Consider the following 72,089-nt stretch of genomic DNA (forward strand, 5'->3'; position numbering starts at 1 on the left):
AGCTTTGCCACAAATACGTAAGGTTTTTTCTAAAAAAAAATTTATATCAAGTTCAAAAAGTGAAACTTTTTCGCTCATGAGCAAAGAATGAATTAGGAAACACGTGAAAGGCAGCGCTCGCGCGTGCCTTCGCTACCGTCCTAATCATCGAGCAATATGTATTTTTTATACGATATATATTAAAAAATATATATTTTTTCGAGTTTAGCCAATGTGAAATAAAGAAAGAAAGAAAGAGAGGGAGAAAAAATGACAATCTGTATTGACAGTTGAAAAACGACGCGCGATATTGTCTAGAAAAGGACTCGGTGAGTCGTTCGAAGAAAAAAAAAGATAACATGTGTATAGAAATATATTTGATTGTACCACTGGTGGTATTTCATTGCTGTTTTAAGCGAGTCCACAATTTTCTGTATGTTTTTGTATAATACATTTTATATATTCATCATTTATTATATAAACTTTGTAATTATAGATACAAAAAAGAAACATGATACTGCTGCTGACTCCTTTGTGATTTTTATGATAGTATTTTCGATACGATATTGAAAGAATTTCGTCAATTTCAGAGAGAATAAGAGCAGCCAAGATCGCGAAGACTGATACGAGAACGACTCTCGATTTTGCGCGATTAAAATCTATCCTTTTAAATGTATAATTTATATGATAAAATGTAAAACTAATGCTATTGAAATTGTACTGTAATCAACAGTAACATCAAACTCTGGCCTTACGAAAAAAAACGTATGCTTCTGGCATATATTTGTTGAGTATTTTTTGTATTATTTTTCTTGCGTATGATTATATTTATTATTACTTACTCATCCATCTGTTAAAAAATTAATAGCAATTACGAGAAGCTAGCAATAGTAACCTCATCATGTAATTAGCGACATTCAAATTCAATAATAATACCTGTAATCATCATCATTATATAAATTGTGAAACATTCCTGTATTTATAATTTAATTTATTCGTTTGAAAAGTTTTTTTATTTCGAACACGAGAAATCATATGCGATATGCTCAAAAATAAGCTCAGTGAAAGAAGATCCATACGTTTTCATGCAATACTTCGGCATTATACATGATATCTCGTTACGAACTGTGCAGAAGAGTTGGAGAGCTTTATAATTTCACGAGCATACATGTATTTAGATTATTTATTATACAAACTCCGTTTCATTTCGTAGTCAGTAAGAGCTCATTATTATACGTACTTTTTAGTTCATGAAAAATAATTAAACGATTTCGATGAAAACACGAAAAAAAAAAAAAATCTCTTGGCTCACCTTACTTTGTTGCTCCGCAGCACGCCCACGCCTCCTGCTTCGCGCTAAAAAATTTCACTTGGCTGATTTGACAACACAATCAGATTTCGCTCTCAAAGAGGACCGATCCCATTGAGAGAAAAAAAAATAAAAGAAAACCCATTGTTTCGAGAAAAGACACACAGTGCCGAGGAAAAAGAGACACACTGTGCACATCACAGCCGCCCTCCCCACCTTTTGCCGAGCTGCTGCTGCTGCTGCTGCAAGGAGAAAAAAGGCGTAATTTTCAAAGTACCCCGTAGGCGGATTTTCACCAGCAAGCAAAAAGCCAGCTGGCGGCACGCGCTCGTGTTTTTTTCATTCGCAACATTTTCCCTCGTCGCCCGTCTTTCTCTCTCTCTCTCTCTACCTTATATATGTATTTTTTTTTATTTTGCCTAGGCTGTAGCTGTGTATCTGTGTAGCTGTATATAGCTGCTGCTGCTGCTGGGCGACGACGTCTATCTACCTCTTGGCAAGCTAAGCGCTCAATTATCCTTTCGTAGCATTCGGAAAAAGGAGAGAGAGAGAGAGAGAGAGAGACATGTCCCCTTATTCCGCCTTCAGGAAAAGCGAGGTAAAAAAAACGGCAATGGAATTCGCTAAACACATAAAAAAGTCTGTCTCTTCTCTTCGCAATCCTTCGTTTCTCATTGAAAATGAAATGCCCTTTTTTCCATGCCAATACGTGTTTACGTGTGTATTCGTATACTGGCTAATTATAGATGTACATTACCGGCCTTAATACAAGATAAACATGTAGGTCTTGAAAGTTCGAAACGAAATAGATCGAGATCCGCGTAATAGTATTTCCAAAATATATTTATGTCAACGTCGCCTTCTTGTACATTACAGAGCTTGAACAAATAATTCGAACGTCAAAATTTTTCTTTTTTTCGTATGTACGTGTGTACGTGTCACAATCGTTGACAAAAAGATGAGGTTGCGCCGCCGCCGCGCGCAAGCTCGAAGCGCGTACACGACGTTTAAAAATAATTTCACCCCCTTTGACATTTTTCCGTCGCGGTTATAACGATCGTGGCAGGCAATTGCTGCTGCCGCTGAAATCGGTGCCGTCACCCACTAAAGCCGTCATCGTCGGGAGAGTATGACTTTTATGAAGCTCGTCGTATATGACCGACGAAAAAAGCTAATTTACCTCAAAATCGTACCGGAGATCCATCGATCGAGTGGGGCTTGTGCCATGTACCGCAAAAACCGCGTGCAGCAGGCACATCTTTCGTATATCGTTATTATTATTATATATCGCGGGTATAAGAGAGAGAAAGCTCGCAGGAACGCCGGGAAACATCATTAAATTAAAATATATATAACGTACATTGCGCTTTTTCATACATCACCAAGCAAAAAAGCAGCAGCTCATCCAGTCGTTTTTTCCTCTCTCTCTTTTTTTTTAATAGAAAAAACATGCAAGCCAGAGATATATTCGTATATATATGTGCGGGCCTCCTCTCTGATATGTTGTTTTGGCAGCGCGTATAGAAAAGAGGGAGAGAGAGAAATGGAAAAAGGGAGATAGAGAGACGCGGAGGGAGAGTGAGTGAGATAGGTGTGTACTATATAGGCACATGCGGACTGCCGCTGCTGCTGCTGCCTTTCCTCTACAGCCAGCAGCAGCAGCAGTGGCAGCAGCGGCAGCAGCAGACGAAAAGCTTCGCGTCTTCTTCTCTTGCAGCGGTCTGCGCGCGGGCTTTCGAGAGAGCGAGATAGAGAGAGAGAGCGAGGCGAGCTTTCGGGTGCCTAGTAGCAGCAGCAGCAGCAGCAAGCAGGCAGCGCAGTAGGTCAGCCGCATTCATCAGTCTATCTAGGCGCGGACCCGTGTTCAGCAGTCGTCGTGGTCGTCTTGTATTCCTATACGCGACAGATACTTTTTTTCAACCCCTCGATTTTAAAAATTGAAAAAAAAATAATAATAAAAATTATAATTGTGTGTATATGTATTGAATTACTTCTCGAAATACGAGTGGTTCGTGCAAAAAGAAAGTTCGTGCGTGCCGATCGGGGGGCTGCAAGCTCGCCTCGTTTTTTTTTTTGTATTCAGTGCGTGCGCGGCGGTGCGGCAGCAGGCGTGTTTACTCGTGCTCGCCTCACGCACCCAACACAGTGTTGTCCAGCCGCAATCGGCAAGTAGTGCCACGACGGGGGACGATGATCGTCTTCGCAATGAACTGGTAGCAGTGGTCTGCCGTAGTCGTCGTCGTTGTTGGGTAAGCGATTTTTCGGTGCATGGTATATTTGCCGCAAGCTCGCACGCATGCACGCATGTTTTTGCGCGGGAATTGTTCCACCGCTGTGAGCTTTTTGATCGTCGGACGACTGACGAAATCATTCGCCGCCGCTGATGCTTTTGCTGGCCTGCTTCGAGCTTTATAACATTACACGCGCGAACGATCATTAATAATGCCGTCACAGAAAAGCTCCGTATGCCATTCTCTTCTTCTTCTTCTCTCTAAGCTTTTGGAATATATGCACTGCTGTACAAAAAAGCTCTCTTTACTCGCTGGAATTTATTTCAAATCACGTCCTGCCGACGCCGCTACATACACACACAGACGCAGACACATGTAATGCATACATTCGAACGATACGCAGTCGTGCACTTATCGACGAGCGAGAGGAAGGGAGAGTGCGCGAGAGAAACAAAAAGTATTATCGTTAAAAAGTCGACACACGTTGGAGTGCCTATATAAACGGTCGTTGCTGCTGCTATGCTCTGCGATCCGCCGCCGCCGCCACTTAGCTGCCAAAAGCTAATCGGCAGCAAAAAGCACGTGTAGTCCGTGCCAGCGAAGAGCGAGAGAGAGGGATAGGGAGCCAGAGCTTGCAGACAGTGAGAGCTTACTTGCACACACGACTGACTAAGTAGCAGTATATCTCTGTCTACGCGCGTTCGCACGTTTCGCGTGCCGTATATATAGGTATGTATATAAGATGGATGGATAGATAGATACCGGAGCGTGTGTGCAAGCTGCTGCTGCAAGCCACTGTACTACACGAGATCGGCGCGAGGCACACGTCATTCGTCATTATTCGACTGCAACACTGCTCGACTGCCAAATGGCTAGTAGAGAGAGAGAAACTTAACGACGAGCGTGCGCGTGTGCATACAAATGAATCATCGCCTCTTGGTCTTAGTCGTCGTCAACGTCGTTGTCGTCGTCGTCGTCACAACAATGAGAAGCCGCGTCATTACATGCGGAGGAGATGATAGCTTTTGGAGCACCGAAACGACTACCGGCGGCCCGTGTGTATAGACGAGCTTTTTCGTCTCTGTATGCATATATCATGCATCTCAACGATGATGCTTGCATGATCCGTAGCCACAACCGCAGCCGCAGCCTTGGGAAACAGAGCGTTTATTAACTCGAGACGAGCCATTATTTACCACGACTTATAGGCCTGCTGCAAATGAGAAGAAGAAGAAGAAGACGAGAAGGCAGCAAAGCGTCCGGAAAAACAAGGGCAAGGTGTGCGCTAGGCTAGGCTAGCCAGCAGCAGCGTTTGTGTGATTTCGAGATCCATATTCGAGAACGCAACGGCACCTGCAATTCTCATCTCTCTCGAGACTTGATCGATATAACACACACGACTTTTTGCGTGTTGCGGTGGCGTCAAACGTGTTATACGCGTTTTTGTGTAAATAAACTCTATGGGCTACGATGGACTAAAATTAGCCGCGCGCGCGATATTCTCGCGGTTTATTTTCATAATAATATTCGGCCAACTTGCGCGCGCAAGAGAGAGATGGACCCCCATACGAAGTAATTAACTCGCGCGGCTTGTTTACAAGGCGAGAGCGAGAGAGCTTTTGCACGCACCGACGCACGATGCAACTATACGCGCGGAGCTTGCGCGACGACGGTGCAACGCCGAGACAGCAGCAGCAGCAGCACGATCAAAAGACACCGAGGCGCAGTGCGCGTTATTCACACGGAAGAGAGAGAGAGAGAGGCAAAGTTTATGTGTAGGTGTGTGCGAGTATAAACGTGTGTGAGTGGTAGTAAATTTGGACTCATTAAGTTTGGCACGTGTTTCGCTACATCCCCCGGGGCTGCTCCTACTGCTACTGCTGCCGCTGCACTGCGCTTATATGCACTATGTAAGGCTAGCACAGCACAGCACACAGCTAGAGGCGGCTGCTGCTGGCTTATAACGCGGGCGAAATTTTCATTTTCATCAATCAGGCTCGTTAGAGAGAGAGAGAGACCGGAGGGGAAGGGACACAGAGAGAGATGGAAGAGAAAAACTGGCGAGGAAGCCGTGTGATAATGCAATTCTGCTACTGTGCTGCACACACACGGCAGAGTAGCAGTAGTAGTAGTAGTGCGCACTGTGTACCCACGCCGCGCGCGCCTAAGTGTTTTTGTGCGCATAATAACGCGCCTCGCGCCGCCACCACTTCTCTCTCTCTCTCTATGTATGTATGTGTCGCCCGCTCCGTGGTTAGACCCACTTTCCAAACTTAATGCGCGAAGAGTTCTCTCTATGTGTACGGCCAGTCGGTGGTGGTGGTGATGGCGGCGTAGCAAATCTAATCGTCCTGCGCCGCGCGGCGGCGGCGGCTAGCTGTCCTCTGCGATTAAGTCGCGCGCGCTAAGGGAGAGAGAGAGTTAAGCCGGGCAAGAGCAATTATGTACGACGTGACGATTTATATATTACGTATATATTATATATATTTCAGCGTCGAAAGCTGCTGCACAGCTGCCACATCGCTATTTAACTGCGTGGCGCGCGCGAGCTTTTTGTTGTTGTTGTTGTTATTAGGGAAAAAAGTGAGCGCGTAATATGCACGCGTTTGTCATAAATTTGCAGATATATAAGCAAAAGCCGCAAAAGCGTCAATGGTGCGTTAAGAAGGCCAAAATATTCTTCCTCTCTCTTTCTTTCGCACCACGTTGTTGCCGCGTTATAATATCGCGCGCGCATTTTCTCTGTATACGTCGTGTATTAAAAGCAGCTTATACGCGCCAGAGCTAACGCGCGAATGTGTAGTGGTAGCCTTGAGAGCGAGACAGAGCAAGAGAGCTTGCAGGCATGCATGCGGAGAGCCCCATCGGGTGAGCTTGCCAAACCCATTCTTTAACACTTTCAATTTTTTGCTTTTCATTTTGCACGGAAACAATAACTAAGTCTCTCGCTCGCTCGCTCGCTTTCTCTCTTGCTCGGACTCCAGAGCTAGCAGCAGCGCATCTCGGATATGCACCCGAAAAAACCGCATTCGTGCGCAAGAAAAAGAGACGAAAAAAAAAACAAAAAACAACACACATACACATTATAAGTTAAGAGTATTCCGCCGCGCGTACTCCACCGTCGTATTATCCACACCTTTAGCGCTCGTTGTGGTCACAACTTCATTATTATTTGCACAAGTGGCGCGGCGAGCTTTTTTTCGAGCTTATTTCTTCGCTGCGCTTTTTCGGCCATCTCTTCGCGTACGAGTACGTGGGGCTAAGCTTTTTTTGTTGTTGCTTTTTGCTTGCTTTTTTGTTAATTGCGCACGAGCAGATTCTCCCGTTGGAAAGAGAGAGAGAGAGAGAGAGAGAGAGAGAGAGAGAGAGAGAGAGAGAGAAAGAGAGGGAGAGAAGAAAATGAAATTCCTGAGCAATTTTCGTAAATCATTCGTCCCCCGTATGTAATGCTTTTCCATCCTCTCTCTCTTTCTCTCTTTCTCTCTCTTGCGCACTCCGTAACAAGAGCAATGCGCCTCCGAGCCAAGTTTTCTCTTTTAACACACAGTCGAGAGCTATGCCGCGCTCGTACGTAGTAGTAGACTAGTATTAGTATGTAGTGGTGTACACGTAGTAAGCGCGCGAGCGAGCTAAAAGTTGCAACGGAAAAAAACCTTCTTCAATTCTTATCTGCTTTATCTGTGATGTTGTGCTGCCACGCAGATGTATCTGAGCCAGTTTCAACTCTCGAGGATATATAGTACAACCACTGCTATCCTGCGCTGCGACTACTACAGCTACTATATGCAGCGGCAGCGGCAGCAGCGGCTCTGGCGCTGAAAGCCCAAGAGCAAGCCAGAAGCTTGCAGCTTGCGGAACATGATGTATCGCAGGTAATGGCAGCAGCAGCAGCAGCAGCAGCAGCAGCAAAAGTAGTAGTGGAAGGAAAAGAAGCTGACGACGAAGAAGTGGAGGAAGCAGCAAAGCAGCTGTTGGTAGTGGCGGCAGCGGTGGCGGCGGTGGTGTTGCGTACTCGTGTATACTACTCATTTGAAGGCCATCCATCCCTCCGCTCGTTTCTTTTTTTTACTTAGTCGTCGCGTTCGTGTGTGTGCGTGATGTCGAGCATCAGCGGCAGCAGCAGATGATCGGCCCGAAGCTGAAGCATGAAGTCCGTACTCGGCCCTAGCAGCAGTAGCAGCAGCGGCGCAGAGTTACGGGCTGCCTTGTTCCATCATCATCATCAATGGGCTGACGGCCGCAAGAGCGCGAGTGGCAACAATCGTGAACAGCAGCAGCAGCAAGCACAAGGCACGAGTGCTGGTGGTTACAAGCCCAGCGGAGGCAGGAAGGGCCGCACCGCCCGGGCCCGGGGACGCAGCAAGACAAATGTCTGGCTCAAGCTGCTGAAGATCAAGAGGAAAGCCAGCGGCAGTAGCAGGCACCACGACGCCTGGATCATGGATGCCATTCGAGGCATATACTGCCTTTTCAACGTGAGTTGCCTTTTTTATTTTTATTTTCATTTTTTTTTTTTCATTATCGCTCGGGGCTCTTTCGATCGCGGTCGCTTAAAAAGCTCGCGCCGCATTTAACCCGAATTATCATCATCCGCGATCGTCATCTGCGAAATCGCGTCGCGCGCGCGCGCGGGGTATTCAATTTTGCACAGCCGCATGAGCGCAGCGGAAAACCGCGGGAGTTGGAGAGGATAATAGATTCGGTCGTTTTGCGAGCGCTCATTATTATTATTTATCATTATTATTTTTTTTTCTTTTCGTATTCGTATTCGGTGCGGCCTTGGTCGCATTTGTATATACTCGTTATACCGCGCGTTCACAGAGCAGAGAGAGAGCTTTCGCCGTTCGTGTGTTATTTTTCCGGTGGTACAGGGACCTACTTGGGTTAATATGCGACTTGGTTGACAAAAAAAAAAGTAACAACGCGGACTTTATGCTATGCAAATAACTGCTACACTGTAGCGGAGAGAAGCAGCAGCAGCATCGGAGAAGCAACCGCGCAATCAAGATTGGCTCGCAATCGGCTACTGCTGCTGCTGCTCTCTCTGAAGCTGCACACGGCAAAAATAATTCGCAAAAACGATTTAACGTTTTAGTGAAGTAGATCGGAAAATTTGTCTCTTATTCTTCCCTCTTCTCTTCTTTTTTTTTTCATTATTATCCTCGCGTGCACTCGCGTACTACACCAGCTCTCTCGTGGACCTGCACTTACTCACACATACAGACAGACAGACACACACACAGAGCGAGTTCAACGTACTTATCTCCACTATATACTGCGCGCGCGGTGTGCTGCAAGTCCGAGAGAGAGACTCGATCGCTCGTTCTCTTGCCTGCCCCCTCGCTCTCTCTATTATAGCGTTCGACTCGGGGGGCGCGCGCGGTGTAGGCGGCTCTTTCTTGGCAGCAATAAATACGCAGACGCTGCCCTTTTTCTCCAGCGTCCGTCCCAATCGCGCGCTTTTCTCCTCCATCGGTCAATCGCCAGGGTTAATTTAGTAGAAAATTAGTACTTAATTTTGCGCGTATATAAATTTGGCATGTGCGCGCGCTCGCCGTACGCCACGCCACGCGCGTCTAAAACACACACGTGCATCGGTCGGTAGCGCGCCTGCAAGCTCTCGCAAGCTCCATTATAATTTTGCGGCTAGAGTCTCAGGCTTCTATCCATCCATCTCTTCCTCGTCCGTGTGCTGTGTTTATTTTCGTCGATTCGAGCGTATAATAATTCAATATCGCAAAATTGCGCATTCGGTCGCTGTTTTTGCCTTTGCCGTGATCGAGCGCATCTCTCTCTCTTCTCTTCTCTCTGTATGTTTGTCGAGAGAGAGATATATACTTACGTACGTACACAGAACGATGAATTTTTTATTTGATAAATTTCATTGGACGATGCTCTCCTCCGATAGGATACATAATCCGTATGATTCGAAATTGTGTCCTGGCCTCGTTCGAATTTCCTCTCTCTCTAGCCTGCCGCGCGCGCGGCTGCTGCAAGCACACACCGACCGAAGAGAGAAAGTCTCTCTCTCTCTCAAAGAGCCGATGAAATCGATGCCACTACGCAAATATACATCGATGGATGAGAGAGAGTAAAAAATGTTGTCGTGTATATATGTAAGCATTGCGATATATGCCGAGTATGTGTACTTGAAAAAAAAGCGGGCAGGAACGAAAAAAAAAAAACAACAAAAAAATGAGAGAGAGCGAGAGGGTCCCCCTGGAGGGATTGGAAAGGAATAATACGTCAATTGTCGTTGTTGCCAAGCTCGAATGGTTATACTGCAGTAGTAGCGAAAACGATGATCGGGACTATCGATAATATTGCGCGCCGCGCTGCGGAATCGCTGCGTATCCATCTTTGTATACGTATACGCGCGTTTACTCTCGCGGATGACGATCGTCGATGGGAAAAACGCGCGCGTGGTCGTAATGTACGCAACGGGAGGGGATGGAAAAGGATGACACGACGACACAATGGGATCGTTAAAAAAAAAAGTAGTAGTGGTTGTAGTAGCAACATAGCAAAATACACGAGGCTCTCTCGTCGAGATATGGCTATGGCGCGCGTGTAATGCTATTTTACATTATACCCTGGCTATTACACACATACGAGGAGGAGGAGGGTCGGGTAGTACCTTTATTGCTGCACTCGTACCCATTGAATATTTTTATTCCTTGGCGTATAAATATAAATCGTTGTTCGTGGAGTAACCGGTCCGAGAGAGAACACTGTACGTTGTGTCGAGCTTGCGCGCGTATGTATTATATAGGCGAGCAATGGTGGCACCGACTGTCGACTGCTATTATACGACTTTCGATTTTGTTCCCGCGCTTATACGTGTGTACGGCTGGCTCGGCTCTCCTCGGTGTATATATAATACATACGTACATAGACACAGATAGCCTACGAGCACGTGAGTGCTTGCAAGCTCGCGATCGCGATCGACGAAATAAATTATTTTTTTCTCTTCCTTTCCTATGCATCCTTCTTGAGAAAAATACGTCCTTTGGCCCGTGCATACACATACACATAATACGATTGAGCTATTCTTTTTTTTACTATACGTCTGTGCTGTTTTTCTTTTTCTGCCCGAATTTAGGTGAGCAAGGTACAAAACGACGGATTCGTATCGAGGCTCCACGTGCTCACGGCAGCTCTGCTGCTGACGTTTTCCGCGATGGTCTCGATGAAACAGGCCGTCGGCAATCCCATCGATTGCGTACATACCAGGTAATTTTCTTCCTTGTGGCTGCTTCATTCATTTCTCATTCTGATCCAGTGACTGCTGCTGCTGCTGTAGCTTACTTACTTACTTTTTCCCGCGGCCCATTACATGCGGCGATTTTTAAAAGTCGAAAATTCCGTAACCAATAATTATCTCTCGTTCACGTTTATAACTGTATACTTCGAGGGAGCTGGAAAAAGAAACTTTTCTCATCTGATTTGGAAAATAAACAGCAACGAATGGCAGCGGCAGCAGCAGCGCAGGAAGAAACTTAAAAAAAAAGTAAAAGAAAGAGAGAGAGAGAGAGAAGAAAAATGTTTTTATAGTAAATTTGGCAAGGGTTGGCTCGTGGAGGCAAGGCATATAGTCGCGCAGCGCAGCAGCAACACAGATAGAATAAAGGAGCGACATATAGATACAATCAAGCTCGAGCTTGCAAGAGCTTGCGAGAGAGCTCGAATGAGAGAAAGGAGCGAGCGAGGAGGATGGCAGCAGCGTTTTAAGAAACTTGTGCACGCTACAAAAGGTAAACAGCCTCGTTCGCTGCCTGGTGTGCTGTGCCTAGCTCCTGCCTCTCCGATGGATGCTGCTGCAGCTGCAGCATGACGCGGCTTCTCTCTCTCTCGAGACCCTGCCACTACTACCACTAACGCTATATCGCACGTGCCACCGGCCGCCCTATACCTATACACACATAACATACATACCTACAAACTGACTGATTTTTTTTCTCTTTTTCAACTTGCTTCTCTTCTCCATGAAAAAAAAAATGTGCAGAGACATACCGGCCGAGGCGTTCAACGCCTACTGCTGGATTCACAGCACGTACTTCGTGACGAGCGCGATGCTCGGCGTCGCCGGGGTCAACGTGGCGTTTCCCGGGGTCGGCCCTTCGATGCTCTACCAGTATCGGCAGCGGCTGGCCGCGCAGCAGCAGGCTGCGAGCTCGGACGGCCGACACGGCAGCGATCCTGTCACCCGACACATCAAGTACTACCAGTGGGTGCCCTTCTTCCTCGTTTTCCAGGTGAGTGCGACATATAGAGAAATAAGCTAGATTACAAACAGGAAAAAAGAACGATACATGCAAATACGATCAAGATCTATGCGCGTATGCAAAAATACGACATTTCTCTTTGTGTATACATAAGTCCGTGGGTAAACACGTGCGCGATCCGCTGAGCTGCAAGCTCTCGCATCAACAACGCGCAAAGTATACACACATACACACATAGATAGAGATAGACGATGACTTATGCGGCCAGGTATATCATCTTTTTTTTGGTACGCCTCTACCCTGTCAGAGAGCTATATTGCTGCGTTGTGTGTTTTCTTCATCATCATATATATGAAGGAAGAAGCGCGCGCGTCTCTACATGCGAGTGCAGTGCGCGCTTAAAACCCCAGCACGCGCGCGCTCGAGCTTGCGGATTCAGGGCTTCTCTCGATCTCTCTCACTGCTGCTGCTCAGACAAAAAGTATGCCAGTAGTGGTGGTAGTAGTAGTAGTAGCAGTAGTAGTCGATCCTCTCAAAAGCCGGAGTAAGCGAAAGCCCGAGACGCGCCCTCCCTCGTACCGCACACAATCCTCCCTTTTTCCCTTTTTTCAGCTTCTTCTTCTGCCTCTGCTTCTCTCTCTCTCTCTCTCTCTCTCAGGCTTGGGAGGCGAAAGTTTGCGCGCAGATAAGAGAGTAAGAGAGAAAGAGCCTAGAACGCAGATATTCCATTTAAGGGGAGGGAGAGTAAAAAAATGGCCTCGGCGCAGAGAGCGCATCGCTCGATTTTATAAATCTTATAAGAATGCAACTTTTCTTCCTCGATGCGCCCCGCCGACACGGCCGCCGACGCGAACAAGCATGTGACACCCCGGCACGTATCTTATTCTCTTCGCGCCGCTTTCGGCCTGACTCATGCCGATTTTTCGGGTGTACTTCGCCGCGCCTGCACACACGCAGCCACCCACCCAGACGCCTTTTACCCTTCCACCAGTCGCAGCAGCAGCTTGTGCGCGCGCTTGATAAGGTACATATCATATTTTTCCGTCGTACGTATATATGCACGTCTGCGGCAGCGGTTTTGCGCTTCGTCGGCGGCTGTGCATTGCACTGCGCCACACACGCAATAATGTAATATGCTGCCTGGACGAGCGCATCAAAGTCCATAATATAAAAGGCCATGAACACAAAAGCCGGCGACGGTCGTGTGGTCAATAAGACCCACGGTAGAGGTAGCCAACCGACCACGTCGGCGATATATAGCGTGTCCCGAGTGCACGATAGCAGCAGCAGCAGTAGTATAGAGTCCTCTGCGCGCCGCGATGCATTAGCCGCACGATAGATAATTCAAGTTATAATCTCCCTCCCCCGCCGCTTGGTCACGGCGGACGACGGCGCAAAGAGAGAGAAGATAGTGTGTCCAAGATATAGACACACACAGTGAACGACCGGTATAGGTAAAGTATAAAGGTAAAGCCCATACTGTCGATTCTCGACGGATCGCAGCGCGCACAAAGTGCATTACAGTTTGTGTGTGCGGCAGGGACAGCGGCCTATCGAGAGAGCGCATCACGATCATGATCGTCATGAGAGAATGAGAGAGAGAGAGAGCCGAGGGGCCAATATCTCTCTAGCAGTGCGGACCTAATAGCTTTTGCATTTATTAGCTTTTCCTCGCTTGCATCGAGGGGAGGGAGGGGAGGGACGAATCATGGTGGTACACACAGTAGCAGTGCAGGTGGAGAGGGGATAATATAGGGGGAAAACACACACATAGACAGACACAAACGACGAGCTTGCAAGCTCCATCCAAAAGGAGAGAAACGGTGCAGTTTGGCCGATTGCCTCGATAGATCTGGCATTCGTTTGTGTAAAACTGCATCAATGCCACGAGGTCATCGTTAACAATAACGAGAGACTCTGGCTGACTCTCTCTCTCCAACGAACGAACTACTAGCATGAACCAACCAACCAACACGGCCCATGCCTATATCCACCCCCTTCAAGATTTCCGGCAGCGCGACTGCGACCCTCTTTGTCTGCGATGTACCTATACATATGCGAGTGTGTGTCGTATATGCTGTAACAAATATTACAGACACAAATACACAAGAGCATGTGCATATGTGATAAAGTCGCGTTTGTGTAGTTGTTCGATCTCGCTCGTTGTGCATCAATCTATTGTCGATCTTTACGTGTGTATCGCTCCGCGTACTACAAGTGCACACAAGAAAAACTGTATACGACTGACCGGTGTGTTATATTATGCGCGCGTCCGAAAATCGTGTCTTACAACGCGGCTCGCACTATAGGCTAGTAGCTCTGTGCTCGATCGTAAAGCACACCCGATCCAAAGAGAGTCGGCTCGGTGAAATTCGACACGTTTTTTTTCTCTCTCTCTCACTTACACGACTGACCTGGAAAAAAAATGTCGAAGATTGTCTTATAGGAGTTACGATCAGCCGTAGTAGTAAGTCGTTAAAGCGGCGAGCGGAAAAAAAAGAGTCAGAATTGGCTTATAGCTGCTGCTGCTGCTGCTGCTGTTGAGTCGCTCACCGACTGACGATCCTTCGAAGCTTCGAAGCACAAGATCTATATATGAGCCCAAAGAGTCCAGAACGATTTGCGCTTCCGTCCGTTCCAGCAGCAGCAGGAGCAATCGGTTTGTATTTTGCGCGCGAACAATCGATACGATACGCTATATATTATACGCTCCGCTCCGCAGTCCGTCGCGGCCGTCTCGTGGCGCGCTCTATCGACTCTCCCTAAACTGCGTTGCTATTATATTTATAGGTAACGTCGGAGCGAGAGACCGAGAGCTCTCTTCGCTTATATATTCCTTTATACCGGCGTCTGGTATATTGTGTACTCCAACGATAAAGCAGAATCGTTGGCTGCCGCCGATATATCGATTTTATCTCCCCTACAGCTATTGTACGCGACTTTTTCTTGAAGCTTATGTTATATACATATGTAATCGGAACTCGAGACTCGAGTTTCAGTTATATACCACGGTGGTACAACTGACTATTGGGCGCGCGCACACACAACACTTGACTAAATTTAGCCTTTAATAATACCGGCTTGCTGATACACCGCATGACCAGCTTCGCCGCCGCCGCGTAACGAGTTAATTTGCATTGCGCGTATCTATAAATGCTCTCGCTAGATGCTTGTACAGCGGTACGCGCGATGAAATCCGAATCGCGTCGATACATAAGCAGGGCCACAGTATAAGCATGGCTGCATGTAACTTTTTTTTATCGGGAAAGGGCCGCATTGTATATATATTATAATAAAGCTTCGAATTTACGATCGCCTCGGTCTTTTTAAGGACTTGTACGCACTAGCTCGCACGTGGAAGGAATTGTATATTTACGATCGCGGGAGTCGTGTAAAACTATTAATCGCGTACTGTACAGTCCAGTCGAGAGATGATAATTCAGAGGATGCGCGGCAGCCGTCGAAGAGCCCTTATAACGAGAGCAGCGGCTATATTTTTGTGATTTAGTATCGCCTCGCTGATTATACAAGCCTTTCTATATACTCGCATCTTTATGCATATGCGCAACATTGTCGTCGTCCGAGTCCCCTCGAGCGCAGAACTCGTATATTTTTCTGTACCTTCTTCTTCTTCTTTACTTTTTTTGTGCCATGACTCAAAATGCAATATCAGCGACCGGGCGATTGACAATAAAAATACCAAGCGACTGACAATCAATTACAATAAAGTATATTTTTCCGGCTCAAAGCTCTGTCTCTCTCTGCACTGAGCTAGCCGAGAGACAGAGAGACGTTTGGCTTCCGGCACCGAATCGATCGTCGAGAGCTCGTATTCAAATATATAATGTATAATACACCACTCTAGGGAGAGACAGAGAGTTAAGCGAAAACATAACTAATACGTACCTATAGACACACACAAAGGGATCGTAAGTATTACACACACGGAGTTGTGGCCTGCGCCGAGGCGAACTAATGAGGGCATTTAGTTACGCGATGCGATGCTAATAGCCAACAATAATCGTAATATAGCTCGACGATGATTTACTCCCCCTTCGTCGTCGCTGTTGACGAGCACGATGAGTTGTGTATTTATTATGCATTTGTATAGTCAGAGCGATAGAGACTCCGGTTCCACCCCAGGAATTTCTCTCCTATGTATACGAACTTACTACTTTCTCGGTATGAGAAAACTTTTCTCTCTTTCCTCCGCAACGCCGTCGTGTGGTCGACGAATCGACGAATCGAAATTGGGTAACGTCTCTCTCTCTCTCTCTCTCTCTCTCTTTTAAGTCTAATTGAAAGAGGAACGAAACGACCAACTTTTTTTTACTTTTTATTCGCTGAAAAGGAGTCCGCAACTTCTTTTTGCAAAAGTTTTTTCATGGTTTCGCTAGTGTATGTCGTATGCACGACGATGTGTGTGCGCGCGGATCGATGATTAATACAAATAATTAAACGTCCCAAAAATAAAACGTTTAGATCATTGACGCGCCGTCGTCGTCGACGACGTCCAAGCATACCAGTAATAACCTGTCGACGTTAAGTACACGCAGCCGCGACGAAGTGTTGGATATTTATATTTTTTTTCTCTCGGATTTCGCACGCTGCTTGAGTTACAACTAGCCAGAAAACTTCTTGTATACATGACCAAAATTGTAATTCACCAAAAAAAAAAAAAAATTCTTCTAAATTGACATGGCGTCTATATATAAACGACGGCGATGGCGTGACAGGTGGATTACGCAACTCTCAATCTCGAAGATGACGATGATGATTTTATAATATTATGCCTTAACCGAAAAGCTCGACGCTTGATGAGCTTTTTTCGACCTTGTGAAATTAATTGCTCGCATAGATCAGCAATTTTCAATTTCCGGATTTTTTTTTGTTGCAATACGCAATTATTTAGGCGGCGCGATGGGCAACTTAATGGGTCGCATTTAAAATTGCTGCAACGGCCGATAAATCAAGCGGAATAGATATAAATCTCGATGCTCTCAAATCTGCACGATTAATTCGCTTTTAATCTCGCATACACGTCCACGACAAGGCGCACATTTGTCTTGAATCGTCGCGGCACGTGTATACGCGCGCTAGCGCGAATACATTAGTGGAAAAACGAGTAATTAATTGATTCGTCGCTGTGTGTGTGCGAGATTTCTTTTTTTGGTGCCACCCCGACACAACATCCTAAAAGAGCAATTATTTCGCTCCCGCCGCGGATCGAGCGAAATCTAAATTTTACTCGGCTAATTTGTCTGGCCTAATAATTACACTTATTTTCAAACTTTCTTTTTTCGCTATCATAGGTGAAAATATAGTTTTTTTTCTTAATCCTCTAGCCCTAAGCTATATTTAAATTTCGCCCGGTGAAACCGAAATATAACTTTTTAGATTTAGTAAAAAAGTTATCTGCCTTTGACTGGGATGGGCTTATTTTCACGACCTTTTGACCAGGACTCAAGGTTTTCTTCAGGGGTCTATGTTTAGCGAATAGTGGATAATACATACTTAATTTACCATACGGTAGGCTTTCGAATATTATTTTTTACTCTACTTTTGTAAATTAAAATCTTGTTTTTTAATTAAACTCATCACAATGAATAACAGATAAGTTTCTTACTGAAATATAAACAGAATTGGGTAACTGAAAATGATTTATTACTACTAATTTTACACTTTAGATTAGGTAGAAATATACTATTAACGAGCATAATGGCAATAGACACCCTGATTGAAATGCTCAAAATTGATAATTGCGTCTAATAAGCAAAAAATAACGATTAAAAATGTTTCATGCCATTACAGTAAATATGATTTTTCAGTAAAACAAGTGGCTTTACAGGCCAAGAGCTTAAAAGTTGCGGCAAAGTTGCGATTTTTAGGTTAGAGAGCTCTAAAAAACATTATTATTTAATTGACTTATTTTTGGCGATATTTCTATAACAATTATGTTACGGATATTATAAGCACATTTTAAATCACCGCTTTAAATACGATGATCTTGAGCTTCCACCGCAAGATGGCGACGTACCTACATTTACAAATCTGCAAGTGGTAAACTGATAATAATTGTATGAGTTTAAGTGCTAGCTGAAGCTATAATAACGAATGTATAGTTGTGTTTTCGTTTTGCGCATCAAATACTTTTTCGTTTACCAAATCCTAGCCAAAAAATGTCGAGCATATTTCCACCACGTCAATAATTTGTTGAAAAGCTCGCGTCCCCACGGCTTTTTCTTACGCGCTCGAAAGCTCGCGTGCGGCAGCTCAGCCGCATGGCGCGGGCGGAGGCCCTTGAACGTATAATGCATGTAATATACAGCTGGCAATAAGTAGCAATATTTGAGTATATATGCACCTATACAGTGGCTTGGCTGCTGCTGCTACTGCTGTATGCGCGTGCGAGAGAGAGAGAAAGAGAGAGAGAGAGAGAGTATATGCATATCCTAATATAAAACACAAGTCGCTGTTCTCGTTCGCCGTCACGTTTCGCCCGCAAGCTCGACGCATTGCGTTATACCTTTTCTCTCTCTCTCTTTCTCTCTCTCTCTCTCTCTCTCTTTCGTTCTCGCGCTTTCAGATTCGTTTCTATTCCTGGAGCATCAGCAGCAGCGGCAGCAGTAACAGCAGTAACGGCGACTTTCGGGGCTATAAGCTTATTCTCCCGCGAAAGCTCGATCGCGAGCTCAGTAGTCTATGGTCCAACGGCGTGTTGGCCTGGTGCGTGATCTTAACATCGTTTCGGTGCGTGCGCGTCTAAAAAGTCAAATCGGCATGTCTTAGTACGACTTAACAATTTTGTTTTACTCGATGGTAATTATTTCTTATTTCGTGTTCATTGCTGGGCCATCGTTGTTCGGTTTACGAAGCTGCTGCTCTTTAGATTGTTTTTGTTATTGGTGCTACTGTTGCTGCTGTAAAAAGTGCTGGTAAAGTACACAAGCTGCTGATGATGATGGTGCGGATCGGGGGGAAAAAAAATCACGTCTTCGCGATTACTCGCAGTGCCTTGACCGCTGCTCTCGCTACAACGCGATACACGCGACGACAAAAGCGGGGGAGAAAAAGCGCGCCAAGTTCGAACTTTGCTGCTCGCGACAGAGTCTAATGACTCGTGCGAATAACGACAAATTTTTTTACTCCAACGTTTAATCGACACTCGAGCGCAGTGCTTACCGGGTTGGACATTATATTTCTCCTCCGGACTGGAATTGAAATACTTGCGCTGCGAGAAGCTCGTGACTCGCACGCGGTGGTGCCCCTTTAAAGCCGAGAGCTTTTATTAAGCGTCCGAACTTAGTTATTATTATAGCGAATGACTCTAAAATTAAATCGTTTTTAGACAGCGACGCGCGCGCGAGTAAATATAAGACTCTATCGAGCAGGAAAAAGTGACGAAATAAACGATTAGTTAGTCGCGCTCTTAAATGTGTATATAAACGCGCGCACACCTGCGCCCCGACGACGACGATTTTGTGCGGCGCGCGGCATGATAAATAGCGAATCGTCGTCGTCGGCGAGTATGCATGCATGCGATGCGATGCATACATGCTTGACAAAAATCGCTATATACCAGCGTTGCAGTGTAGTTGAGAGCTACTGGTGCCTGCTGCTTTCTGCATGATTTATTAAGTACGAGCTTTCGGGCGCGCGTTAAGAAAAAAGTTTACTCGCACGAGTTGCCGAAAAGTCGCGATCGCGTCGTGGCTTGCATAATAACGAGTCGAGACGGGTCGAGAGCTTTTTTTCTTGTACTATGGGAGAGACGAGATCGTCGAGTTTTCATTTCGAAAAATTCGCTCAGGCACACTTATGTCCATATACGAATACTGTTTTAATAAAAAAAATTAGAAACTTGTAAAAGCTTATATGTCAACTGCAGTTATGAGCTTTTATCGCCTTGACGAATAATCCGCTCGAAAAAAGCGCGTATACACGTGTATATTACAGCCGCGTATGACGCGCGTGGTTTATTGGCGCGAGGCGATTCGCATTTAGCACCGCAGATTTTCAAGCATTATTCCTCTAAAAAAAATCCTCGGGATAGAGGGAGAAAAATTATTATTATTGCCTCGGTCGCAGAGATAAAAGTAGCCTAGATAAAAAGGAGAGTCGGTATCAGCGATAGACCGCAGTCAATCCGCAACGTCGAGCTTATTATTTTTACGCAGAGTCGACTCATAATACGTACTTAATCGACCTTAGCGATTGCACCGACGAATTATCCTTGACTGTATACACACGTCGAGCTTATATATAATACACGCGTGCGCACGGATTTTCGGTCGAAAAACGATTACGGCTTTTGAAATTTCGGGGTTTAACTACCGTGTAAACTCGCTACTACTACCACTACTACTACCTTTGAAAAGTATATAAGAGAAAGAAAAATATTGTTTTAAAGTTTTATCGTCTTAAGCTGGCGTATTGGCCCGATGGACGTTTTCTTGAAATAGTCCAGCAATTTCTCCTATACACATCGAAGAAAACGTTGTGCCCTTTTTTTCTTGCTCCAGACCGAGAACGAGAGAGGATTATAAGCTGCGAAACTATAAAATCAATTTTGGAATGACTTCCGGTTTATCTGCCCCCCGCGCGCGCTTGTGACGTACTATTACTACTACTGCTCTCTTTATATTATTTCACCGTGACACAGAAACAAAACACAAAAAGAAAAAAGTGAAAAAAAAAGAAACACAACACAACAGAGTTTTTTTTTTTTTAATATATTTAATCGTGAGCAATGGCGCTTCTCTCTCACTCCGCGGTATTTTTAATCGTTGCTGTCCAAGCTCTCTCTCTCTCTCCCAATTTTCTTCGTGCCCCCTGCAAACGTGATATACATACATGCACGACGTATACACAGATCAAGAGGGGGAGGAAGGGGCCAATACTACGGCACTGGCCTGGCGCCAATGTCATCCTCCTGACGTTTCCGGAAGAGAGAGAGAGAGAGCAAAAAAATGTGCAGCTCGATCGACACTCGGCTGCTACCCTCTCGAGACTCTTCCTCTTCTTCTACTTCTCCTTCTTCTTCCTCTTCTTCTTACCTTTGACCGAGAGAGAGCTCGTGCTCGAGAAAATGTGTGTCTTTTAAGGGTCGCCGCCGCAGCAGCAGCAGCAGCTGTAAGTAATCGGGTCGTTCAACTATCAAGACGCGCGCGCGATTTTTTCAATATAATATGCCCACGACGAGCTACTTTCATCTCGTCTCCGTCGCCTAGTGTTTACCCATCGGTCGTCGTCGAGCGCCGACAAGTTGATCGTTGATCGCTGTTAAGCTGCTGCTGCCCACGTGGAATATTAATAGATTATAGACGCGCAAAAAAAAAGGAAAAATCGCGAGGCACGTAAATTACTCTCGTAAGATGATCTCGATCGTTTAATTTTACAACACCTAGTCGAAAATACACTCTCGGACTAGAATCAATTTCGAGCTGAATATTAGTTCTCCGATCTCGGACTATACACGCTAAAAATAATGGATCAGCTGATGTTTTACACGTTTGCTGTACGTTTATGCAAAGTACACACACACGCGTACACATGTAAAAAGCGTATATACACGATCAAAGGACGTAAATCGAGTCATAACTTTCAAAACCAATTAACAAAGCTGACGCATTGCAAAGTACGAATATATGAAAATATATTATTCTCGTATTATACGTGTTGCGCTGCGTATGCGTACGTAATATTCATCTGTAACAACAAGAAACAGAAAACTTTTGTGTTCCCGTTCCGCTGCTGCCGATGTTGCCCTTTCTGCCACTCTCTCTCTCTCTCTCTCTCCCCGAGGATCGGTTTTGAAAACCCGACTCGTCGCACCGCGTGTATACATTTATGCGTACATTGAAAACAAGATATAAAAGCTTTTCAATTATAAAGCAATGTCACGTCGGGTTGAAGCGATGCTCCTATATATGTATAAAGCTCGATCATCCTTTTCATTATTATCTGGGCGAGAGCGAGCGCGTTTGTTTTATTTTTCGGTCTACATACGAGGCGGCGGCGGCAGGCAGTAGTAGCTCGGAGCCATTGGAAGCAAAGAGAGAAAGAGAAGGAGAACGAATGAACGAGTTTCAAAGGTGTTAAAATGATAATTTACTCGCGCATCTGTCCCCCGGACTACGTATACGCGACTTCAATTAAATGCAAGTTACGAGTTTGATTATAAAAGCTTGTAGGGCGATACGGCCGCGGGGCTTTTTTGCGACTTAATCGAGTTCTGTATTTTATTATTGCCTCGCGTCAAAGATTGAAAGACATCTGCTGCTGCTGCGATTCGAAGGGCAAACCCTGCTGCATGTGTGCAGGTATTTTTATCCGGATGGCCACTCGTACGAGTTCTCGAGTGCCTCGACGTCGAAGAAAGAAAAACGCGTGGGTGTGCCGCCGCTATATTACATACGCAACCGTAATAATAATTTATGGCGTAATATATATTAAGCTCGATATCTATCACGTATTTTCGGACGCGCCAATTTGTCACGGCTCATTAAAAAAAAAAAGAAAATAATAATAAAAAAACTCGACTCGAGCGATACACGACGTGTATATTTGCCTATTTATGAGCAGTGGAGATCGCTGCAGCGGCAGCAGCAGGTCGGCCACGAATAGATTTACTGCGCGCCCCCGCGCGCGCGCGCGTGTTGACACTGACTCGCAGGCGGCAGTGTCAAAAAGCTCGTAGCTTATAAACGCCGATCGAAACGGCGGCTGGAGCGGGGGCCAATTTCATCCTACATGTGCCGTGGTCTCTCGATCGTTATCGAGTAATTTTCGGTACGCCACCTTTTTTACGACCTGCGATGGTGTGTATAGCTGCTGCCGAGCTTTTAATGAATTAGCGCTCGTTTGTAATAAATATATATATAACGTTAAAACTCGCACGCGCGCCGCGAGTTATATTTTCGCCAGTGGTAGTCTCGAAATGAATTTTGCGCGTGCAAAAGTTACGACGCCATTTCGCGAGCAGCAGCAGCAGTAGCTCGAACTTCACGCAACGTCGAAAAAGCCGCGCGAGTTATTTTCTCAATATGTGCATGCATGCATGGGCGCACGCCTTTATATATCTATAGGTGTATGAAAAACCGTACGCGAGTTATACGCTGGAAATATGCTGCTGCTTTTTTTTCGCTGCTTTGTCCCGCGTGCGCGTATCCTTGATCCCGGCCAGACCGAGATAGAGATCGAAAGCAAAAAGAAAAAAACGATGCGACGCGAAGCTCGAAAAGCTCAAGCTTTGTATATGAAATATATACACCCGGCTTGTGTGTATATACACACATAAGCTCTTTGTCGAGTTTTCCACGGGAGGGAGGGAATATAAAGTGCACATCTCCCGTTATATAAAGTCGAAAATAGCTAGCAAATCACGATCAAACGGTTTTGCCTTTCGGAAAGCCCATCATATACGCTACCGACACGTTTATATACACACACGCGAGCGCCCTTTGAAGCCGGGCACGCGCCGGCTATACGGATACATAATACCGATCTTTCGCTCCTATGATGTAATTCCGACTAGTAGGTACTGTACACTAGGCCGGTGCGTATTTTACTTCGCCTTTTTTTTGCGAGAGAGAGAAAGTTCGTTGCACTCCACGCTGCAAGCTCGAGACGCTACCGTACAAATATCTAATATAATATATAAACTTACCGGGACGGCGTAGCGGTTAATGGGTAATTAGGCAATTTGGCACGCGCCAGAGAGTACAAAGACGCACACGTGTTATATATATAATAATAAGATTATATAAGCCGGCCCACATATATATAGGCCGGAAGAGAAATTTACGAATTTTCGCTCGCCGCCGCCGCCCCCCTTGTTTGGCTTTATTTACTTTAGCCGCGCGCACTATACTCGAAAAAGAAGAAGAAGCTTTTAAAGCTCCGCGCGCGAGAGAGAGAAAGCTTTCACGCGAATCTATATAGAATTTAAATGCCCGCGACTGCCGCACATCTGTGCACCCACGCGATAGAAGAAGAAACTTTGCTGGCTCGCTTGGTCGAGAGCGGCTAAAAGCAATCCATCATCGTCGCGTTTGCTACTATACACTAACACACACACACATACGCGCAACATCATCTCTCGATCGCGCGCGCGCGCGGCACGCGAAAACTATCATCTTCGAATTTAGGTCTTGAAGTAATTTTTCATACTCTCTCTCGCGCTTGGATATGTGTGTACATACGTATACGTGTATAACGAAGAAGAAAAAAGGCTGATCGCCTCCGACTCTCACCCCCTCGCATTCTTCTCTTGTCCATCTCGATTCTTCGGCTGTACATCGAGAGAGAAAGAATAAGAGAGAGAGAGAGAAGCATTTAGGAGAGCATAATCGAGCGATGGTCCGATGCCAACTGAGTGTTTCCTTCTTTTCGCGAACCTATATATACTATATATCGTAGCAGCATACATACACATAACGTACATACGTACGTACGTACGTAAAAGCGCAATTGCTGCCGCCGCTACTGCGATGGGCTGCTGTGCTGCACGAGGAGACGACGTTGTGTGCGGTGGCCACCGGACTATATTCCTGCGCGGACATGAAATTTTCTTCTTCTTTTTTTTCTCTCTCTCTCTCTCCTTTTATCTACCTCGAAATAGAGAGAGAGAGAAGTCGAGGCTTTTTTTGTGTATGTGTGTGTTATCGTTTTCTCTGTTCCACGATTACACACCGCTTAGCTACTACTGCTTGCGCATTTTCGTACGGCCTGCAGACGCGTCTAGACCTTTTTCGTACATCCGGTCTCGTAAAAGCTCGTCCGAAAAAACGTTTGTATATAGTAAATTTTTCGATAGCCGATTGGAGGAGGGGGGAGAGAACATGAAAGATAAACGATCGGGGAAGTCGGAGTGTATTTGAAATTTAGCGCGCCTTTCGATATACGTTACAACGCCATCATCATCGATACAGTGTCAGCAACAGATCGTGAGTGTGTGTGCAAAAGTTTGTGAAAAATATATATGACAGCAGCAGCATCGTAAGCTGAAGAACACGAGGCCCGGTTGGTGATGTCCAGCAAGCAAAAGCAACTTACACGAAGAAAAGTTTCTTTTCAGAAAGACTTGGAAAAAGTCGAGAAAGAGCAATCACTGCTACTACCCCTATGCAGCATCAAAGTCGTTTCGGAATTTGAAATTCAAACAAAAAATCGCCGCCGACTATCGACTGACGACGACGAATCCCGTCGACGCGATGCAGCACTCGTTACGGCGAGCAAGCGGAGGAAGCGAACAAGGATATCAAAGCTCCAGCTGCTGAATGAAGTCGGCGGACGATGACGTGGTGGAGGTTCGGCAGCGCATCATCATCTCAGAAGACGAGTCTGCCGATCCTAAGCAACAGTAGCGACCAGCAGCGAGCAGCGGCTCTAGTCAGCTCTACCAAGCCCGACCAAGCCTCGGCCCTCAAGCAGTTCTCGATTGTGCTGCTGCTGCTCAAGGCTCAATCGCGGGTGAATTTCAGCCACAGCAGATCGGTGCGCGGCGCCGCGAGCCTCTGCGTGATGTTGGACATATTTCGCGGCCTCAAGAGCCTCATCAAGGTGTCGCACATACACATCGACACGCCCGTCTTTCGGCTGCACTACAGTCTCACGGTGATAATTCTGATCGCGTTCTCGCTCATAGTGACCACGAGACAGTACGTGGGCAATCCGATCGACTGCATACACAGCAAGGACTTTCCCGAGGACGTGCTGAACACGTACTGCTGGATCCATAGTACGTACACGATCACGGGCGCGTACAAGAAGAGGGAGGGCTACGAGGTGCCGTTTTTGGGAATCGACAACTCGAGAAATTACGCCGATGGAGAGAAGAAGGAGTATAGGTACTATCAGTGGGTCTGCTTCATGTTGTTTTTCCAGGTAAAAGAATCTTACGAACAAAATTATAAATTGTCTTTGATGTGTGCGTGAGTGTACCCCCGATGTTATATATGGGTCGATTTTCGAGAAATTGGTGAATTTCGTTTCTTGAATTCGTTGATAAATTTTAATACTTGAATGCTTAATATCATCAAAATTTAATAATGTGATCCGTGCCATATTCTACAATTTTTCATAGTATTTTTAGCTGAACTTTTTAATAATATATTTCAAATGTGATCACAGAATGGACGATCAAATTTTAAATTAATGATTTCGCTCGAGAGACAATGTTTAAACTATCATTTCAGAATAAAAAAGATCTTGAAATCTAAGTACATCTTTACGTTTAAAATTACTCAATACTTATTTAGAACAACTACAAGGAGTTTATAATAACCAAAGCCATTTTTCGATTTTATGTGAATATCAATAGCAAAAAATGACTCTTCAAAATTGTTGACAAAAAATTACCAATAGTTGGTCTCGATTTTGGCGAATTTTCCGTTATTATGTTGAATAAATGATACGAAAATTGAAATTTGATTTTTTTCAAAAGTTTCGATCAGCTTTCAACCACTTTTGATAACTTCGAGCCTTCGCCGCTAGATGGCGAGCACCCGTGTCTGTAAATCTGCAAGTGGCAAAGAATACATAATCGTATAACTAAGAGCATGGGTTTGAAACATTTTTTAGGATGTTCTTTTATTTCTATCTCGATGGAAAGTTCAAAACAACTTTATAAAAAAGTGTATTAATGATAATTTGCACGAATTTCGTGCAGTCATAACCTTTCTACCGATGTATGTATATCTTATAATTCTGCTTTGTGCAACTATCTTACCCATCTTACAAATTTCAAAATACGAAAAATCGTTGTCGTACAGAATTGCCCCTCGAGTAATCCTTCGCAAACTCGGCAAGGATTACCCCAAGCGCGCGGGAAAAGAGACTCTCCGCTCTTGCGTCCATCTCCCCCGTATACGCACCTTATAACGTATATAACTATACACGACAAATCCTCGCGCGCGATGCGTGCACGATCATGCGAAGAGCCGGGGATCGCAACGCAATACACTCGGCTCACTCTCGAATATTTCAACCTGTCACTCTGGGCTTTTACTCAGGCGCAACGGCAACAACAACAACACCTTTTTCGTGTCTCACGCTCGAGAGACGGTTCGAGAGAGCCGCAACTTCTCAGCAGCTCTCCGATCTTTTACGATCATCTCGGATCTCTCTCTCTCTTTCTTTCACTACGTATATATAGAGTGCATATCGCAAGTCGGTGCACACCACCGCTGCTATATAGGTATGTATATACGGTGCAGTGCGAGTGATTTGTGATCTATGCCCCGAGAGAAGAAAAGAGGAAACTATACCTGCGTGCGTGCACTGCTGCTGCTGCACTCTTACCTCCTCCTCCTCCTTTCTTACATAGATCCTTTGTATCTCTGCGCATGACTCGATACAAGAGAGCAAAGGGTTTTTCCCCCTCGAGCTCTCTCGACTCACACATATATATTCGCCTCGAGAGTTTTGCTGCACTTTAATCGACGCGCGCGCGCGACTTTTTCGCTACGCAGCATCACAATTACACATCTAGCTGTAAAAAAAAGAAGAAGAAGAAACGAGCTGCATCGTCCTCGTCGTCGTCTCGTGAAGATGGAGTCGTTTAACGGTGCGCTGCTATGCCTCGAGACAGCAAAAAGTGTCTCGAGAGTCGTCGTTGAGCAAATCAAAGCTTATATTTACTGTAATAGCCGCTGATAGCGTATACTATAGCGTCAGCCGCACGTCTCTAATTACTCGCGCGCGCGCGCGTTAAGTATTTGTCACAACGCTGACGCTGCGACGATGTCTCTCGCGGACGTTTCGCTCATCCTCGGATAATCGTTTTGCGCGCGCTGTTACGAGCGCCGTTATAATGGCCCAACAACAACGACGACGCAACTGCACTCCACCGCCGAGGACTTTAAGCTCCGCGGCTCAATTTTTCGAGATACGCGCTGCAAAGAAGGTATTTTGCATCCTCGTTGGGTACTGCAGCAGCCACGGCAGCTGAACGATCCTTATAAATTTCGCAAACTCCGCGCGACGAGCTGCTGCTGCTGCTCTTTTATTATTATTGCGCTCTCGAGAGCTTTGCAGACTCCACTATACTCGCGTCGGTATGTGCGAGAACGAGCGAGTTCACAAACTCTCGCTTTCTGCTGACATAATCACTTTCTCGGCCGTGCGCGAGTGCGTGCCCATATGTATGCGCACGTATCGAGCCCCTCGTACGTGTAAATTGTGTACGTTCTGTGCGCATTGCTGTTTATGTGCCCTGAGGCAGGTCTGCGGCCTACCTACCTCTCTGCTATATATACTACCTGCGATATATAAATATGCATTATACGATTTATTCAACCTGCGAGTCCCGAAAAATTCAATTCGTTTACGTAACGAATCGCGGCGCGTTATGCGTATTTATTTATTGTTATATGAAACGTATATATAGCGCCAAGGGTTAAGGATCGCAAGATGCGGGCCGCGTACGTGATAAGCATCGCGACTGGTCCAAGCTAGGCGCGAGTCGGATATCATCGTCATCGTATATATATAGACTCTGCTATGTACGTATGTGTATCGCGGGTCGCGATCACGATTATCCGTGCGGTCCTCTATAAGCTCAAGCGCACTGCACACACAGAGAGGACAATGACAAGCGACTAAGTATCTTCCGCTATATATAGGATGGCGTACCGCACGCGCAGGGGGACTGACAAATGAGCTTTTGTTATGTATATGTGCATCGAGAGAGGAGAAAAATAGAAGTAGAGGATAGAGATCGCCGTTATTATTACGTGTAGCAGATCTCGGGCTCGTGTCTATATAGCGATTTCGCGATCCTCGACGTATGTAACCGAATGATGGTCCGTATATTTACCGTTATTTATATGAAGTGCGAAAGCAGCTGCTGCATGTGTTTTTGCATTAAAAACTCGCAATGCGCGTATTATAATGTAGCTCGGCTTCCGCTGCAAAGGGTAAAAGTAAAAATTAGGGAGAGCTTTTTTACGATGGCGAGCGAGCAATAGAAAGAGAGAGAGAGATATGGCTCTCGCGAAAAAAGTGTGCAGTGCGTCGCAACGAGAGCAATAGGTATATTATACTAGAAAATGTATAATCAATCGAGCGATGTACAATCAATCTAGTTCCAGTCCACTTTTGTCGACTGGCACTGACTGTCAGTCTATACAGCGTTCACAACCGAAGCTCGGAAGCGTAAACGAATAATATGTGGTAATATTATGAATTCGATGCTATTTCGATCGAGCGTGATGAACTTGTTGGCTACACTGGTGCCTTTTAAGGAGGTTCGGGAGTCTCAGCGAAATGCAGCCAAATTTTTAAAACACGTTTAATTGCTTTGAAACTTTATAATATGAATGTTAATATCAAAATACAACTTTTCACCGCAAAATTTTATTAAAATGATGAAAAAATTTTTTGACCATTTAACATGGTTTCTTACGAGAAATCATGAATTTTCGCTTTCAATGAGCATAAACATAATGTAAAAAAACAAAAACTAAATAGAAAAAAATACGTACATGTAGGAAATTTAATAAGGAATAATTTGACTGCAAAAAGAAGTTCATCGACCGTTTAGTTATCGAGAAATATATTGTTATGTGTAAAAATTCGTGGGTCATTTGTGCGTACCCTAACCAACAAATGAGCTAGAACAACAAAAATATGTGCTCATTCGACTCTAATGACAAATAGAGTATTGTTTTAAGCCTAAAACATCGAAAAAAACTCATCAAAATGATTGAATTATTAATAATAGCTATAATTGTGTGCCAGCTCATTGAAAAAACCTACAATTTCGTGTTATTTCGAAGTTGGCAGCTCTGAAAATTTAACATTGGAAGTATAGGAGCCCCTCGCGTCCCGCTTCGTCCCCCTCTGAGACTCCCGAACCTCCTTAAACAAAAACTAGTCACATAAGAAACGGCGTTATACACTTATATGAAAATATCGCGTTAGCTACTTTTGACTAATGTACACGCCACCTGTTGGCCAAACGGTCGAAGCTGCGCCTCGTTTACGATTACTCCAAGCCTACATTAGGGAATGGATGCAATTACTTTAATCGGCTCGTACACAATGTACTGTAAAATGCCGTAAATGAATAATATTTATAATATCTTATGTATGATATGCAGATGTATGATATGCTCCTCGAGTACCGATTGCGCATCGTCAGCGAGACCGATATACATTATCCAACGTGTTTCATCACGCGCGGGTGGCTTTCAATGGTCATTCTAACCGCTCGATTGATTATCTCTCTCGTATATAACGTAATGCTCGCGTTGCGACGCACTGCGCACTTTTTTCGCGAGAGCCATATCTCTCTCTCTCTTTCTATTACTCGCTCGCCATCGTAAAAAAGCTCTCCCTAATTTTTTATTTTTACTCTTTGCAGCGGAAGCCAGGCTACATTGTAATGCACGCGCGTAGCGAGTTTTTAATGCAAAAACACATATGCAGCAGCAGCTTTCCCACTTTATATATATTTAAAACTGCGTAGCGTAGCGCACATTAAGCGCGTACACTCGACGACTGAACCTCTTTAGGCTCTCTACTCTTTTTTTTGGGGGGGTCGTTGTTGTACATTCCGCGTCGAGGTACATTTTCGGGTATATAACGTACGTACCATATGTGCTCGGAGGCCAAGGGCTGTATCGATATTTTTTCCTTTTATTTGTTCATATCGATAAATGGAAGGCTTTACTTTGTTAAAAGCTTACTCTAATGCACGTGATGCTGTGTGTTTACGAGAGAGAGATCGCAGCTTGCGTCTATCGTATACTTATATCTCGCGGCGGCTCTTTTATTTCTATCGAGATGCACGATCGCTCAGCAGCGTATAGCCTCGGTCATTGTTTTTAATTGATACACTCGACTATTTAAAGATAAGATACCGCGCCGATTCTTTGATGCAGTCGCAAGCAAGGACACGCCATGAATTCGTCATAATAACGAAGCTGCAGCGCGGCAAACCTGTACGTTGAACTTGGAATTGTCATTTCGCGCGACACAGTTGTCGCACTTATACCTCGAATCGCTCGCGTGCTCTTCTTCTTCTTTCTTTTTTTCGCTGCTTATGTGCAGTGTGCACCGAACAAAAGCCTCGACAACAACAACAACGCGATCCTTCGCCTATGTGTAGTGTGATTTTTAGCTCGTTAACGGAATGACGGTATAGCCGCTGCTCAACACTGAACTCGTTCGGACACGACGAGGGCACGACGACGACGACGACACGTCGATTGTGTGCTGCTGCTATGGAGTATGGAATAATTTGCGCTCGCGAGAGTCTCTTATTCCACTGTACGCTCGAATAATGAGCTATAGTCGCGCCGCGCCGGGTGACGATAATTGACGTAGCTCTGGCATGCGGAGCCTCTCGCGTGCGTAAACACCTTTGTTTTATTCGCGTTCGACACTCGACTAGAAGTAAGAAGGGCCTATACGGATGAAAAATGTATAAATCGCGTTGACGACGCGATGTGTATTCCTGTCGATAGCGACGATTCTCGAGTGCTGAGGCGCAGTTGTATTTTTAAAAAAAATCGAGAAAACTACCCAACGCGACTGCAGAACTGAATCACGTTATTATGTGTGCAGTGGAAAATCCGCCATTCTGGGAAATACCTGAGTCAAAGCGAACTGTTTGTCTAGACCGTGGATCATCGAGGGATTAAATAATGCCGCTCTCGACGAAAGAGCGATCGAGTTTTAGCGAGTCAATTTCGAAGAATAACTTACTCGAACGTCGAACGAGCTCTTCTTATAGGAGCTTGTACGGGGGGGGGGGATATGTACAATAATAAAAATATTATCGTTGCAGCTGAAAGCTCGCGCGATTTTACGCAGAGCGATACGTTACATTTGGCTCTGTATAACACGCAGGCCCCGCGATTCTATCCAACCGAATCGCGCGGAGTCGAACAAAGGCGCGCGTTGTTATCGTTGCGCGCGCGCCTAATCAATTCGATGGAAAACAAAAGTACATAGAGAAGAGGAGAAGAAAAAAGAGGGGGGTAATAATGACGATGCGAACGCACGGCACGCGTCATCTGCTTAGCGTTGAAGCTCGAACTGGCCTACTTACAATCGAGATTACACAGCCTACATAAGAGTATTTGGCGTCTCTCTCTCTCTCTCTCTTTTCCTGCATATATATACAGCGATACATATAAGTGCGCTGCTACTTAGACTCGAGCTTTTTCTGTGCTTTTAAGCGCTGTGCGTTACATTATTATGATGTACGCACGTATATGCACTGCACAGCACACATGTGCTACCGAGATGAAATAATTTTAAAAGCTCCGCGATATTATGGTTCAAGATTTGGCAGATGTTGGCCACGGATCAGCTCGAGCGAGCGCGATTGATCGATCGATCGATCGATCGAACGCTGATGTGTACATTTCTGAGAATCGCCGCAGTAAATTGAGGCTTCCCATTATTTTGCCGCTGGTGGCGTAGCGCTCGATTGATTGAGAGTCGACAGTACATCGATAGAGCGAGCTTTTTCGTAAGCTAATTCCGAAAGTATCGGACAGTAGTGATCACTCACAATGATCAATTTTCCAATATTTCAGTTTCTTACTTATACAATTATATTTACTTTGCCACTTGCAGATTTACAAGTAGAAAGATGCTCGCCATCTGGCGACGAAGGCTGGCTCTAATTGTAAATGAATTCTCATTATAAACTTTTTGTACGATTGACGCAAAAAGTGTATCGTCCTTCAAACTTTAATTGAAAAAAAAAAAACAATTTGGATTATTTATTCAAAGTCCTAGAATCAGTCAACGAATATTTTTGTCGGAAACTAGCCTAGTGTTCAGATCCTTCAGTCCTATGACCTACGTTATGAATTATAATACATCCACGATGCTCACTAGTTCTGAGCTCATCGCTGCCACGCTTACACATTATTATTACTATACATACAAATGTTCTCCTCGGCTTGCGCGTTTCGTAATAGTCGCGCGTGTATTTTTACATCTCGGAGTGCACGACGACGACGACGAGCGACATTGAGTGACGGTAAATATGTGCGAAAAAAGATCTCGCACACGCAGAAAGTACACACGCACGCGGAGAAAGAGAGAAAACATTTTTAGACTATATGTACCAAGCGCGAAAATTCAGTGTATGTGCATGCACGTATGCCGCTGCTGCGAGGCTGCACAGAGCCCGAGAATCGCATTATTATTTATTATACTCGAAAAAGAAAGAAAAAAAAGCCTCAAGTGTCGATAGGTTACTCGTCGTCGGGGCTGATCTCTCGGGCGTAGGTGTATTATGAATAATACGCTATAATAACCGGAATCGCGCAATGCCGCGCGCGCGTACGCGAGTGCAAGACTTTATTATACATATAAGACATACGCGTGTATACGTGTCTTGTCTCTTTATAAGCCCTTGCGCGAGGTCGTAATATAAGGTCTCAGCTGGGCTTTCTCTCTTTCTTGCTCTTTTGCACGGCTCGGCTCGTTCCCCAACTCTTTGACTCTGCGACTCTTCGTCGTTCGTCGTTGTCGTCATATTCGCTACACATGTATAATATAAGCTGTGTCTGTGTTAGTCTATGTGTGTGGGAGCTGCTGCGTGTGCATCGCGCGCAGAGCTCGCGAACGACAATGACCTTAATAAAATGTGCCGCACGTATATAACGAGCGCCGAGCCAAGCGCGCGTACGTACGTACGACACATCGATCGTATCCTTGCGATTATGTATTACGGTATAATATACCTGCGACGCTCGCGTTTATGTAGCGTAGCGCCGGTACATTATAATACGTACCAAATTTTTAAGGGTTGCTGTAACCCCACGAGGGTTTATAGCCTTATCGAATGTACACGATTAACACGCGTGTATGCAGATCGCCCTTATCTCTGAACTCGGCGCGCTTGTTCCGGAGAGAAAGAGCTCCGAAATCGTTAAGGCAATACAACATTTTTGTGAACATCGCTAAACGAGCTGGTCCCGATTCGCATGAGCAACGATCGGCCATTACGTACAAACGCGTCTCATAAGTTGCACTGCGACGATTGCATCTCTTCGTTATTTCGCGCGCGCGAATTTTTACGAGGCCAATTAACGCGAGTTATTCGAGCATTATTGCGTCGCTCGACGCTCGAGTCAATTTCAACCGGACCGTACTTCGCAGGTCATGCATTCATAAATCGAGTGTAATATATATGAGGACGATTGATGGGAGCCAACACACACCCACAACGAGAGCTGCGAGGTGATCGACACGGTGATGATCCCCTGACACATCGTAACGACGTTATATTCTCGACGAGCGAGGAAAGCATCGCGAAGCTGTGAACCCTGTGTGAAAATCGATTAGCCTCTCGGTGTACGAGCTCGGCAGACACTCGATCGATCGACCGAATGATCCGTCCGGCCAATTTCGCGAGTGCACTTGATTGTGTATGTATACGAGCTTTCGGGACGCGCTCGATAACGAGTATATATTTATGAATGCTCTAGTTGTGTTCGTGAACTTGAAAACTTGTGTACTGATGCTCCGAATTTTTCTGACAAAAAAAATAGGGTAAAAATGCACTGCACTACTTGGATGCTTGTTCAATATCATACTTCTATAACGAGTTATTCGTAAGCGTTAACCACTTGACACACGAGACATGGTAACTTGAATTCGAGTCGATATTATTTTGATTTTCACGTATGAATAAAGAATATAAATGGCTCGCACGGCGTTAATAATAAAATATTTTCGTGGCCCTCGAGCTCATGAGTATACACACAAAATATAACTGCTGTTGCACGCGATATCGTCGTTTATACATACCGATCATGACCATCCTCGTCGCCCTCGCATCCACGAGTACATACACGTACATGTATATGTGCGAGCTGTCCTTAAGCGCGTGTGTAATCGGAGAGTTTGCTCGAGCAAACAGTAAACAGCCCGGAAGATACGAGCGCACGACTCGTAATTCTTTCTCTCTCTCTTCTACCTTACATACCGTATTATGCTATACGCGAGCTGACTTTTTCTTGCTCATCTTCTCTTTCTTTCTTTCTCCTTCTTCTTCTTTTTTCCATTTTATACGTATCATGCTTGTCCCGAGAGCCTCGTGTTTTGGGCCTTTTTGAGCTCTTTACAAGTGCCTGCGCTCTGGTACGTACACACGCGCGCACAAACAATTTGCCGCTCGTAACTTTTTTTTGCTATAACCATCGTCCTGCTGCGCCTCGCACGGATGATCGATTCGCGTCCGAATCGCGCGCGGCTCGATTGATTCATCAATTTCGCCATGTACATACGAACATACATACATACACGCGGCGGCTTCTTTCTCAATTTATTGGCTGCGTCTTCGTCGTCGCTCGCTGTCTTCATCGGCAAAAAAAGCCAGAAAAATTGCCGCGTTAATTCCGATAATTTTCGTATAAACCACCTCTACATTTATTATTATTTCGCAGCTGCCGTATATAATATATAAACGACGGAGAATCAATTTCCGCTGCTTCGACAGAGTTAAGCGATGTGCGCGCAGCTATATTATACGCGAAAAGACAGTACACCGCTGCAACTGCGTGTATATATGTACATGCGTAGCAGCACAGCACAGTACACTACATTACTTTCCGGTCGCCATCTATTTTAGTGAAGCCTGTAATGGCTCTCTCGAGTTTATTTGCGCTCGCGTACAGCAGTTGGATTCGTCGTTATACTTTAATACATGTATATATCTGCATGGGGTATATACAGCTCGGGAGGGCTTTCGCGGGTACTATACCGTACCTATACCTACCTACGCGCCCGAGAGCTGAAACTTTTGCCGTTATACCAAAGCTAAGGCCGATTAAACGCCCATAATGGAATTTCGTAATTTTTTTTTGCAGCTTTTAGAGTTAGTCGAGAGAACAGCAGCAGCAGCAGCTGCTGCTGCTACGATCCACCTTTACAACCTCGGTGTACAGCTGTAATTTCGAGTTCTTTTTTGCCCTTCGTAAATTTATAACTATATAAAGATTACGCCAACATTTTTGATTTGCGCCCCCCGCAAAAGCCAAAAGTCAACTTTGTACCAAGTTGGTCTCGGAGTGAGAGAGAGCTAAACTTACTTTTGTTGCAAACTATAATGCAATAACTTACGTTTCCGCTTCGTAAGCACCATGTACTATATACCCACACATACACAGAGTGAGAGAGAGAATACTTTGCTTGTTTTGCTATATTGTTAAATACATATATGTATAGACCGGCGCACTGGAAATTCATTACCGCCCGTGCGCGGCTGCCGCTATTAAGGAAAGTTCAAAAACAAAGACCAACTTTAAAGTAAATCAAGTTTTAATGTACATACTATGTAGTATGTGTAAGGGCGTATATGCATGTGTGCACGCGCTTGTTAAATCCAAATTGGTGTATGTGCTTATAGATTTCGCCTTGACTGAGATCATTTATAACGACTCTCGCTCTGCTTTTTAATCGCGAACAATACGCGCAACGATTTTTGCCGCTATACTCCTCGCGAATATAATCTTTTACTATCGTACTGCAGTCGATTGAAAAATGCATGCGCGCTCTGGTTTTACGTCTGACGCAGAGAGAGAGAGAGGAGCTGGCTCGCAAGCTCGCTCGCGCATTGTGTGCAGCGACGATAGCCGAGGCACAAAAAAAAGCTCGGCCGATTATTATAATATACATATTTTTGCTCTACTTACTCGAGAGAGAATAGTTTATGTCAAGTTCGAGATGATATATAGTGAGTATACGTGTGGTATAAATTTCAAGGTCCACGACTATGAAAATTGTACGGATGCACACGTGGGTAACAATGATTTTGCTGTGCATAAATTAATAACCTTTGCGCGGGGGAGCGCATATATAATGCACCCACTACGAGAGAAAACAAGTTTTTATTGGATTTGAGCTTTTAAGTTTGCACATGCAGCATTTAGGGAAGTAAACACAGGGGCACAAAACTTTAGCCTATTGACAAAGAAAAGAGAGAGAGAGAAAAGTCAAGAGAGCCTCGTTATTCTTGGAGGAAAGCATACGTAATATGATATTTATTTTATCGATCGTGTACGTACTGCAAGCTCGACTTGGCGGAAACAACACAGATATATTATAAAGCAGTAATGTTGTGGAAAAAAAAAATAAGCGACAAGAGCATATAGCTGCTGCCTACGACGACGACGAGGTCTATGCCACGCGAGCCGCTCGCGAGGGTCAGAAATTTCAATACAATAAGTTCATAATATCATAAGCAAGATGTGTGTTGTCGTTCGTATACGTAGCTGACGTCTTTCTTGCGCTGCAGGCGCGCTCTACTCTAGGTATATTGGTATTAAAAGCGAGAGCCGTCGGAGTATAGCATCGTGTGTCGGTCGAGGCCAAGTGCGATACCCCTCAAGTCTTTTCTCTCTTCATTTTCGCGCTCTCCCTCTCGAGGCATTTGCAACCCCTTTAAGGCTACTCGATCGCCTCTAACTTGACCGTCACCGTCGCGCCGTTGTCGAAGCGTCTTGCAAGCGGCTCTTCTCATTCTTTTTCTATCTACGACGCTCGACTGAGCTGACTGCGTTACTGTACGCGGCTTGTGTCGGTAAAGTGTTCAGTGAAGTGAGGGTGGTGACCATTTTTACTTGTGTTCGTTAGTGCGAGACTACCGGCTACGGTGGAAAAAGGCGTGCAAGATGAAAGTGATAAAAACGAAGACGACGCGAAGGCGTGCCGACGACGAGAATCGCCGGTGGAGACGGTGCAGCAGCCGGCTAGATAAATAAAGCTCTAAATAACTGTGTACGCGATCGAACAGTGTCTTAAACTGATTCGAGAAGAAGAAGAAGCGGTGTATAAGTCACATACGACGCTCTCGACGCGATGGCCAGGCTCAACAAGCTGCTACTGCTGCCACCTCCAGCCTCCCGCGTCGTACCCAAACAATGGTGATAATGCTGAAGACCATCGACGTTTTCGGCTCGATCCGCTCGCTCTTCAAGGTCACTCGCATCGTCGAGGACACCCTCATCTTTCGGCTGCACTATCGCGCCACCGTGGCCTTCCTGCTGGCGGGCTGTCTCACGCTGGCCTGCAAGAGCATCAGCGGCTCGCCGATACACTGCGAGGCGAGCGGCGCCGTCGACAAGGTCGTCCTCGAGACGTTCTGCTGGCTGCACACCACCTACAGCATGGTGCACGCGTTCAACATGAGCCTCGGGCGCTCGATACCCTATCCCGGGGTGTCGAACAGCGGCGTGAGCAAGACCGAGGTGCACGGCCACACGCAGCACCCGATGGTCAAGCAGCACAAGTACTATCAGTGGGTCATCTTCGCCCTGCTGCTGCAAGTAAGCGGACAGAGATAAGCCGGCGATAATATACGGCCCCCGAGTAAATGTAAAATCCCACGCGCGCTCGTGTGTGTGTGTGTGTGTGTGTGTGTGTGTGTGTATGCACGAGAGTTAGCACCGGGCACTGCAGCTGCAGTAGAGATCGCTGACCTCGCAAACTATACGCGCGCACGGAGCGGCAGAGTTTGTGTCTGTCCTATGCAGTAGTAACGCGGAGCCATCGTGAGAATGTCGCAGGCAGCCGTCGATGCAACTATCCGAGATAGAGTCTCTCGGACGAATGTATCATCGGCCGAGGCAAATACGTTCACTTTTGCTCCGACGACCGAGTATACCCATGCACGTGTTTTGTATAGTCGCCTTCGAAGCTCACCCTGCAAGACTCAATTTATTTTTGTTTGACGATTTTTCTGATCAAATTATGTTAAAACTATCGAGTATATTTTGAATGTCCTGAAAATGACTATTTTTTTTTTAATTTAGACCAGTTTACAACTACTCTGAATACGATAATGTAACTTCAAATATCCACCACTAGATGGCGAGAACTTTTAGCTGTAGATCTACAAGTGATAAAGTCAAAATATGGTTATAAAAAACAAAAATAATCTAAAATATCTAATCGTTTTCTAGGAATAGTCTATTTAATAATCGTTGTGTTCTCAGAGTCAAGACCGAGGTCTTGAGGTCCTGAAGAGACCGACAAATAAATCGGCGACACGTTGACACGGTCGTAGAGAAGTGAGTTTTTGTTTCACTTCCAATTTGACATTGGGGTCGTCTTTACTGCCGTAATTATTTTCACTATATCGTCTGTCTACCTCTAATAGTGAAGAAAGGCTTTTTAAAGGATTAGTGAAATAATACCATATATTCATCCGAAAAGATGCCGTATGCCAAAAATAAGGCATGGACCTTATTTTTAAAAATATGAAATATAATCGAACAATAGGAAAAATAACCCGTACTAGAATAGCTAAGTGCGTTTTGCAAATTGGACCACATTATATGACAAAAAATCGACGTGCCAGTGCTGAAAGATGCCGCTTCGCTTCGCAGAGCAGAAAGATGCCATTTCGGCGCTCGGTATTTCTGCGTTCGAAACTTTAACTATTATCTTCATTCCAAAGACAGATTCTGGAAGAGCATCCAATTTTACTTCTAAAACGTGAAACATTAATATGGTGTCTTTCAAACGCCGAAAAAACCATCCTTCAGGATCGAGCACCGGAATGGCATTTTTCAGCTCGAACGCGAAAACGCAACTTTCTGATCGGAGCGCGACATGGCATTTTTCAGCACTGGCACGTCGAAATGTAATCCATATTTCATAAATATGGCGTATGGTTTTTTTTTTAATATATCGGTAGAACACACTTGCTCTTTAATAGAGTCATTTTCCGTCACTAGGTGGCGAGTACACCTTCATCTGTAAATCTGCAAGGGACCCAGTCAAAATAATTGTATAAAAGTCAAATCAAATTACTCATATTTAAATTTAATTTTAATTTATTTCCTTTAAATTAATTTTAATTTTACTTCCTTTCGCGCGGTATATAGCCCATATAAAATTTACTGTCTTTTTACCACTGACAACGTATACAATTCTCATTATTCCCGCGCGGAGACATCGATAGAACGCGAGAAAGAACCGAATCGTTTCGCTCAAAGTGTGACCTGGCTCGTTCGCGTGAAAAATGCACATAATTCAAATCGTGCGTGCACGATACGAAATGACGCGCGAGACGCACACGCTCGAATCGACTTTATTTATAATTTTTTTCATTTTTTATTTTTGTCAAAACGTCGTGTGCGTCTGACGTCTGCTTATAATTTCATTGACGAATCGTCGGAGCTCAAAACGCGATATACATCGAGCAACAACGTCGTGTATACAAGCTGAAATTCACTGCAGCTGCAGTAGCTCATGCTCTTTCTCTCTTTCTCTCTCTCGTACTCGATATAGAGTGGCGAAAAGTCTGCACGAGTACCACGACGTTGCTCTACGTGCGTGTGTATGTATACATATTTTGGCAGTTTGCCCAATAATGCTCGCTGGCGTGCGCGCGTGTGTTCGCAAGAGAGAAAACGGAAAAAGAGCCTTGGACTCGATCATCCAGCTGCTCGGAGGTACATTGACACCGATATCGTTGAGTAAAATAGGTAAAAAGCAAGAGAGAGGGAAAGAAAGAAAAAGAGAACGAAATGATCAACTTTGAGGATTATATAGGTGTACATATACCCGCGCACGTGTGCATATTATACATGTATGAGCGCCGACGAAGATGACACGTTGCAATTATTAATACGAGTAACATCTCTCGCATCGTCTCAGAGGGTGGAGTTCTTGATCTTTGCGTGGAATATAATATATGCATTTATACGTGCGTCGTAGGATATATAATTGCTGCGGTATGTATATTGTAGTACGCGTGCCTGGCGTGCCTCGACACATATCTCCAACATATATATAGTTATAAGCATATGTGTGTGAGTGGGCAGGTATACACTTTGTCGCAACGACGATATGCGGCGGCAGCAGTTGTCAAAACTCGTAATTATCATCGCATATATTATGTAGTCTGCGATATTCCCGATCGTTCATTGAAGGCCCGAGCTCAATTATGAATAAATCAAATCGGCCCTCAACAATGGCTCGTAACTTAATCAACGAGCTGCATATATCGAGTATAAGTTGAGCTGCGGCTGTGTAACACGGGTGTACGAGGATACAAGCTCGCGACGAGTATAGCTCTTGTATTTTCCGACTCTGCTGTTTGAGTCTCGACGAGTTGAGCAAAAAGGAAAAGTTTTTTTTGGGAAACCAAAAAACTTTGCCAGCCAGCCAGACGTGTGCTATATGTAACGTGTATCGAGAAGGCGCACGAGAGTTTTTCAGCCGGTGGAGATTCGCGATCGCGCGCGCTCAGTGCAAAGAGCAACAATGCAGCCGCTGGCCTTTTCTCGATTTCCCGTGTGCCGCAAAATTTCGCTTCTCTTCGCGAGTTCGACTTGGAAAACAATGGACAATGGTCTTCGTAGCCCGGCGCGCGGAGCTTCTGCTCAGCCAAAGGAGCAGCGACTTGTTTTAAAACTTGAAATAAAAAGGGGGACTCGCTCGGCCGCCGCGTCGAATCGCGCACAAATCGCGATAGATAGAGCGGTACACGGTTTGCGTCTCATTATGCTAAAGCCGAATAGTTGTTGTACATATGATGGTAATTTGGATTACTTGAACACTACAACCGTGTTATATAATCGATGAAATTTTTCGCATTGGGATTTGAGACGGGATCGACGCCATCTATCGGTACAACTAATACGATCGGAGCGCGTCGCGTCTTTCGACAAGTATAGCTCCCAGATATGGGGGAAAGTAGGAATTAGGTAGTTGGGCATCGCTATAAATCGTGTTATTTTTCATAAAAATGTTATTTCAAGCAAATTGGATGTGCTATGTATAAAAATAACTAGAAGGAAAAAAACAGTCCAATAAATTTTCTCCTAAAACGCAATCCAGTTGTGAAAATTTATATACAATCATTTTCACTTTGCCACTTGCGGTTTTACAGATAAAGATACTCGCCATCTAGCGGTGAAGATTGGCTTTGATTGTGAATGAGTTCTCGCATACATTTTTTGTGCAATAAAACTCAAAAAATAAATCAGCCTTGAACATTAATTGGAAAAAAGTGTGTTTCAACCTGATTATTTTGTTATCATCGCGTTTTTCATCCGTGCAATTTTCAAACTGGAAAAACGAATGTCTTTGGGGACAAAGTGCACGGAACAACATAATATTGGTGAAAGAATACGTGTGAATTTCTTAAATTGATCAAAGACCCATCGACTCTGACCCACGGATGGGATAATTTGGATTCATGCATTTATTTCATACTCAGCGAAAGTCAATTTTCTTCAATTATAACTTTCTTTTCCCGAGCAATTTTTCAGAAGCCTTTTTGCGTTCCCCAACGAATCGATCCGTATCGTACACCGGTCGTAACCCAAGCTCCGCCGCTGTTTGCCATCTCGAATAATCCCATACACACCGCTCGAGCCACCGAGCGAAGAACCTAAAAAAATAAGCAGTTTTCCGTACAGATCGACGATTCTCCTATCTCTACCCCGAGACACGCATGTATAAAGGCGCACATTACGCAAGTGCAGTCGCGAATCTTATATTATATTATATACGCGTGTACAAACTATTCGCACTAAGCAATAAATAAACTGACCCTCTATAATGTACGAGATTCTCAGTCGTTTCCGAGTGTACGGAGTGTATAGAGAGAGGCTGAGAATCTAAACAACGCGCGTAGTACTGCACTCGCGGGCAACCTATAGGACCGGCAAAACCACTTTCTGTACTCGAGCCTTCGAGCCTCGAGCGTTAGTGCAGTGCAGTGCGTTGCGAAAAATTTTCTCTCGCTCTACACGGCGGCGGCGAAATAAATTAAAACACGCGCCATTCCTCTCGCACCTAGGCAACCAACACCTCGACTCGCTGTATATAAGAGCCATTAGAAGGACGCTAACTTCTCTCTATCTGTCTCTCTGTCTTTTGCTGCTGCTGCTGCTGCTGCCGGGGAGAAATAATTAACTCCGCGCATAGGCCGACGCAATCGCGTAAATCTGTAGTTTATATATACGGTTAAAAGCAGCGTACGCGTGGACTCTGCGCTCGTTCGATTGAAAAATTGGCTCGTATGTGCGCGGGGCTGTGGTACTCGATGAGTCGGAAGAAGAAAGAAAAAAAGTATGTATCGAGCGTATCGACTGTAATTGTGCAATACCGTGCCCCGAGAATTTCATTAACTACGCGCGACAAACTCTTACGAAGTCGAGAAAAGTAAATGGAAAATTAAACTCGGTAAGCGTCTTTACCTTACTCGTGTTTATATACCACTATTCTGTGTACCGTAACGTAATGTCAAACTGTAACATTTACTTGATACGTGCCTCGGTGCCAAAACGCGTCGCGCAGCAGCCCCTTCACTCTCGCGTATATAAACTCGAGAATACGTGTATTTACACACTCACCTGCGCACAGCTGCTTTGCCAAGATACGAATACAAAGTATGGTACGCAGACACACACAAACACACACACCCATACCTATAATAGGATATTTCAATTAATTTGCGCGAGGCATTTAATTACGCGCATCGCTCGCTTTTGCGAGAGAGAAAACCGCACGAAATCTTTGGCCCACCCGTGCGACGTGTCTATGAGATATCGCAAAAAAGAAGGAGAAAATAAATAAGCGATATTATTAATTATAGAATTGTAATTTTATTTTTATTAACTACGTGATTTTATTATTTTATCTCGACCCAGCCCTCCTCCTCTTCCTCAGCCAGTCCCTCTTCAATATATCGCTGGCTTTTTCAGCGATCGCTAAAGTCGGGGCGTTGGTATTACCCCTCACGAGCACAGGCATCACCGACGCATCGATCACCCTCAACCTCTCGATCCCGTGAACCTTCAAACTGGCGTCCACGACCGACCTCGGATCTCGCCTCGGGCCCATTCTGCAAGTGCCCACCGGATGATAGCCCGTGCCCGTGTAGTGCTTCATCACGCACTCGTAGTACTTGTCGCTCTTGTAGGCCAGATGTTTGCACAGTTTGGCCGGCACTTCCTGCAAGCCTCGTTTCTTGAACTCGCTGGTGGCGAACAACGACTCGACCCTCTTGATACCCGCCACGGTCCTCTTCCTGTCCTCCGGATGCGTTAGATAGTTCAATCTAATGAGCGGAGCCGAGCCCAGCGGATCGCTCGCGTTCAGCGTCACCGAGCCACGACTCTTGGGATTCAATAAAGTCACCTCCATATTGGCCTCGTTGTAGATGTAACTCGGATAGGCCCCGGTGTCCAGATTCTCGAGATTCAACTGACCCTTAGTGCTGATCTGAATGTCGGGCGTGCCCGGCAATTTTTCGAAGGGGGTCTGAAAGTGCACGCAGAAGCTGGATACGCCGCGACTGGCCATGCGACCCTCGTGCGTGATCAGCCAGTAGGCCAGATCGTTTTTCAACGTGGAGGCGGTAAAATTCTTCCAGCGATCGTTGGGGAACGGGAAGGTGAAGGCCCGCACGTTGATGTGGTCGTGCAGATTCTCGCCTACGGGCAGATTCTCCAGGCACTGGATCTTCAGCTTGGCCAGCTCGCGCTCCGGCCCGATGCCCGACAGCATGAGCAGTTTCGGCGAGTCTATCGAGCCCGCCGACAGTATCACCTCCTTCTTGGCGTACACCTTCTTGGTCTTTCCATCGGCGTCGATGTACTCGACCCCTTTGGCCACTTTGCTCGACGGATCGACGATGATTCGACTGGCTCGGCTCTTGGTCCTGATCCAGAGATTGTCGCGTCTGCCGCGAATCGGCCTGATGTAGGCACCGTTGGCCGACTGACGTCTGCCGTGAATGGTCGTGGTCAATAATCTCGAGTAGCCGATCGAATCGTCCGGATCGATGTAGTCGACCTCGCGCAGGCCCACCTCCTGCCAGGCACGCAGGAATATCTGCATGTTCTCGTCGTTCGGCAGATAGTCGACCGTCTGGTAGCCACCGACTCCGTGGATGTCCGGATTGTCCTCGACCACCTGAAACAATCAAAACTTTACCAAAGATCTGATGCAAACTCAAAAATTCAACTTACCTCTTTGACCCTCGTGTCGGCCAACTTTTTAAAGTAGGGCAAGAGATCGTCGTAGCTCCAGCCCGGATTGCCGTCCCGGGCCCAGCTGTCGTACTCGTGTCGCGAGCCCCGATGGTACCACATGCCGTTGACGGAGCTGCTGCCGCCCAAGACTTTGCCGCGTGGCAGGAAGCACGACTTGTCCTTGCTCTGGGCGCAGGCGTAGGGCTCGGCCTGGGTCCTGTAGTTCTGGTCGAGGCCGAAGCGCCACGAGTACGACATGAGGGCCGGGATGTCGCTGACCAGGGGCTCCTCGGGCCCGACTTCCAGCATCAGTACCTGAAGGCGCACACACACATTTTCACTTAAATGAAGATCAACTACTTGTCTAGTTCGTCGCATACCTTCCAGTGTGGAATTTCCGTGAGGCGATTGGCCAGTACGCAGCCGGCGCTGCCCCCGCCGACGATCACGAAATCGTACTCGTCGTCGGCGATCTGACGCTCGTTCTTGGTGAACTCTTCGTCCTGCGAGCGACCGATGTAGTCGACGAGCAGGGCCAAAAACGTCAAGATCTGAGCATTGGCGCAGCTATAAGTATCAGTGGTAGCTGGGCACTGTTGGCCGCTGGGGACGCTCGGCAGCAACATGATGATGTTGATGCGAGAGCCGTCGACAAAGTGATCCCGGAAAGAGGCTCGACTCGGCTGATAAATATGCTAATCTCTCTCTCGACGCGAGAGAGTGAGATAATTCGCACATTTATATATTATTTATATTATCGTTGCCGTTTTCTTTTGTTCTCTCTCCTCACGTGCGACTGTGCACGTTGTTTGTTTGATTATTATTTTATCCTGTTACGAATCTTGGCGTAATAATTAAATTAAGCCACGTCGGCTTATCGTTTATTATGGCGCAACGTCGTACGACTTTTCCTTTTAAACACATTGAGCTCTCTTTTATCGGTCAAGTTTGCGATTAATTATGAAATTGCAATTAATTATGAGTTTTAAAAAAGAAGACGCTTTGACACATAAGCACATCGTGCGTGTTAGGCCGCTGCTAGGCTGGGGTAGGTGTATATAAAATCGGCGTATAAAAGCTACAGAGCGAGAATGACGTGAGATTCTCGCACGAAAATCGAGAGACAAAGCCATGCTCTGTGCTGTTCGTTTATACATGTATGTGTGCATTTTTCGTACTCGCGGACCGTGAACTTAATTAAGGCGAGCGAGCGAGCGAGCGAGCAGAGGTCGTCGGCAAGCGCCTCGTTTTGATATTTTCGCTCTCTCTTTCTTTCTCTTTCACTCCCAAAGAGAGAGAGAGAATAGGACTTGAACGTGAAAAAGTGTTGAATGTATATCTCGAGGATGCGCGACGACGACGATGTCGAGACTGGATAATAAGGCTCGTGCACACACATACACACGCGTTTTATATTGTAATAATATATTAAACAGCTACTATACTACCCCGCGCTTTTATGGCTTATTTTTCTCGCCACGAAGCTTCGTATATTTGCAGGCTAGTGTATAATTGGAGCGTTTGACATTTTGAAAAAGCCGTTGTTTCAATGAGGAAAAAAAATATACGTATAATGGAAATTATCATCCCTGATAGAAATGCATATCGTGAATAATGGTCTAACGACCGAAAAAGTGTCCTTTTATAATAAGTCACTGTCAATTGGCTTGATTTTGGCGATTTTTGTATTACGATTGTGTTAAAAATTTTAGGCGCATTTTTAGTCTTTTTCAAAAAAATTTGGACCAGTTTTCATCCACATTAAACACGATAATACGATTTCGAGTCTTCACCGATAGATGGCGAGTACTTTTACCTGTAAATCTGCAAGTGAAAATGTAAACATAAGTGTATATAAGTCAGAGCAAGGTTCCATAAAGTGAGACCCGGTTAAAAATATTTCTAGTAAAAATTGGCAGTGTCAAAATATCTTATGAAATCAATATATTTTCTAAATTTAAATATAATTTAATCAGTCAATTAAAATACATGGTAATTTATGTAACTCATTATTTGAAAATTTACTATAAATTTCTTTCAAAGTTTCTTTATTTATTTTCTTCGCACTGTGCCTTGCATGTACAGTCGACCGAAGACACGTGAAAATATCACGATCAACTTTTATCCCCCAAAAAATACCCAAACACACGATATTACAAGCGTCGCATTGTTACAAAAATTCGAACGATATGATAAATTCATTCTGCTGAAATCGTGCAGTCACGCACAGTTGCGCGATATCTGCCAAAAAAATTACGCTCGAAAGAGAGAGAGAAAAAAGAATTGCCTCGCTCGAATTTCCAGCTCGTTAACGTTCGTCGAATGTAAATAAGAATATGCGCTTACTTAGCAGGAAAAAAATTGAGTGAGAGAGAGAAGTGCGCTTATCGCGTTGATAATCTTCGTACTACAGCGTTCGAGTATACTCCGGACACGATCGGAAAATTTCGACTCAAGCGCTGCACATGCAGCAACAGCAGCAGTAGCAGCAGAAGTCGAGGCACAGGCAGACAGTCAGGCCAGGCACGCGCGAGCGTAATTTACATCGGCCTTTTTCTTCCTCTAAAACTGCAGACTTTTGCCTTTTCATCGTATAGCTGCTGCTGCTTCTTCTTTACTTTTTTTTCTTTCTCGTACCCTTAAATCGCTTGTATACGAATCGTCTGTGCGAAAAAAGTGTACAGCCAGAGCTCGCGCAATATCACGATATAATTTATTGCTCGTTGAAATGGATGTTTACGTTCCCATGCGTAAATGCGTACGATTTATTATAATATTAACTCGAGCCGAGTTTTAATTTTCTAATTTGAATGAGGGGGGAAGGAAGGGCCTCGTCGCGCTATGCGAGAAAGATAAGGATCGCGGGACTCGCTTCCGATTTATATGTAATTTATTATAAAAAGGACGAAGCGCGAAGAAATCATCATTATCATCGTCATCATCATCATCGTCATCGTACACAATACCAAAGTTAATCGAGGCTCTTTTTCTCGCGAATCAGCAAAGTCAAATCACTCGTTCCGCCGTCGATTCATTAAAATTTCCCAAAAATCCGGTCGATCGTTCATCATCGCGAATAACGCGGGGGAGGCATGCGCTGGGGGAACGATCGCTGCCGTTGCGATCTTTTTCAATGCGCAATTAAGCCGAGCAGCAGCAGCGGCCACGTTCATGCGGCTGGCAAAATCGATGTGCGGGCATATTTCCTCGTTATCACGATTCTCTCTCTCTCTCTCTCTTTCGAGTGGTCGAGAGGAATTCAAGCACACGGTGTTATTAATAACGTCGCGTCCGCCTACTACATGGCTGGAGTTACTCTTGCACACACACAGCACAAATGCAATACGTGTGTGGATTCTTCGTAACGATAAATTCGAATTTCGCGCTTTTTCACGTGCGTCTGTTGTATATATTACGTATATGTATGTATAATCTCTCTCTCACTACACAACGACGACGATGAGCAGAAGCGCAGCTCTCGCACTTGTGGCTCCGCGAGTAATTTTATCCATATGGTCAGCGGCGGACGATTAGTTAATGTCACTGATTGGGCCTCCGCGTGTTTCACACACACAGATGATCATCGAGCAAGCGGAGAAACATGCGAAGCGCAAGAGGCAATCGCGGGTAAAGGAGAAAAATGACGAATTCAATTATATATATCAATGGCGGAACGAGGCGGCAATAAATTGCCCCGCGCACTACCAATGGGGTTTACTACTACCTGCATCTCGTATATAATATAATATATAAGGCGTCCGACACGAGCTCGGTTCTCTCTCTCTCCCCCGCATGATGCGGAAAACGATCGGTCGCCGCCGTGGCTTTGTGTCGAATCCGCAATAGCCGAGCTCGCGCTCGAGCCATGGTATAGGATAGGTAGGATATAGAAGTCGATAAGAAAACTCGTTTGTAAAGGTCGCGGGACCACGACGACGATGTCCGACCTCTTTCTTGTCTTTATAGCGAGAGGCTATGTGAGGCTATCGATCGCATATCGACTCCGTACTGTGAGTCTCGGCTCTTTCATCGCTTCTTTTTTGGCGGAGTACTCATACCTATACGGTCATTTCTAAGCGTAGGCGTATAAAATATTCTCACGTACATACATACGAATGTGTCAAAGTTTTGCGTCCCTCTAACGGCTACAAATTCTTTCTTTCTGTTTTAATGTAGGCAATCCTGTTCTACACGCCGCGCTGGCTGTGGAAGGGCTGGGAGGGCGGCAAGATACACGCTCTCATGATGGACCTCGACATCGGGCTATGCGGCGAGCCCGAGAAGCGCCAGAAGAAGAAGATGCTGCTCGACTATCTCATGGAGAATCTGACCCTGCACAACTGCTGGGCGTACAAGTATTATCTGTGCGAGATACTCGCCCTGCTCAACGTCGTAGGTGAGTAGTAACCATACACATTTACGCGAGTAATTATCGTAAATCACGACGATTTACTACTACCCCCTACTATTACTCCCTTTTTCCTCAGTTTTCCCACTATCCAATTCGCAGCTCTCTCCAACTTGTGTGTGTGTCTGTGGACGAGTGGTATAAAACGCGGCTGTAAAACGTATAGGATCGAGTCGAGAGGGGGGGTGCCGACAAGAGCCATTATCGGATATTCGACGAAAATCGCGAACGACAGACAGAGAACTTGGAGAGTTATAAACCCGAGTCATCGTCGTCGTCGTGCTGCAAGCCGTTACATATTGGCCGGTTGAATGAATTTTCACGCATTGACGAAGGTGGCGAAATGAATGAACGTCCACTCTTGTGCCTTTATAGTAGTAGTGGTGGTAGTAGTAGTGCATGGTCAGCACCAAGCACACATATTTCAAGTGACACAGACACAGAGACACATTCGGTCGGTATATGCGCGAGCTTTTTGGCAAACTTACAGCTGGCCCGCGAGCTTTTCGTCACTCGACACTCTGCGGTGACATTCTTCTCTCTGCTGTACATCGACGTCGCGTCTACGAGGCCCCCCCGCACACATACAACAGACACATGTATCATCGCTGCGATTCGCGACGCTCTCGCGAAAAAAAACAAAAATTCCCTAGAGCTCGAGAGCCCCGAACCGTATATACGGGTGGCTTTTGCGTCGCGGGTTGCACAATTTACGTATGTACATGCGTACACATAAGACACATATTTACGCGCGTAAATATAATCCTCTCGCAGTTGAAGAAATAGCTGATGCCTCTGAACTCGCGTGTAACTCTCGTGCATGCGCATGATGTAATTCCGCGCGAGCTCTCGGCAATTATCCGCGTTACTGTACGCGCACAAGTGTTTGGCGCGTATATTAACAATTTTGCATAGATCGCAAACTCACGACGACGACGATATTTCAACGACGTGTCTTTGCCGTATAGGTATGTAACTTCTCTCTCTCTCTCGAAAGGAGCTGCTGCTGCAGCTCTTAGACTGGCATGTGTACATGTGCGGTTTTAAGCCTCTCTCTAGTATGCATTCCGAAATTCTCGAAATATTCTCTCTACGCAACTCTCGACTCGTGCATCCTTGAGCAAATGATTTTCGCGTGATATACGGTGAAATTCTTGGACGTACATATGATATACACTAGAGAGCCTCGGTGTGGTTCGTAAGTACCGCACCGCAAATACAACAACAACAACAACAAAAATAATAATAATACCTTACGTTCCCAGCGCAAATGTTCATGATGAACAGCTTCTTCGACGGGGCCTTCCTGACCTTCGGCATCGACGTGCTGCGCTTCCTCGAGTCCGACCAGGAGGATAGGGTCGACCCGATGATCTACATATTCCCGCGCATGACCAAGTGCACCTTCTACAAGTACGGCGTGAGCGGCGAGGTCGAGCGCCACGACGCCGTCTGCATACTGCCCCTCAACGTCGTCAACGAGAAGATCTACGTCTTCCTCTGGTTCTGGTTCCTCATACTGGGCGCGCTCAGTCTGCTCGTCGTCATTTATCGGGTAATTATTGTTATTATCATCCTTGTAAGAGGCTTACTTTATAAACGCAATTTTTTAATCCTCGACGACGATGCTCGACGACCTGCGCGACTCGAGTTTTTAATCCTCGTTCAATCAAATCGTTTAACCAATAAAACTGGATTATTATAATATTTACCCGCGTGGGCATCACCGGAGGCGTCATTTTTTTTTCTTTTATTTCCATCTGTGTTTTTCATATATAATCTCGGCACGGCACACGTGCATGCCCTTTCCGACGCGTGCGCGTATATATTTTACATCATTAGCACGCTGCACTTACATATATCTCAACTACACATTAAATGCCATAATATTACGAGCGAGTACTGCTTTAAGCTCGCGGCCGCGTGGCAAGGTTGAATTATTTTTTCCACTCGCGCTTGCGCGACTCGACTCTCCGCGGCAAATGCATATTATTATTAAGTATAAGGTATATATCGGGCACGATATAATTACAAAATAATTAACCGCACTCGCGATTATTAATCATAATAAATTCGTGGGCAGTTCGTAATAGTGTTCTCGCCGCGCATGCGAGTCTTCCTGCTGAACCTGAGGTTCCGCCTGGTGCGCAAGGAGGCCGTGGAGACGATCGTCAAACGCGGCAAGGTCGGCGACTGGTTCCTGCTCTACATGCTGGGCGAAAATCTCGACACGGTGATCTATCGGGACGTGATGCACGAGCTGGCCCACAGGCTCGCGTCGAGGCATCATCACAGCGTGCCCGGGGTCAAAGGTGGCGAGCTCCAAGAGGCCTGATCCAGGTGAGAATCATTTTCGACTACTCATTGCTATTATATTATGACACGTCTCGTCTCTGTTGACGCCGCGAGCGAGGAAGATTAAAAACCGTGTACGGATTTCCTAATCCTGTACGTCGGGGGTACGTGTTATTAACACCTGCGCAGCGGAGGAGTAAGACAATTATATTATACACCGAAAATGACTTCTTTAGTCGGTGCGCTGTGTCTCACCGCACGTCTGCTTTGTTATTATCGTTATTCTTTTTTTTTTTAAATGACGCGCTCGTATAACGTTTCGTCATATTATAACACAGACAGACAGATAGATATATAATTGACGTATAATGGATCGCGTGCGTTTCGATATTTAAGCTTTGGCAGCAGCGGCGGCGGCGCCTCTACCTATATCTTTATTGTATCGTACCCTTTTATTTATTTTTTTTTGCTTCTTCTTCTTCCGCGTGTATATTATAGAGTAATCCGCGCTCGCGCCCCACCGACGCGATCTCTCGCAGCAATAATAATAACGAGAGAAAACATTGAAATTATATATAGAGATATATATACGTGCGTATTACTCGCGAGCTGGGCCCAATAAAATGGACGGGCCTTATATTACACACGTGTATATGTAATGTATGGCGGCCGATCGATTCGCGCGCGTGTAATTTACTTATATGCGCTGCTGCTGCTGCTCGAAAGATTACGGGGAATTGAATTTAATGACGGGAGGAAATTTCCCATGTATGCGCGCGTGTGTACGCGGTGCATTCGACCCTTGTATTACGCAACGCGGCCATATTGCCGCGCTTATTCGCCTGTGCATTTCGCGCGTATTGTTCAGTTCGCGATCGACAGATCGACTCGTGTTATGGGTCAAACGAGCGAATGTGTGCACGAGGACGTGTGTGTACCTACATCACTGCCGTAGAAATGCTCGATAATTTTTATAAGAAAAAGTTCGGTTGGAAGCGAGAACGCATACGAATCAGGACTGTTCAGCTTTGGTCGACATTTCATGGATACGTAATTTTTCGGGTTTCTGTAATGAGAATTGTCAGAAAATTTTTCCAAATAGGTGAATTAATTTAAAAACTGCGCTATGACTTATACCATTATTTTCAATTTACCGCTTGTAGATTTAAAGATGCACGGGTACTCGCCATGTAGCGGTGGAGGTTGCAAGTTCTATCATCGTATTTAAAGTGGTACAAAACTGATTAAAAAATTATCATTTTTGAATTATTGAAAGTACGCTTAATATTTTTAACAATTTTGATAAAAAAATCACTAAAAACAAACGAATTAATGGCAATATATTAAAAGATACTATTTTTAATCATTAATCCATCGTTAACATCGAGCACTTCTGCCAAGGTAAATAGAAGCAAAAATCGAGAAAATCGAGTAGAAAATGAATGTCGAAAACCGAATAGGTGGCCACGCCGTATCACCTACATAGAAGCCAATTTTCCAACCTCTCTCTCTCTCGAGCCAACCGTCTCTCTGCAGTCTCGATTAGGCCAGCTCCTCTCCACTCGGCCGGAAGATTAATTCCAACTTGGCGCGCAGGAGAAAGACAAAAATAATGGGAAAAGACAAAAAAGAAAAATACATAAGACTCGTGTCGAGCTTACAGCAGCAGCAGCAGCACACTGACTGGCTTTTGACGCGCGCCAGAGTCTCCCGCGACGCGAAATGTGTCTAATTTTACATGGAAACTTGCCGACGAGGTTTTTAGCGGTCACCGCCGTGGAACACACACACACAAGGGGTCACTGCTATATAATCGTGGTTTTATAACACGAGTTCGATCGCTCGTGTCACAGGTGTAAACGCCACTGATCGATTAGTATAATTCGTGCGCGCAAAAGTCCGATTCATCCGATTCATCGCTCGGTAAAAGCGATAAAAAAGCGCGACGTCGCGCGTATTTGGACGTTCTCGGAAGTAAAAGTGCCACCTTTACAACATAGCAGCAGCAGCAGCAGCAGCAGCAGCGATTCGCATTATTTATAAAATATTATATCGCGTGTACGCAGTGTTTTGGAATTTTACGACTGCCGTTTGAGCTCGAGCTTATGCATGTATTATACGCGGCATACACGGCGGCGATTAGTTAAAAAGCAAATGAAATTAAATTTACGCCCGCGCGCTGTATATATATTCTGGAGAATTGCATAAAGTCTGGATAATATTTTCTCTCTCTCTCCTACGCTCGAGCTCTTTCTCTCGCGCAATAGAATCATCTAAATAAAGCCCCGGGTAGAGAATCCCCAGCTCACTCGACTTATTTTTCTATACCATTTCTCCGTGCGGCCGCGTCCGCAGTAGTATGGAACGAGCCACCATCGCCGTCAGCTGCTGTTACTGCTGCATCGCACGGTAGTGTGCAGTTTTATTCGCAGCAGCAGCAGCATAATGAGAGCAAACGGCCTGATACTCTCCGCTGCTGCGGCTCATTGTTTTTATTTGCCCTTCGCGTGCAGTGCGCCGGGGGAAAATTAAAAATCTAATATAGCCACGCGCGCGCGAGTAATATGGGCAACGGTTAATAAGCCAACAACGTTAACGAGATAAGCCGCGAAAAAGGCTCAAGGTTGAAATATGGGAAACGTTCGAACACAGGTTTTTCGTGATTTTCCACGAAATAACGTCAATGTCCATAGACATTCGCGTAATTTGCGTTTGATAATTTCTCGTTTTAACCTTGACTTCTCGGTTTATAGCTGCTTTAAACGTGATTTGCGCTTTTCGGCCGGAGATTTTTCTCCTATTCCTCGTATATTCCGGAAGTCAAGAGCGAATCGCGCGCAGGTGGCGCGAAACGTTAATAGTACGCGCACGAGTACGCTCCAATGATGACGGCTTATAGCTACTACCTCAGCATATATAGTTATATATACCATTTGCCGAATGCCCGTTATTATTATCACGGGCATTAGCCGCACACGGGGCAACTCATCTTCGCCAGGAGGAGAGATGTATAATATGCGTGGGTGTGTTGTTACCCGACATTGTTTCTTGTCTAAAAAATAGACTGAACATGCCTTACTTTACGTACGTTGAGTAACATGATATTTTCAAATAAATTGAACTCGGTTATGGATTGGCGGCCCAATACTAACCTGGCCCACAATGTCGAATAAACTAAAAGAAAATTGAAAATATCATTTGAATTAACAAAAAAAAAATTAACTTTGGCACATCAACGTGTTCGATTGAAACAGCATATTCTAAATGCAAGCACACGTAAAAATTCAATTCGAAATTATAAATTAAATTCATTAATTTGTTTAAACTTTTATTTGTTGTGGAAAAATGTATTCAAGGAAAATTTCAGAATTCGTATTTTATTTTAATCAAAGGTATCTTATCTGATCACGAGCTTTTCAATTCCATCGACAGATGGCGTATTGTAAACTCGCAAGTAGGAAAACAATTTTCGATTCATAAATTCATATTGAAACGCAAGACAGTTGTATTCCTTATTTTTCTTTACTATATATATATCCTATATATACCACCTATACCTGCCACTATATATACCACCACGATGTCTGACGTGTTTATATCATTATATTTTATATATGGACGAAACACACACAAAAAAATGCATCAGGTATAACGTGTGACGACACAAAAGTGGTCGCGCACGAAACGACGCTCAAGCGATACAGAGAAAAAGTATCATCAGCATCAGTAGCTCGGCTGGAAGCGCCTCAGTCGCGCTCTTGTAAGGTATACAATAAATGAACAGCAACAACAACACGCACGATCATCGCGATTGTAATTGATCTCTCTCTCTCTTTCTATCTGTCTCTATCTCGTGAATCCCCCCCTTTAACCCCCCACTGTAACACACTCACATACCGACACGCCGTATACACCCCCCACGTAATAACCCCCCTTCTTGTCTGCCTTTAATCATTTTATTATATTTAACTATATATATCTGTAATAGTGAATCATTAGGCCGTAATTGTTACCGATGTACATTTGATATCAGCAAATTCCGATCACCACCGATTTATTAATGTATACCCTTTATCTATATCTATGTAACCAAGAGCACTCACATATATCAATAATTATTAAGCCTTCTATTGTATTAGTCTAATCTACCAATATATATTGATCGTCTAACATGTATTATGTATTTCTTTAATCATACGCAGCACAGAAAATACATACAAACACACATCTCTATGTCCTCAGTGCAATCTCTCATTTTTAGTGCGAATATATCAACGATCGATCCTCGAATCATTCAATTAGTCGTTAGAAAAATACATCGCATACATTGATTCGCCGATTGTACACAGATCTATGTTTACGTTACGATACGTCGACCCGCGACTACGTGGAATGGGACGCGACGGCGCGCCTCCCATTGCGGGATCCCAAAGTGAGAGAGGGTATATATAAATGTGGCCGTTTTTAATAGCCGCAGCAACAGTAACAATGGCTTTTAAAAGGTACCGGTTAGTATATACACACACGAGTAAAACGGCCCCGCGGTGCATTTACTTCGGGTGCTTTAGGATGCCCCGACCAGTCGTTAATTGCTCGTTCGAGTCTATTTTCTATCTCTCGTATATACAAAATTAACGCGCCACACACTGTACAACGGATTCGAGAGGCTCGTGTGTGTGTGCGGGCTTTTGTTACATAGGATCGCGACGTGCTTTTCTTAATTAGCTTCTAGCAGCGTCGCGGGGGGTGTCTTTTCTCTCTCTCGAGCCTCGGACAGAGATCCGGACACACACACAGATACACTCGTTGATCGCTGACTACACACAAAGAGCTATACACAACACATGGCGATTTTTACCTTAGCGCGCGGTACATTATAAATATAAAATATTATTACATACGGTCGAGAGGTCGGAGGGCGTCGCGCGCTTTACACACACAAAGTAGCTCCTTTATTTTTCATTATTATTATTATTATCTTCTCCCTCTCTCACACCTATTTACACACACAAAAGACACACGACGATAATTGGAGAAAATGCTGAAATACAACAGTAAAAAAAAGCAAAAAACAAAAAAAGATTGTATATAATTTATAACCTTGTGCAATAAAGCTCGGCCTGCTCGACAGCCCACTCATGCTCGTCGTGGCTTATCGCTAGTGCGGCCAGCGCTAGCGTCCCGTCGACGATGGCTAATCGGATAGTGTCGTCAGTATGTACCATAAATACACCATCACCATAATAATAATAAATAAATATATTCTCTGTCTCTCTCTACTACTACTGCTATCTCACTCTCTCACTCTGTCGAGAATGTGTCAATTTTTTTAGAGCTGCATATTAAAAAAAATAATAAACGCCATCACTCATCAATTGTTTCATCAACATCATCATCATCATCGTCATTATAATCATCAGCATCGGCATTGTCCATTATCTATTAATAAACCAAAATTATACAAGAACGCAGCTACTGCATAACCCCGTACATATGTATAATTACTTGTATATTTGAATGCGAGCACAATACACGTTGACGTATATCTCTAATTTTGGACGAGAACTTCAAGATTATAATTGTATAATGAACCCACACACGTATTATATATCAGCTGAGTTAGTTTCATTACCCATAGGTTGCGTAATTGATTATTATCCCCTTAGTTGTTAACGGTATTATTGATATAATATACCCAAATCGCACTGATTTCGATACATCGATTTTATCGAGTGTTTATTTTTTAATGAATCGATGAAACCGATGAGATCGAGATACTATAATATGCACCTGTAATAGAGTATGATATACAATAATATAAAACCACCATAATGATATGAGTATATATGCACCCACGTCGTCACTGTACTCATCATACGCAGCTGAGCTGAGTTTGCAGCACATACACACACACTCCACCACAAGCCCCCTACACTATATACAAAAAATATATATACTAACTATATATTATAAAGAGCACCCATGTGTAAATATCCTATTGAATCATCATCCTTCACGCTGATGCACAATATAATATAATAATATAAGTTGTAAGTGTAAGTAAGTGTGTGTGTATTATGTGTGTAACACACGTGTATTTATTATATAAGAGCTTTTCTTTGATCAAACCTCGTTAATAATAATGGATGACTCATTCGCAATTTCTCCGCCACTACTCCACTGTCCACCACCACCAGCCACTACTAATATATGTGCACCGGAGAACGAAGCGATCCAAGCCGCGAGAGAAAGACAGTTGCGTGTGTGCTTTAATAAAGCTTTTTTTTGCTCTCTCGCGAAGGATCTCTCGTTCTCTCTCTATTTGCTATGAACACACACCGACACACTCCAACACACATAGAGAGCTCTAGAGCTGTATATAATAATACATCGACTTTGTAAAAGTAACGAACTAACGCACGGATTCGTCTCTCTGCTTTTCTGCCCCCGTCTCCTCTAGGCGCTTCCGGCCTTTGTTCCATCATCGTGGCCGCCGGCGTCGTGCGCGTCCCGAGCTCTTGGTGCACCGGCCCGTTTCCTGATGCTGGACCGTCGAGCTACCGTCGCATGATGAGCCGGACGGCCAAGGAGGACCGGCCGCGGACTGCTGCGACGGGCTAGTGCTCGACGGTGCCCCCCACAACAGCAACACGATGATGCTCCACGACGTGGACGTACCCACCCTCGACGACGACGTCTTCCAGGAGGCCTCAACGAGCCATCTGCAGCTGCAGATGCAGGAGGCCACGACACCGGCGGCCATGCATCAGTCGCCCGCGATCAAGACGAGCGGAGGTGGCCATCTCGGATAACGACGACGCAAGGCCAAGGCCCGAGTCGCGCCCGCACCTCCCAGTTCTCCTCCTCCCACTGTGGTCGTTGACGACGACGACGACGGCGACGACGACGAGCACGCGGAATTCATCATAATGGACTCGTACGCGGCCAACTCGTCGCCCAGACACGACGTCGAGGCTGCTGTCAGCAACAATAATGATGGCCCGGCACAGAGGAACATGAACAGAAATCGCCGAGACGTCGGCAGGAGGAAACGTTGGCTCGTCAGGTCGCTGACGCGATTTTAGGGCCTTATTCAGGCCTTGCTGTGTTGCTGCCCGCTTATATGTATAAGCCGAAAATTCCATAGTCCATTTCGTGTGACTATAATATATACGAGAGTGTGAAATTTGACATAAAGTTTATGACATGCGTATGAACATACGTGAGTACATGGCCGATTCTCAGCTGTGTCGAGATCGAATTTTATCTTCCTTTATACTAAAAATTTTAAAAAGTTACGGCTGAACCCTTTGAGTGACGTTAAAAACACAAAGTTTCAAGTAGGATTTTCTGCCTGGAAATTTTCCAAATTTTAGGGATGAAAATTCACAAATTCTAACGTGTAAAGCTCAACATTTTCATAGTCGAAATTCCTCGTATAAAGCCAAAAAGTTTCTCGCGCAGATCGGCCATGTATGTACGTATAGCATAATATTATATATATTATACACATAAACATTATTTTAAGCTACAATTACAATGTTAATATTGATAAGTTGAAAAAATTCAAAGAGGTATATATATTATAGTTTGATGTTTCGGGAAAACAAAACAGATTTTTAATTGTGATGATGATGATAACGCAAAAGTTATGATTGTTCACCATAAATATACTGCCGTCTCGTTCTATCTGTGTCTCTCTTTCTCAACAGATTTTCTTGATCGATGCGTCGAAGTTTATTGATTTTTCCCTTTCGAACGTGTATAAAATAAAAAAAATTTTACACTTTTTCCCGAATCAAGCAAAAGTCAAAAAGAGGCTCTCCGCAATAAAAGTAAACTCATTTGGAAATGCTATTTTTTGAGATTCATAAGTTTGAAGAGCAATTTTTAAAAGTATAGGTGAAGTAAAAAAAAAAGTAAATTTAATGATTTTGCCAATAGTGCTTCGAAATACGCGAATGAAAATATAATAATATTTTTCAGAGAATCCAAAAAAAAGCTTAGTGATAACGCCTGTAAAACTTTATAAATAAGTCAATAATTTTAATAAGTAAGCTATAATATAATTATGTGCGCATGTATATAAAAAATACATACCTACCACATATAAACATTACATCCAATACCAAGCTGTATTTCTGAGATCTCAATTTATATATACAATATATAGGTATATGTGTACACTAAAGATATATAGTTGGACGAGAGAGAAAAAAAATACGGAAAAAATAAGGTCATAGTTGAACTAGGCCGCCTCGTAAGAGTTTGTGTAAAATAAATACATATGACGAATTTCGCAGATGTGCTATGAAAAGATTTGTATAGTCTAAAGATATACACACTACAATTTAGTACGGATTATTATTCATGACTTAATATAAAATCTAAAAATAAATATTATTCCCCATAAATTTACCATGTATCTCCAATTTTCGTAACAATTATAATTGCGCTCTGTCTGACACTGATTTTTCGACCCACCCCCTCGGAAAGATATGCCGAACGCGAAGACTACTACTACTACTATATATTATAAAAATATCATCATGCATCACTTTTGATATTCAAATGCGTTATTATAAATTCTCCATTGCCACCAAGTGCCAATGACAAAATGGAGAAACCACGATATAAATGGGAGTAAAAAAGACATTTAAAAAAAAAAGTGGAATATTTTAGGCTCTCGTGCCTTCGAATACATTGTGTCTATATAATAGCACACACACACGTACACAAACACATCTTAACACGGACGTATACGAAAGTTGTTAAAAATATCTTGATATAACTATGTCATATAGATCCAAAAAATTGGCAAAATTCACTGCCTAATTAAGAAAGAACATTAAAACTAGCTCGCCATAAGAGAGTAAGACAATGATATGCGCTGGATGTCAAACATGTACTTATATATGTCTGAGTGTTGTGTGAAATTAACGATTTGTTCGGCATTAACGACGCAAAACTCGACTATTGCAAAAAAAATGTATGCTTTTCCAGATAATGCATGTAAAGTTAAATTTTGCTTTATATCCCATTCGAACAATGGCGGAGGACCAAATGGCTTCAAGTGTGTTCTCCAAATTTTTTCTATTATAAACGTTTCTGGGGAATTGTAGTTGAAAAAAGGGGAAGCCCGACAAGAGCGGTTTGCACGAAAAAAATGAAAGGAAAAAAGTGAAACAAAAGATTTATCAGAATTGAAATGTACTTCGTGTACGGAAGAAAATTAGTTTTGAGCGCGAACCGCTGGAAGGCTCCTATCTCTTTATCAAGCGTTTGGAAAGAAAAAAAAATAACCATTCGATTGTGTATATAATCCAAACGTGCAATTTTTCCACGTCTCCGATCTTTGAATCCGAACGAATTTATTTCGCGCATATATATTCGTACTTCATTTTATATTAGCAATGTACATAATGTGTAGCCAAAGCGTAAATATATATGTAAGAAATCTTCGAGAATCGAGAAAATTGTCGCGCCTGATGAATGATGATAATGCAACGAAACGATAATAAAAATTTATTGACCAGTTCACTTATCCGTCGAGTGCCTAATTATCGAAGGTATACGTACGCAAGACGATAAAACTGGGGGAAAGGAAAAGTAATAATCTATGTCGATGTCGCCGCAACGAGGGATGTGAAATGTGTATTTAGCATGAATGAAGTAATTTTAAATGATAATTCATGTAAATACTGAACGATACTCGTAAAAAACAATTTTTATTTAGATAGCGAAAGAAAACCGGGTTATGGTACTTTTTAAGAGAGGAAATCATTTTGTATTAATCGTGTACATATACTCTTGTGAAACTTCAAAAAATTTTCAAACGCAACTATTTTTTCTTTTCTCAATTAGTCTTAATAACCACACGAGCGTTTATATACAGGCGTGTACACATATTTATCAATATTAATTGCTGCATTTTTAATTGTAAATGACATAAAAGATATTTTAGTAACGACGGTTATTATTCAAATAAATTTATGCATAAATGAAGTAAGACGAAGAAAAGAAAAATTAAAATTAATGCTAAGTTAATTATATATATACGAGCAGACAACCACAGGAATAAAAGAAAAAAACTAAGTGATCTCTTGTAAGCGAAGTCTATTATAATGATAATTAATTTTAGTAAAAATAATGTATTGATGCGTTTGCGGGACTCCGAGGCCGAAAAAGCGATGAACGTAGCATCAGAAGACTGATACATAAAACTGCAATAAAAAAAATAATAAAAAAAAAATAACGAAGCAAAATTTTCCAAAGATGTTTGCAAATAAAAAAAGAACTCCCGAATTATTCGACGTTGCTTGAGTGTATTAACTTAATAACTAGCCCTTAAATGCCAACTGCCTTTTGTCAAACACCAACGAATATTCGTACGGAAAAAAAAAAATAAAACTAAAAATGAAAATAAAAAATAAAATGAAAATAAAGTATATATAAATGAAAAATAAAAAAACTTATGAAAAATTTAGTAATTGAAGCCAAAATATATCAGTATATTTATATAGATGACGAACTAATTGACCCGGTCCCGGAAACTTTTGTTAATAGTTAATACGATATATTTCTTACAACAAAAGTGCTATCGTAGATCTTTTATAGGTGAAGAAAGAAATAAAAAATTTATCGACGATCATGAGTAAATAAAAAAAAAAAATTATTAATGAATATAAATTCGAAATTGTTATCTTGTTAGTTGAATTATTAAGGACGATCATGTCATTTGCAATAAAGAGAAATGATACATTTTATTGGAACACCCTTTTGTCTACTTTGCATACATTACACATCATAATCATCACGTGCGCTCAAACCTGCTGCTCATGCATGAGTTTTGATATTGTTCACAGTCACGTCTTTCTCTCTCCGTCTGCCAAAATTGAAGGTTATCGAGGCGAAATATTACGTCGGCAGTGGCTTATTTTCGGGAGAAAACAAAAAAAAAGGAGCAGCAGCCTTCAATGAGAGGAGAGAGCGAGAAAATGCATACGATGTTTTCAGGTAAAATTACAGGTTCATATACGCGAGTGGAAAAAAGAGGTGGCCTCCTCGCGCGCGAGAGCAAACGAGAAATACCAAAAAGGCACGACAGCAGCAGTCAGCCAGCTCGGACAAAAGCCTCATGGCCTCTAGTGGTGTCAGTGTATATATAGGTACGTGTGGGTAAGTGCAAAAATCCCCAAAGAATATACGTTTGCTGCTGCTGCTGCTGCAAATTACTGGGGCAAAAGCCCGAAAAAAAGGTTTCCAGTGGGGGTCTAATATGCCCTTAATTAAAGACCTCTCTTATATGCGCTGGGAGATTAAATCTTTTTTTTTCTTTTTGAGTAACTCGAGACCTTCATAATATATCATCAGCGCGCGCATCTCGCGGATCGATAAGCATTAGTCCACAAAAGTTGATTAAAAATTTTTCGACCCGTAATGCACGTCGCGCGCCGCAGAGATGAGAGAGAGAGAGAGAGAGAGAAAGAGAGAGAGGGCAAAATGAATATGGACGTACGTATATTATAAAAATCTCGAGTTACACAGGCACACAAAAATCAGTCAATCGATATAACTCACGGCAGCGGCCAGTCACATAAAATAATTCCAAATAGCCGCGCGCGAGCGCCCGAGCGATAGATATTTGCATGCAGAAATGAACTGTCACGAAGTCCAATGGACACACAGACGAGAGAGAGGGCTATATAGATACGCCGCGCGCGGCTGCATAGGGGCACACAGATATACAGAGCAGAGCAGGCTGCGTATAGTACTCCGCGAGGCGATCGGCGCGACGGCTAGAAAACTGGTCCGAGGACGCAAAAATCCTCATACCTTCGACGTAGCGTTGCGAAACGATCTCTATGCTCCGCAGCACGCGCCGCACGACACAAAACGCATGAGCGGCGGCGGCGGCGGTGCTGCAGCTGTGCGTGTATGTGTCTATATGCATGTTGTTAGAGAGCTGAACCTTTTATTGTACAGCTAGAGCCCCGTGCCTTTGATACGATCGCGTTTGATCCCTATGTGTATGTGCTTGAATTGTCATTACTCGTTGTTGTTGTTGCTGTTGCTGGTGCTGGAATTTTTACAGCTTTTTTCCCGCTACTTTTTTTTTCTTCCCTCGGCGTGCCAGAGAGCACAACCTACGCACTCCGCGGCACCACTGGTACAGTCATGTACATACCGTCGCGATCGTCGCGCTGAAAAATCGATTTTTATATAATAAGAAGCTGTGATTTCGCTGGAACAGGCGGAATTAAAATTTTAAGCTGTATTATGATGAATATCTCTATCGGCCAGCAGAGAGGCTAAGAGAGCAGCAGCAGCAGCAGAAGCGAGGAGGATTCGATTATATTATTGCGCGCGCGATCGCCGACGAGAAAAAAAATGAAAACAAACACACGTGGGCGCGCGAGCGGGAGGAATTTTATTTTATTCAAAAATTTATAGACGTTTTATATAGACAGATTGGCGATCGCGAATAAATCGCATGTATACATCCATTTTCACCTATTATATGGTGTCTATGCTATAATACGGGCGAATAAAGATCGAAAATCAAGATATCGCCATGGAACACGTGTTTTTTATATTATATATTACTATACATTTCAAAAATATGCAGATATTATAAAAGGATAGAGAGGAGAATCTTTGATATACATACGCTGCATTGCAGGCGCGCACACGTCCAAAGTATATCTCCCCTCAATTAGCATAATCTTCTTCTTCTCTCTCTTACTCGCTATTCTTTGAGATTCGCAGAAGCGCGAAAAAGTTTTATTATATACACTTTATATATTGGCACATGAATCGGTGCTTGAATTTGACTTTTCGCTCGAATAAAAAAGAAAAAAAAAGAATAGAGGATTTGATTGGGCGATTAATATCGACTTTGTGTATACATATATGCGTAATTGCCCGAAAATATCTGTCTCGTAAAAGCAACACCTCCTCCCTCGAGATTTATAACATAATACAATACGTATATACTCGCATCTAGAAAATCTCGCTTACAAAAAAATGTCAACGCGTATATATATGTATATTATGCAATGGATATTATATTTACGTAGGAGCCGCTGCATCAAGACTCTCCGATCAAAAAAGGTAAGGCGCGCGCATTTTTTCCGCCGCTGCTGTTGCTGCAATACAACACACACACACACACATACAGCATCCTAACACATCTCTCGCGCGCATCGACCGTGACCTGAATCCGCCTCGTTTTTTTTTCTATCTCTCTCTCACTCTGCACCTTATTTTTTCCAAATAGGATATAGTACAGACGCCGAGGATTTAGATGCGAGCCACACCTTTTTTATTTCGATCGTATGCGATTGATTTTTGCGCTACGTATGTATATTTTAATTATACGACGATCCGATCCGGAAGTGGGTATTATGTACACTATGAGTAGCGTTCAATTAGGCATGAATGAAATTTCGCAAAAGTACGCGTAAGTTCTTTCGGCGACTGAGTAATAGCTGTTGTGTACAAAAAAGTGCCCAAGGATCTTTTCGTGAGTCAAATCAGCCGCGCTCTGCGGATAATAATTTATTGCGATCGAATAATGTATAATAGCAATTTTGTCGCGCTGATTCATTTCAACGTCTGGGTATAGGTTGAGCGAATTACGAATCGAGTCGTAGAATGAAAATCGTTGGGCAATTACTCGGTGTATCGTATACCGATCATAGAAGAAACAAAAAAAAATAATAAAGCTCGGCTACAACGACTGTCAAATCGACGCATTTATGCGCACGCTGGAGGCTCATGGCTCATGGAAAAACTCGCGTGTAAAATAGCCCCTTTGGCTCGGCGACTATAGCTGCAGCCGCAACTACATCCAGAGAGCCACTCTTCATACTTGTATATATAGGTATATAATACACACGAGCTGGAAAGAGCGGTATCTATTGCTCAAGTTGCGCTGCGCGCTTGTGTCGATCCTATACATATACGTGTGTGTATCTATGTGTGTGTGTGTGTGTGTTAGTTGCACTCGCGGAAGCGAGTATAGCATAGAGGAGAGGATCACCGAGCCTCTCGGGCAAGAAATTCTCTTTCTCTCGCGGGTGGCATTCCAATGCACCGCCGCCGAGTAAGAGAGTAAGAGAGAGGTTACTGGCCTCGCGACGATACTCTACTCCTATGCTGCTGCAGCTGCACACATGCATGTGCATAGGCACACACCGATATATCCCGTGCGTAGTACTACACACACGCACACACACACATAGTGGAGAGGTTCCTACTATCTACTACTACTACCACTACTATCTGCCTAGACTCTCTTCTTTCTTTCTTTCTTTCTTTCTTTCTTTCTTTCTTTCTTTCTCGCGCGGACTCTCTCGAACGCTGCATATTATGTTATAGCGTAGTACAGCGCAGCCTCCTCTTCGACTTGTGGCCGTGGTGGTGGTGATGGTGCAGCTTGCGGTATTATGCGTATACACAACTGCGCACGGCGCGCGTGCACGCGAGAGGGACCTTTCGACGATTAACATCGCGAGACTTTGTACGTTTATATTGTATGCATACGTTTTTGCAGCTGATATTATATGTACGCTGCACGACGACATTGAAAGTCGAGTTAGACACGATTCGCATCGCCATTCTCCATTTTTTCGTTTCCTTCTTTTTTTTAATATAAATTCGGATGTGTGCGGGTGACGACTACTTTTTGATAAAATTTCATATAAATGAAAATTTTTAGCTGGCGGTTGCGCTATCGCGAAGCGTATGCTACGGAGAATATACGGGCGAATCTTCTACAGAACTTGGTCGCTTTGAGTGAATGCATACCTCTGACATTTTTATACTCTGTTAAATCAAAGTTAAAAAACAAAGGTGGTAGATTAGAGTTAAAATTAAAGTAAATGTACTGAAAATTTACTTCATCAATTTGTGCATTTATCAGTAAAGACTTGTATATTCGGTCTTATTTCATGAAATTCAATTGCAGTACTCGCAATAATACCAAAGCATCGTGCATGAGACGTACGAAACTTAAATTTGTCGTGAACTGCCGCTAGGTGGCGCATGACCAAATTTTCGAAACCAAAAGAGAAAAAGCAAAGTTTTGGCATTAAGTATAGAAGACCATTAAATATTGATGGTATCAATCAACAAGTCGTCGAAATTCGTGGCGATATATGTAAAGGGGTCCTTCTATCGTTGTGCTGGAAACACGTCTCTAAGGAGCACACACACGTACAGACAGAGTCACACGAAGAGTTCAATTTAGTCTTACACTGGACCCTAGTAACCCGAAGATATGCTTCTCTCTTGCGGGTACGCGTTTTTTTCCGGCGCTGCGCCAGCCGACGGTCGGACTCGAAGCTCCGAAAGTAGAAATGGCGCGAGGGCGAGGAACTCGGGGATTCGTTCGGCTTCGAGTCCGAGAGAAGTATGTGCAGTGCACGTCGAAAGACCACTGACGGTAAACCGATCCGAATATCAGGGGTGAGAATAGTTCGTCCACTTGGCAGCGTAACGCCATATCGTTAGTGCGAAACAGTCCGAGATTCCGTTCAGTGTAGCATCCATTGGACGTACTTCATTGAAACGCATTAATCGGGGTTTTTCGTAGTCACTGAAATCACAGAAAGAGCGAAATTCTAGAATGTTTTTGCTGGTTGATAAAGGTACAGTGACTTAATGGAAAAGTTGATCTGTAACTCGATAAAAGCTTTCAAAATAAGTTTTATTTTCTAATCACCTGCGTGAAAACTCAGGAATATCTCAAGGTTCCGGAGATTTGCCAATATGTATGCGAGTCAATTTTTTTCTATTCTTTTCATTCTTTTAAACTACGTTCAACATACATCGTAGATGCGCCATATGTTATAATATATATCGAATCCGCTATATATGTATAGAGCTCTGCCCGCGTTCCTTTATGAAAATTTCAAATTCAATCGCAACAAGTGGAAAGAGTCGGCTCGGCTCGGTCATGTTTTATTCGTAAGGAATGATGAAAAAAAAATAACTTGAAAGAATAAAAAAAAGATGTAAAGCTCCTCCGCGACTCGAGAGAGACTTTGACATTAAAACAATTGTCGCTTATATATATGTCTCACATATATCCTTCGCATAGTTCAAGGTTTACTCTTGTCCTATACGCATGCGTGTGTGAATATGTGTGTGCATGGCATGCCGCGCACTTCCCAATCAAGGACAAAGCTTTCACGGGTATTATACCGACGACGCACGGCATGCATGCATGCGCGCGCCTGCCTTCGAGCCTATATACCTCTATATACCTTATACGTATGTGTGTGTGAGTAGAAAAATTCGAAGCGGCTGCGGCGGCCCACACCCTGGCAAAGACAACACAATAAAGATACCCACGAGGCTGCGCCGGAGCATAGCTACACACACGTACACACGTACCGAATTCCCTTCGGAAGCATCAAGGTTTCGCTCTACGCTCGCTCTCTCTCTCTCTCTCTCTCTCGTCGACTTTGTGTCAATTATTCCGTCTCTCTCCGGCTCGAAAACGTCGGGTATCCTATGCGTCTGCAACGCGTGCCTATTGCCTATATATATACATGTATATTTTAACATTTATTCAACCTTATGCTAAAAATCCACGGGCAAAATACATAATGGCGTGTTTTTAGCCGGAACAGTGGGAGAGGCACATCTCAAGAGCCGCGCCGCGATGCATTATGCATTATATCGTCCTCTACCCGACGCCACCGCTGCTGCTGCTGCTTCAGCTTCTTCTTCTCTTGTTATTATTAACTTTCCGCAGCTAGAAAACGTATTTATTCAATTTCGCGTGTATATATCTGACACCAGTGTGGATTTTAGTCCAGAGGCATGTAGCAGAAGTGCAGCCTCCGCACAGCCTCACTTCGTCTTATCTTCATCTTCCACTGTGTGCTAATTCTCTTATCTCTCTCTCTCGGGCCACTTCTTTTCTTCTCTCTATCTCCTTTTTTTTCATTCCGATGCACGATGTATATTCCCTATGAAATTATGCAGGTGTCGATCTTAATTGCAAAAAGTCGAGCGAGAGAGACGATGATTTATTTTTTACGTAAAAACTTTTTCGGTATATTCATAAAGTATAAACGTGTTCATCGGTGCGATATGAAATTTTTTCGAGGAAACGTCAGCCAATCTCGCTCGACGCAGCAGCAGCAGCAGTGCGTTTAAGGTGCTAATCGCGCGCGTGCAGCAGTCAGCCAGCCATTACCTTTTTCAATTTTATTTTATATTTCATTTTTTTTTATTCTTTATTTCAACCGCGTCAACGCGCCGCAAACAACGTCGTTTCGAATTGAAAACTCATTACGCCGAGACGTGCAATTACGCGGAATTGAAAAAAAATTCATTGAAACAAAGTACATACTTCGAATATTGGAGCTGCTGCTATACGTATGCGCGTGCAAAACTTGGAAGGGAAAAAAGAAACGAATAGGACAATGAAAATTTATATTCGAGATATTTGCTTTATCGATCCTGACGTGAATCATGCTCGTGAATGTTTTTCCCCGCGTATACGTATGAGTGATCTTACATACGAGATATATGTGTCGTTTGACGCATTCGACCGCCCGAATCAGTTTTAGGGAATGTGTAAAAAATTTTATTAAACCCAAAAAAGAAATTAAGGAGAAGGCGAAAAGGATGCGCTCGGCTGAAAATTATCCGAGTCGATCTCCAGCTAAATGAGATACGTGAATCAATTAATCGTATACACGTTGTTTCGACAGAATACAAATTTGTCCCTTTTTGCGAGCGATCGAGTTGACAAGCGCCTTTATTTTTGGGGCCTGCATGATCGTTCATGTTATACTCATGAATTAAGATAACGGCTCAACTTTTTTATTTTTTTTCTCTCTTTCTGGCTGATTCAATCAAGTCACTTCTGCTGATTTTATTATCTAGTAGTATCCATAGCCATTAGAAGTAAAGCTCGAGAGTTTTCTTTATATTTTGTTGAATTTTCTACGATTTTTTTCAATTTATCAATTTTCTCAGACTTTAATTTTTTGTGGAAGTTAGTTAAACTTTACAGTTGTTTATCAATTTTAAAAATGAGGTAATTTTACAGGATAATGATATGATTAATATTCCAGATCATGAGCTTTTGCTTTTATCGACGGAAGGAGTATTGTAAACTCGCAAATGTTTAAACAAATTTTTGATTAGTATAAATGATCACTGATCTTCATGATATGAAGTAACTAACTTATGTAAAGAAAAATGAGTTTAAATAAATTCACCCTCGTACAAATAAGCAAGAATTGTTCGATTAATATTTACCAAAAGTTTCATTTTTGATCATGAGCTTCCTGATTCTACCAACAGATGGAGTATTGTAAACTCGCAAGTAGCAAAATAATGTTCGATTAGTATTTAAATCGATTTACATTATGGTATACTAGATAATATGTTTTCGGCACTACACTGATAAAAAAAATTCATTGATTCAATGAAATCTAATTTAATATTTTATTTACTATTAATTTAATCAAATGATTGATTGAAGCAATAAAACTTTGGTAAAAACAATTAAATATTTCATTGAATCAATGAATTTTTTTCTCAGTGTACATTTGCAAGATTGTAGTAGCAATACGACTGACGATCGGCTACCTGTTAGCAACGAGGGAGCTGAAAAGACGTCGGAAAGAAAAAAAGAAAAGAAGACAACCAGTTACACGTGTTGCGTTTCGCGCCGCGATGGCTCTGCGGAATTTTCGAGGGTGTTGTCGTGTCGTGTTGTGGCGTTGTTGGCTACGATATAATAATATGCGCTCGCGTATATACAGACTCAAACGCAGGCGGCGATTAATGTTCCCGAGTTTTATGGTTTATTAGGCAGACAACGCACGCGCTCATTTCTTAAAAAGGAGATCTTTTTTACTATATTATTATGCAGGTCGTATATTTGTCTCGAAATGCAGGGAAAAAAATCATGTGTATTATAGGCACTCGTGTGTGTGTGTGTCTGCTATACAGGAGCGTAGCGAAATATTGCGAAAGACACGATAAATTTTCACGCGACAGATTTAAAATGCAAATAATGCAGCGAACCTTTCGCAGCAGCAGCCTGCCTATAATACAAAGTCGATGCAATAATTCGCAATAATACATACGCATTCTCGTTTTACGCGCACAAGAAAGCTGCGCGAGGAGATATCTCTCGCTAAGCTTCAAAATTTTCTGCTCGTGTAATAATAATATTACTCAATGATCGACGATGACAAGCTATTACACATGTGTGCGCGGTGCAGCGTCGTCTTTGGCAGCAGCAGCAAAAACTCCGTATATATACCTTACCTACCTGTGCCGTGTATAGCAGAGGCACATTATACAGTGTGTTTTTTGCGCGTGTAAGTGACTCGCGTCGCGGTCCGAGCATTATTACTTAATCTCTCAGTGTACCGGATGTGATTCATTTTGCTGCAAGTAACGCGCCGATACGTGTATTATATTATTTTGGAATTCAATGCACAGTCTGCATAAATACACGCGTAAATTTAAAGAGGCAAAGTTTCGTCGTCGTCGTCGTCGGCCGGACCCATAATCGATCTGTCTGTCTGCCTCGCGAATAAATAGCGTCCGCGCGCCCGCAAAAGGTTGTGTCGCGCGTCATTCTCTCTATCTATACACTATACTGGTCGTTTGGTCAAAAACACACACACATATATTTATATTTATTTTATCCGCTGCGTAAGTCGAAACTGCATTCCCCGCCGTGTCTCTCTCTTTCTACTTTGCCCCACACATACACACACGTAAATCGATTAGCAGCTGGCGCATAGAACCTATATATCCGAGTATTTTACACGGCGTGTAACATATAAAAAACGTATTATAATGATGTATGTATATTGATCAGCAGCAGCAGCAGCAGCAGCAGCAGCAGCAGAATAGTTGGAAAGAGGCGAGAGACGCCTCATAGCTCACACACACACACATCGATCGCGCGGCGCATTAATAAGCCTGCCGCGCGCGAAATTCGTCCCGTCTCGTCCAAACATGGCCAAGATCCTTGGCTATACGTATGTATGTAGGTATTATACGAGTGCCGCGTACGCCTACACACACGCGGCAAGAGCTGAGAACGACCTTTCGCTCGACTATACGTCGTGGTCGTTCTTTGCACACATAATACTTATAATACGATATATATATACGCGCATTATATTATACGCTCACTCGTATAGGCAAGATCGAGTATTGTGTATATTATACGAGATCGGCAATCGTCGCTCGTCCGGTCGTGTATTGTAGTATATACTGTCCTTGTGCCGATGGATTTTATAATTTCAAACGCGTATAAGTGCATAACAATCGAAATACCATGACTCTCTGCGCATTTTTATATATAAATTTACGCGATATCGCTGACTCCTTTTTTTCTATACGGCAGATACCTCTACTTACGGCGCTGTGGCCCCGCAAAAACCTGCTGCTCGGATTCGTCAAAATATCTTCCAAGAACTATGCAGCAACGACGTGCTTTTGCAGTGCAGGTTTTTTTGCCATACATGCCAAATTTCTCCTTCTACGCGGCGCGTATACATTTTATCATCCTAATATTATTATATCGTCGTCGACGTCGTCTCGAGGCTGCTGCTGCTAAGTCCCTGCTGAAAATCTCTGAAATGCTAAATCACCAGAATTGCCCACGGTGTAAAAAGG

The 72,089-nt window shown here is 43.9% G+C and overlaps 2 protein-coding genes across 3 annotated transcripts; both read left to right on the forward strand.

Annotated features, from left to right (window-relative positions):
• Window positions 1-7,664: 7,664 nt before the first annotated feature.
• On the forward strand, window positions 7,665-11,804 carry LOC111694361 (innexin shaking-B-like). The gene is made up of 3 exons (XM_023462273.1): window positions 7,665-7,994; window positions 10,622-10,752; window positions 11,525-11,804. Exons 1-3 carry the CDS (start codon window positions 7,665-7,667, stop codon window positions 11,802-11,804), a joined length of 741 nt encoding a protein of 246 aa, XP_023318041.1.
• Window positions 11,805-25,003: 13,199 nt separating this feature from the next.
• On the forward strand, window positions 25,004-52,231 carry LOC106649379 (innexin shaking-B). Of its 2 annotated transcripts, none has more exons than XM_014366750.2 (4): window positions 25,004-25,631; window positions 48,890-49,109; window positions 50,387-50,676; window positions 51,205-52,231. In XM_014366750.2, the coding sequence occupies exons 1-4, from the start codon at window positions 25,041-25,043 to the stop codon at window positions 51,454-51,456; spliced, it is 1,353 nt and encodes a 450-aa protein (XP_014222236.2). In that variant the 5' UTR covers window positions 25,004-25,040; the 3' UTR covers window positions 51,457-52,231. The 2 variants fall into 2 exon arrangements, with proteins under 2 accessions (XP_014222236.2, XP_014222234.1); XM_014366748.2 differs by lacking the exon at window positions 25,004-25,631 and adding an exon at window positions 37,215-38,044.
• The last annotated feature ends 19,858 nt before the right edge of the window (window positions 52,232-72,089 follow it).

Source organism: Trichogramma pretiosum, unplaced genomic scaffold (genome assembly GCF_000599845.2).
Source record: "Trichogramma pretiosum strain Unisexual culture from Peru unplaced genomic scaffold, Tpre_2.0 scaffold9, whole genome shotgun sequence".
NCBI classification, from domain to species: domain Eukaryota; kingdom Metazoa; phylum Arthropoda; class Insecta; order Hymenoptera; family Trichogrammatidae; genus Trichogramma; species Trichogramma pretiosum.

Bases quoted from the DNA above. Each gene is read 5' to 3' on its own strand.
- LOC111694361 (XM_023462273.1), top strand. From the start codon at position 7,665: ATGAAGTCCGTACTCGGCCCTAGCAGCAGTAGCAGCAGCGGCGCAGAG. The intron at 7,995-10,621 runs GTGAGTTGCCTT...GCCCGAATTTAG, and splicing joins GCATATACTGCCTTTTCAAC to GTGAGCAAGGTACAAAACGA. The intron at 10,753-11,524 runs GTAATTTTCTTC...AAAAATGTGCAG, and splicing joins ATCGATTGCGTACATACCAG to AGACATACCGGCCGAGGCGT.
- LOC106649379 (XM_014366750.2), top strand. From the start codon at position 25,041: ATGACGTGGTGGAGGTTCGGCAGCGCATCATCATCTCAGAAGACGAGT. The intron at 25,632-48,889 runs GTAAAAGAATCT...GTTTTAATGTAG, and splicing joins GCTTCATGTTGTTTTTCCAG to GCAATCCTGTTCTACACGCC. The intron at 50,677-51,204 runs GTAATTATTGTT...ATTCGTGGGCAG, and splicing joins TGCTCGTCGTCATTTATCGG to TTCGTAATAGTGTTCTCGCC.